At 33.4% G+C, this 72,089-nt stretch overlaps 5 protein-coding genes across 8 annotated transcripts; 2 read left to right on the plus strand and 3 right to left on the minus strand.

The window, feature by feature from the left end:
- Nucleotides 1–617: 617 nt before the first annotated feature.
- LOC144571377 (aldehyde dehydrogenase family 2 member C4-like) lies at nucleotides 618–8,980 on the plus strand. 3 transcript variants are annotated; one of them, XM_078320650.1, is made up of 9 exons: nucleotides 618–902; nucleotides 5,494–5,636; nucleotides 6,090–6,473; nucleotides 6,586–6,675; nucleotides 7,017–7,190; nucleotides 7,465–7,602; nucleotides 7,971–8,108; nucleotides 8,199–8,260; nucleotides 8,555–8,782. In XM_078320650.1, exons 1-9 carry the CDS (start codon nucleotides 800–802, stop codon nucleotides 8,640–8,642), a joined length of 1,320 nt encoding a protein of 439 aa, XP_078176776.1. In that variant the 5' UTR covers nucleotides 618–799; the 3' UTR covers nucleotides 8,643–8,782. The 3 variants fall into 3 exon arrangements, with proteins under 3 accessions (XP_078176776.1, XP_078176775.1, XP_078176777.1); XM_078320649.1 differs by having other exon boundaries at nucleotides 624–902; nucleotides 8,502–8,980; XM_078320651.1 differs by lacking the exon at nucleotides 618–902 and adding an exon at nucleotides 5,094–5,314 and having other exon boundaries at nucleotides 8,502–8,980.
- Nucleotides 8,981–18,953: 9,973 nt separating this feature from the next.
- On the plus strand, nucleotides 18,954–26,908 carry LOC144572045 (heat shock 70 kDa protein 14-like). Of its 2 annotated transcripts, XM_078321441.1 has the most exons (14): nucleotides 19,060–19,135; nucleotides 19,313–19,345; nucleotides 19,682–20,119; nucleotides 20,401–20,586; nucleotides 20,836–20,933; nucleotides 21,257–21,707; nucleotides 22,453–22,665; nucleotides 23,230–23,325; nucleotides 23,613–23,786; nucleotides 24,421–24,615; nucleotides 24,932–25,078; nucleotides 25,294–25,443; nucleotides 25,892–26,022; nucleotides 26,493–26,908. In XM_078321441.1, the coding sequence occupies exons 3-14, from the start codon at nucleotides 19,697–19,699 to the stop codon at nucleotides 26,635–26,637; spliced, it is 2,409 nt and encodes an 802-aa protein (XP_078177567.1). In that variant the 5' UTR covers nucleotides 19,060–19,135; nucleotides 19,313–19,345; nucleotides 19,682–19,696; the 3' UTR covers nucleotides 26,638–26,908. The 2 variants fall into 2 exon arrangements, with proteins under 2 accessions (XP_078177566.1, XP_078177567.1); XM_078321440.1 differs by lacking the exon at nucleotides 19,313–19,345 and having other exon boundaries at nucleotides 18,954–19,135.
- A 1,779-nt stretch (nucleotides 26,909–28,687) lies between these two features.
- On the minus strand, nucleotides 28,688–29,405 carry MBF1C (multiprotein bridging factor 1C). Its single transcript, XM_078321253.1, has one exon. The coding sequence runs from the start codon at nucleotides 29,341–29,343 to the stop codon at nucleotides 28,894–28,896; it is 450 nt and encodes a 149-aa protein (XP_078177379.1). The 5' UTR covers nucleotides 29,344–29,405; the 3' UTR covers nucleotides 28,688–28,893.
- Nucleotides 29,406–33,193: 3,788 nt separating this feature from the next.
- LOC144571919 (cytochrome P450 81Q32-like) lies at nucleotides 33,194–40,370 on the minus strand. Its single transcript, XM_078321313.1, has 4 exons — nucleotides 39,441–40,370; nucleotides 39,241–39,346; nucleotides 35,226–35,272; nucleotides 33,194–33,951 (listed from the first exon to the last, which is right to left on the minus strand). Exons 1-4 carry the CDS (start codon nucleotides 40,320–40,322, stop codon nucleotides 33,337–33,339), a joined length of 1,650 nt encoding a protein of 549 aa, XP_078177439.1. The 5' UTR covers nucleotides 40,323–40,370; the 3' UTR covers nucleotides 33,194–33,336.
- A 4,716-nt stretch (nucleotides 40,371–45,086) lies between these two features.
- On the minus strand, nucleotides 45,087–48,076 carry LOC144571769 (cytochrome P450 81Q32-like). Its single transcript, XM_078321143.1, has 2 exons — nucleotides 47,150–48,076; nucleotides 45,087–45,884 (listed from the first exon to the last, which is right to left on the minus strand). The coding sequence occupies exons 1-2, from the start codon at nucleotides 48,047–48,049 to the stop codon at nucleotides 45,270–45,272; spliced, it is 1,515 nt and encodes a 504-aa protein (XP_078177269.1). The 5' UTR covers nucleotides 48,050–48,076; the 3' UTR covers nucleotides 45,087–45,269.
- Between the last annotated feature and the right edge of the window lie 24,013 nt (nucleotides 48,077–72,089).

Consider the following 72,089-nt stretch of genomic DNA (forward strand, 5'->3'; position numbering starts at 1 on the left):
ACTCCAGTAGTCTAACCAAGACTGTGTTAGGACCAGTGTTTTAAAAGTCGGTTTAGTAGGCCGAATATTCGTATTCGTATGGAATCTGAATAGAAAATGAGTATTTGGTCCAATATTTGGTTTCGCATATTCGACCGCATATTATCTATTCGGCCGAATTTTTCCGAATAGAGAATAAGAATCCAAATAAGAACCGAATAAGTTATAATTTAATTTATTTAAGTTTGAACTTATGTTTTATTTATGCTTATTTGTAGTTTTGTAATTTATACTTTGAGTTGTTAACTTGTTTTAATTTATGTTATGTTTTATTTATGTTTATTTGTAATGTTTATCTATATTTATTAGAGTTAATGCCTATGATTTTTCATTTGAAAATCCGAATATAAAAATCCAAATATGCGGCCGTATACCGTATATGCGGTATGCGGTGGCTTTCCAAATGTCGAATAAGAGCCGATTATTAAAACACTGGTTAGGACCATAGTTAGATTAGTAACTGATGTAATTTCAGATTAGTTAGCCTGTACATAGACATTGTAAACGCTTTGTACAATCAATAAGGATTCAATAAAGGTCAATGGTTTCTTTCTAGCTTCTTAGTTCTTCCTGTTTTCACAGTTTTACTTTCACCCTTTCCATCGTTTCAGAAGCACACTCTTAGGCTATTTATATGACTCACTTTGGACTATGCAACTCAATTAGATCAATTGGCAGAAAGGCGAGAGAGAAATAAAATAATTCAATCGGAAACCTCTACCCTTTTATTGAAAGGAAAAAGAGAGGAATTAAACAAGCAATGGAGAAAGAAAGCAATGGAGCAGCAGAGAATGGGATCAAGATGCCAGAGATCAAGTTTACACAGCTCTTCATCAATGGTTCCTTTGTTGATTCTGTCTCTGGTAACCACCCTCTTTTCTCTTTTTTCTAATTTTTGGTACGATAGGAACTGAGCCGTTTTCTTCTATACAGCATCTGAGATTTGAAAATTTCCTTTACAAACGGCGCTAAATTTAAATGGCTTGAATGCTCTAATCAGGCCATTAACACATCATCATTTTGTAAAGAGTACCATGATATACAACACCTTATACTTGTTAAACATCTAGCTTACTTTTTTGTCTACTAGAGATTCTACTCGAGTTGTTGTCATTCAAAATTAAAAATCAAATCATGTTCTTATTTTTTTATTAATAAAAAAACAGGGGAAGATGCTTAATCAATTCGCGTTGAGACGTACTAAACGCTAAAAGTACAGCTATGACATGATTATAATAATAACACGTGAAGATTTCGCATAAAAGAAATAAATATTTTTTATTCTCGGATATCCTAATATTTTAGCTAGGTGTGATACTGATTCCTCCGGTCTGTGCTGTTTTGGTCTAGTGAGCAAGTGTTGTTTGAATGCTTCACCTCCAATGGAACCAACATTGTTGGAAGACCTCAAAAAAAAAAAAAAAACATTGTCGGAAGAAATTAAAAAATGAATTGGCAATTTCCCAGGATTTACAAAACATAATTTCACCGCCTTGTATATTTACTTCTAGGGGAACCACAAGGGGGGTCCAGGTGACCAGGTCTTTCTTGAATTAGGAATTTAAAATCAAGGAATTATCTGATTCCTCTACAATCATTCTAAGTTAAAACCCAATTGTTTTCTCAACGTCTGGGAATTTGATCTACTTAAAGTCTTAAATAATAAATACAGTACATCACCTATAAAATTCCAGTAATGAAATAGTTTCTCCACTTTATTGCCTAAAAGTTTAATCTCCAACCATCATTTTTTCATGTAATATTTTTAGAATAAATTAAGGGCATTGTCATTAGACCCTTTTCTCTCTTATTACTTTCAAATTTGGTAAACATCTACTTTTTAATTTAGTAGTAAATATACTCTCTATTGTTAATTTAAATTAATTAATATAATTGCATTTAGATAGTAAATAACTTTAATAGCCTTGTAAAATTTGTTCTAAACTAAATCTCTCTGAATTTTAAGTTTGTATATTTTAACATCAATAAATTTATCATAATATATACTTTTTTATTGTTTTCTATTTTTGTGTATGGGAAATGTGATTAAGTATGCTAATTCTGATTGCTCTTAACTTATTATTTTTTTTTCAGTAAAAACAAAATAACATATTCAAAATGATAAAAACGAAAGATCAAGCATATGATGTCTGTGAATAATGTTACTCGACAACCTACTTTTTGAAAAGAAAAAAGTTTTTGTATCCAAAATAAATAAAAAAAATGCATTAGTAAAAGCACTACGAACATAAAAGTATGTTATATTTATTTTTTAATCAAATATTAATATTTTTAGTGGTACTAATGACTAAAAGGACATCATAATACAAATAATTTCAACAGATAAATGTCAAAGCCTAACTTTAAAAGCTTATCTGTCATAAATCAAATGTTCAACAGTTCTAATTGGCATATTAACCCAATAGATCAATCGTGTTGGTTTAGATTCGCTAATATGCAAAAGAATTCTAGAATACTTCAATATAATATGAAATAACTCTCAAGCCTCGCTGTCTCCCAAAATGGCCACAACAAGATTCCATAAGAAAAGGCCAGAATCAGAAGTTTACATATATACAAAACAAGTAACGAAACTAAGAAGAAGCCACATTGATAAGTTTATTTCATCAAAAAAAAAAAACATTGATAAGTTTAGAACACTGACATATTTGGACAGACAGACTATGGAGGATTCTGATTCTCTGAAATATGATGTCACCGATAAAAAAAAATGGTAAATCCTTGATTTTTCATCTAAAAAAAAAGTCATATATATATACATCAGTCGTAAGTTTCTAAGATATTTAAAATATAAAGACAAAACTGATTTTGTGGTTTTGCTTTACTTGCATAGTATTCAAAGTATTTTGTGTTCGGGAGTCGCTATATTCACAAATCACATTAAATATTTGACAATGATGACAAGTTGACAACTGACTCAATGTTTATTAAAAATAAATTATAAATAATATTTTTATTATTATATATATTGAGTATCATATTGACTACAGATTTATACGTCATATAATGAATTTAATATCGGTTATCAGTGTCGTTAAAATAAATTAATTATTGATATATTCATTTTCTTTGGTGTATAATTGTATATATATTAAGGGTAAGGCTAAGGTGCTATGGGTTGCATAGAGACCTACGGTGTTACGGCTTAATATTTGAGTTTTCAAAATTCAAACGGTCGATCCGAACTGTTCATCTTGTTCTCGATATTAATATGTGTTTGGAGACCAAATTTTACATTTTTTGAAAAAAATTTACTGTTTTTTAGATAGGTAGAAAATCACTTGATCTAAAAAATTCTGCACCATTTAGATATTTGATTTTCTACCTATCTAAAAAAATAGTAAAAAAAATTTTCAAAAAATGTAAAATTTGGTCTCCAAACACATATTAATATGGAGAACAAGATGAGCGGTTCGAATCGACCGTTTGAATTTTAAAAACTCAAATATTGAACCGTAGCACCATAAATCTCTATGCAACCCATAACACCTTAGCCTTACTATGTGACATAGTTGTTTAGACTAAATGTGGTGCTGTGTTATGTTAATTTTGACCTGCATTGATTTGGTGAGCCTCTACTTGTCCTTTTTCATGGTAATTCTTAAAACTACTTTGTTTTTCATGTGCGATGTCGCATCTTTAAAATTCAATTCTTACAATGGAATTGCAATGATTTTATGAAATTTCATCCTCGTTTCGTGTTCAATAAAAAGAAAGGGCACAGTGTGGCAGAGACGTCAGGACTGATAAAGATTGCACAGTGTGGCCCAAGAAGTCAGGTCTTTAGTTTGACAAATTGTCGGATCCAAGAAAGAAAGGGCCCATTGCCATTTAATATTAGAATGAATAGAGAAAATCAGAAAAGTACTCGTCTTTTCTTTTCTTTTTTTGAGAAAAGGACTCGTCTGATTTCTTGCCTAGTTATATTGCATTTATTTCTGATAAGATTAAATGGATTTGGATTCCCTTTTTGGGTTAAGGTGCGTCGGTGCAATTATGGATCGAGATATTATATTTGCAGAGTAAAGCTAGGGTGTGATGAGCTCACTAAGAGAGTTTGGTGAGCACAACTCTAAAAGTTTATCGGATCGACTTTAAACGTCAAATTTAAACCGTTGAAATTCATGTGTTTCATGAGTGATGCATGTGCATGCAAAATTTTGAAAGTTTTGAGTTTATTTACTACACGGTCAAGCGGTCAAAGAAATAACAAAAATTGACTATATAAAACAACTTATAAATTAACTTAATAAAATGTTCATTTCTTTGACCGCTTGACCGTGTAGCAAATAAACTCGAAACTTTCAAAATTTTGCATGCACATGCATCACTCATGAAGCACATGGATTTCAACGGTTTTGATTCGGCGTTTGAAGTCGATCCGATGAACTTTTGGAGTTATGCTCACCAAACTCTCTTGATGAGCACATCACACCCTAGTTTTACTCTATATTTGCAATAGGGGTGTCAATGAGTACGATATGAGGAGGGCGGAACCATTTTCATACCCATATCCACTAAGAATTGATCTTACCCATACCCTATCCATACCCGTTAAGAATTTGTCTTACCTTACCCTACCCATATCCGTTATGATTAACGGGTAATGAAACTATTTAAATCGAAGTTTGAAGTTCATACAATAAGTTTTTAAAGCGGTAGCACGGATAACCTTATGCTATCCATGACATCCAAGCCTTACTCATGAAAAATTAACCCTTTTTTTCCAAAAAAAAAAAAAAAAAAAATTCATTCGGCAAAGTAAAATAGCAGAACATTGGTTTTTTCAGTAGTCACCACGCTCAGTTTGGCTCAGCCGAAAATGAGGCTTTACACGCGACTATGCCAGTATGTGAACGTGACTATGTGAGCGAGAGAGATCTCTAAGCAACTCTCTTGCACCCTCACAAGAGATTTGAGCGACGCGCTATATAGCCAACTGAAGAGATAAGTATAGGTGAAGAGTTTACAGGATAATTGCATCTCGGGCTGTTTGGTGTTGGACAGCCCAACACAGGTGGTGGTATGTTTCTCTTCTTTCAATGCATCGCATAGCTTATCTTGGAATCTGCTGGTGTGGCGGCCGTTCTGTATTTGGGACTTTTACGGGATTTAGAGAGCGTGTGCTTAACGTCACTTAGAGGGTGCGAAACTGTGATGGTGTGAGGCTGTGAGCAGCATTTTGAACCTCCACGGTAACCGGAGATGATTTGGAGAACCCTCTACACATGTAGTGCAGTGTACTAATAAATTGGTAATCTTGTCAACATTTGGTTTTCATGTGGGTCTTCTCTGTGTTTTTGATCACGCAGCCAAGATATTCGATCAAATGTCCGAGTAACACTTCTTGTTGATTTATAAGGTTTTGAAATGCATAATATGGTGAAATCCTGTTTGCATCTGGTTTCTTATGTGGACTCTTTGTTAATTCAGGGAAATGTTTTGAGACTAGGGACCCCCGCACAGGAGAGGTGTTAGCATTAGTGGCCGAGGGTGATAAGGCTGATGTGGATTTGGCTGTTGCTGCAGCGCGCCAAGCCTTTGACCATGGAAAGTGGCCTCGCATGTCTGGTTATGTATGTCTATCTCAGCTTTACTTAGATGTTACCTTAAGTTGTTTGGAAAGTGTTCTTAATCATTTGTAAGCCAATGACTTAGAAGTTGCTTTATAGTAGGTGTACATACTTTAGTTTTCATTAATTAAAAGCTCCAGTTCACCTATAATACAATTATAGAGAAACTAGTGAAATATAATGGAATAATTTTATTTCTGGTAAGAGATATGAACTGGCAATGCAGAACTATGCTGAGATCTGCTTGCTACTCAATTTACTGTTGCAAATTTGCAATCCTGGATCTATCTAAGCTCAGAATATGAAGTCCACCAATTAATACCACAAAAGGCTGCAACTTCTTATACAAGGATATTTTATTACACAACAGATACATGTCTGCTGCCATCATCTACACGCTGCTTTGCACACACTGGTACAATATAACAAAGTCATAATTAATTAAATAATTCACAGGAACGAGCAAAAATTATGAGAATATTTGCTGACTTGATTGAGCAACACCGGGATGAACTGGCAGTGCTTGATTGCCTTGATGCAGGGAAGCTCTTTTTCTTGACAAATATTATCGATCTCGAGACTTCAATCAGAACTCTCCAATACTACGCTGGTGCAGCAGACAAGATTCATGGAGAAACTCTTAAGATGTCACGTGAGCTGCAAGGCTACACGCTAAAAGAACCAATTGGGGTTGTTGGTCACATTATTCCTTGGAATTTTCCATCTATTATGTTTTTTACCAAAGTGGCACCAGCACTGGCAGCTGGTTGTACTATGGTTGTCAAGCCAGCTGAACTGACACCTTTGACTGCTCTTTACTATGCGTATTTGGCTCATAAGGTAAGACTTTCTAAAGGAGACTTCTGTCTCATACCTGGATTTAAATTTTGTTGTAGAAAAATGTGATTTCTTATTATCTTTTTTTGTTTGACAAATTCATCGCATACTTCAGGCAGGCATCCCTGAGGGAGTTATAAATGTAGTAACTGGATTTGGTCCCACAGCTGGAGCTGCCATTGCTTCACATATGGACATAGACATGGTAAATTTTTTTTTTTCTTTTTTTTTGTTCGCTTTCTTTTCTCTTAAAAGACAATTGGTAAAAGAATAGTGCCATATAAGGGTGTTAATGGGTCAGGTTGGGGCAACATTATTTTATTTAAACAGGTTTGACCTGACCCAACCTGACACTAGTCAAGAATACTCTGACCCGTCCAAAGCAGCACAACTTACCATGACCTCCCTAGAATCATCATTTCTATCTCAACTCAGTACAACCTTAAATGTCTACAAAGTTCTGTACCTTTTTTACCACTGGAAGCCTCACATTGTTTGTCTAGATTTATTCTTTTATTTATTTTTTTTTTTTTACTTGTATTTCAGGTCAGTTTTACGGGGTCAACTGAAGTTGGTCGATTAGTAATGGAGGCAGCGGCAAAAAGCAATCTAAAACCTGTGTCTCTTGAACTTGGTGGAAAGTCACCTCTCATTATATTTGATGATGCTGACATAGACAAGGCAGTTGATATCGCCCGTGATGCTACCTTCTTTAACAAGGCACGTGCTTCTGTAATATTATTTAGTGAAACTGAGATTGTATAGATGAAACGAAGAAACAATTAAATGGTTAGGTGTTATGCCAGTAACAATTGCCCAGCATGGCAGTTCTTGGTGGATTGGTTCAAACATTTGATATCATGACTATTTGTACATGTCGTTACAAAAAATATGAAAATAATAGTAGCAGCAACATTAAATTGGATAACTAAAGCAGAATTTGGCAGGTATCAATGACCATCTATATTAAGGCTCTTGCTAACTATTGTTTCAGGGTGAAGCATGTGTAGCGGCATCCCGTATCTTTGTGCAAGAAGGAATTTATGACCAATTTGTACAGAGATTAGCAGAACGTATGAAGAGTTGGGTCGTAGGAGACCCATTTGATCCACGCGTGCAACAAGGCCCTCAGGTGGTCCAACTTCTTGCAGTAATTTGTGCTTTAATATAATAATTTAATATCAGATCAGTTACTGTTTTCTCAATTTTTATTTACGATTGCGAGTAGTTGAGTATAACTGATTCTGTTCTGAGTGTAAAATTAGGCAAGGAAATTGTGTTAAAATTTGCAATTGAGTGAGGTAAAATGGGATATATTGGTTCTTCAGTTATAGAACAAAAGATCATTTCAAAACTCAAGAGTTTTAATTGTTGAATATTTGAAAAATTGCAAGATTGAGGGGACTACTTGTTAAGAGTATTAATCTTGGGTTAAAAATATATTTTTATTCGACTATAAATGCTTACTTATTTGGTTACTTTTATGGGGGTTGTTTACAGGTTGATAAGGCACAATATGAGAAGATACTGCAGTACATTGAGCATGGCAAGAGAGAAGGGGCTACCCTACTGACAGGAGGAAAACCATGTGGCAAGAGAGGATACTATATCGAGCCTGCAGTTTTTACTGATGTTAAGGTAAGTAACTCGAAATTGCTCTTGCCACCGTATGACATTTTACAATTATTATTTTTATTTATTGAACTAATTGCTTGTTTTTGTATACAGGATGACATGCTGATAGCTAAGGATGAGATCTTTGGGCCTGTGATGTCCGTTATGAAATTCAAGTAATTACTTCCCTATTAATTTTCAATTGTTTTTTATACAAATATCCTAACACAAAAACATTGCGGATTTGAGGAAAAAAAATTAGTTGATCACTAATAAAAAGGGTCTAAGCAGCAGTGACTGTCACCCAGTCATGGACATTTAAGCACTTAAACTCACTGACAAATTAATATAAGTTTCTCTCAAACCGTACCCAATTAGTGCAATATTACTAAAAAAATTCTTGTCTTTGTTTTTTAGAGCAATAGAGGAGGCAATAGAAAGAGCTAACAATACAAAATATGGTCTAGCAGCTGGGGTTATCACCAAAGACATAGACACTGTGAACAGGTTGACTCGGTCGATTCGTGCCGGCCTGATATGGGTCAACTGCTACTTTGAAATGGATGTTGACTGCTCCTTTGGCGGGTTCAAGATGAGCGGGTTTGGCAAGGACTCGGGCCTCGATGCGCTTAACAAGTACATGCATATGAAGTCTGTTGTCATGCCGATTTACAATGCCCCTTGGTTGTGATAAGAAAAAAGTATATTGTTCTAGTGAAGGCGTTGAAAAAGTAGATGAAATGGGTGCCAGTGACACCGTAAAAAACAGTTACTTAAATAATACAACCAGAAAAAAATTAAAGTGTTGTGTGGCAATTTATTATACTTGAGCTGTGTTGTCAATTTGCAAGGCAATAACCTTAACTTTCTCATTTTCTTCCATTTCTATTTCCTCTTTTCTTTGCCTGTTTTGTCTGAAATTTTATCTATTCATTTCTTGTTTGCTCGATTTATACACGTGAAAAGTACCTCTACCGAGATGAACAAAAATGGGTTTATAAAGAATATAAATAAATTTTTACTTGTGTTCGATTTTTGCGAAATTATACATGATTTTATAACATGGATTTACAAATCAATTCGAAATAATTCATGCCCACGGAATTAAAATGGAAATGTGCAAAAGTTATTGTTCGATTGTATGGGAAAATATTGTGAGAAATTCGATTTTTCCTTTTGAAATTCTTGATACTAATTCTATTTTTTTTGTTAATAGTTATTAATATTTTTAAATGAAACAATTACTTTTTGTGAAATCATAATAAACATTAAAGAAATAGTGAAAAATAGTTAAAAAAATTCTTAAAGTAAAAGAAAAATATATTAGTGTACTTTGAATAAAATCACTCATAAAGTGAGTTTTAACAAAATTGATTGTTACGGTGAACTTCTACATGAGACATAAAGTTTTTATAATTAATTATCTATAAAATCAGTTAAGTGTAATAAATTAAAATTTTCTCTTTTTATGTTTTTATTTTTTTTGAAGGTTAGTGGCTGATAGCCTACTAACGATTGTATAAATAAGAAAAGTATTTACATTTTACCGGGGTACCCGGCTTAGCCATGATACACTATGTTACTCTAGATACAAAAGAGCACTGACAGCCAAACAGTAAATAACCTTTTCTATTTCTCTAGGTCTTTTCTCTTTTTATGTTTTTAACCGTGGAAAAGTTATTCAGTAAATCTAAATCCCTCACAGTATATATGGATACCATCCGACAACTGGAGAGGTTTGGAAGTTAAGCTGTAAATACTAAATAGTGTTAGGTGTGGTCTGGATCATATAATCGACTGATTCGACTCTACCATTGTGTACTTGCAGAGTTCCAGTTCAACTGTGAATGATACCTCCCGTTAGAAAAAAAAAAATGACGCTTCCGTGCGGTAAAAATTAACTGTTTTACCTCTTTTTTTAACTGGTTGTATCTAACAGAAGAAATTGTATATTTTAGAAAAAGTATCGTAGACTCGCCAAGTCCAGTTCTACCGTATTTCTGAGACGATTTCACTGGTCAAATATATGTAGCGCAGAAATTTTGACGTGTCAACTCTGTCAAGAACTACAAGAATTAATGTTTTCAAATGACAATAAAATCAACCAATTATTTCATTTTATTCATTTTTATGATACTTCTTTTTACTGTTTTATTTTTAGTGCTCCAAAAACTAAAAAATAAATCTCAGGAGAAAGATAAATTAAACTGCAAAATAATGTGGTCGGACCTTTTCTTTAGGATTTTCCTTCCTTTCTTACGTGACACACACACATATATATATATATATATATATATATAGAGTTAGATTGGGTGCTATGGATAGCATAGTGGCTTCCTGTGCTACGGCTCAATATTCGAGTTTTCAAAATTCAAACGGTCGATCCGAACCGTTCATCTTATTCTCCATATTAATATATGCTTGGAGACCAAATTTTATAATTTTCTGAATTTTTTTACTATTTATTAAGCCACTTTGAAAATCGCTAATCCAACGGTTTTACTGTTTTGTGCAGCCGCCGTTGGATCAACAATTTTGTAAAATACTTAATAAATAGTAAAAAAATTCAGAAAAATGTAAAATTTGGTCTCCAAGCAGATATTAATATGGAGAATAAGATGAACGGTTCGGATCGACCGTTTGGATTTTGAAAACTCGAATATTGAGCCGTAGCATAGAGGCCTCTATGCTATCCATAGCACCCAGCCTAACTCTATATATATATATATATATATATATATTTAAAAGTACACATTTTTTTTTAGTTTTAGTATAATTAGACTTTAAAAAAAATTAACGTGCAATTTATGGTACTACAAATATCTGTACTTCCTTCCCTTTGACTATAAACCAGTGTCATAAACTATTTTATTTGTAGTCAATTTGCAGCAACTGTGTAAAAATCAACCGAGTTGCCAGAACAAGAAATACATAAAACAAAAGCCGTAGAGAAAGACCAATTTGAAAAGGGAAAAGAAAAAAATCCTATAAATAGTCCCATTGAAGCCTTTCTTTTTGCATAAATCAGCAGGTTAACAACCAAGTACCACTGAACAGACAACCAAACCAATTCTGTTAAACATCTATAATTTTATTAGCAAGTTCACAATGAGAGCATACGGTGCAGCGTTGTTCGCCATTTTCTTCTTTTCGTGGTTCATGCAGATAGCATATGGCGAGAAAACAGCAGCACCAGCACACAAGATTGACGCAAAGGCGATCGACCAAGGGGTCGCCTACGTGTTAATGCTCCTTGGTCTCCTCGTCACTTATGTGCTTCACTGATGCCAAAAGTGTGTGAAGAGAATTTATATTCTAGCTTAATGCTTAACAAGTGCTCTTATTTCTTGATTGGTTCGTGATCATTTTTATGGGATTGTTTCTTTGTGTTAATTATGATCGAGCCTGCAATTGTATTATAGGTCATGTATTAAATGAAATACATGTTAATTATGTACTATTTAATCGCATTGAAATTATGTAATGTATAGAAAAAAATAAAATAATCTTATTATGGAGAACATTTGTGTTAAATATTGTTTCCACGGAAGGAGCCAATCGTTATGAACCCACTCAAGCGTATATTTTGTCAGCTTCCGTGTTATATAATTTGTAGCATATATGAAAAATTGAATTTTTTTTGTTTGTCAATATGGTTGTTTTAATCACACCTTTAAGTGTTGTACATGGCCTGATATCCATCCAGACAACAAATAAATTCCAAATAATCAAATTACGGGTTGAATCTTCCTTCATAAACCTGCAGGTTAAATTTGCGCCTTTGCGGGGCCTGCAAAAAATTATATGTTTATGTGAAGCCAACCAAACTTGTGCACAAGTTTGAATATGTGAAGACAACCAAATTCCATAAAGGTATGGAGGATAATTTTTTATTTTAAATTATACAAAACAATGAAATCGGAATAAATAGCGGCCATTTTTATTAATATCCCAAAAAAATAGATAATTTTAAAAATAACCTCGTTTTTTTTTTTTTTTTTATTAATGCCCTAACCGCTTGGAAGCGGGGCGGGCCAAAATAAAAACCAAACCGCCCCGGTGCGGAGCGGGCCAAAACAAGAGGAAACCGCCCATGTAGTGGGCGAGCCAAAATCCAGAGGAAACCACCCCCAAGCCGGGCGGTCCATGCCCATACCAAACCGCCGGCTTCCGGGGCGGTTCATTAAATATAAAATATTCCCCACGGGGGCCGGTCAATTAAAATATTAATTATTTTAATAATATTAAATTCTTATTTTAAACACCCATGACACTCTTATTTTAATTTTTTTAATAATATTAAATTCGAAATAGCCGTGACACTCTAACCTAATATTTTTTTAATAATATTAAATTTTTATTTTTATTTTTTTAATAATATTAAATTGTAACTATTACCACCCTATTCACCGTGAGCACTCCATCTCTTCCTCCTCACTCTCCACTCTCTCTGTCTCTTCTTCCTCCACACGCCGCACCCAAAAAAAAATGGAGAACCCTAAACCCTCGCCGCATCAGTAGAAGAAAAGGAAAAAAGAAGAAGAAATCGCCGCAGCAGTAGAAGAAAGGGAAAAAAAAAAAACTCAAGTTTGGTAACTTTTGCCCGGTGCTTCACCGTTGAATTCGTCACTCCTATTTCTCGGGTAAATTTTTAATTTGAATAGATTGAATGTTAAGTTGTATAATTGTTGAATTCGATTGAAATAGAATCGATTCGAATTGATTCGATACGATTCGAAATGATTCGAATCAATTCGAATGTCGAATCGTTTGAATGTTATTGAATGCGATTAAATATGATTGTGATTGTGATTTTGGTTGTGATTGCAGTTATGATTGTGATTAAATTAATAATTGTTATTAAAAAAATGTTAGGGTTTTTGAAAAAAATAAAAGTTAGGATTGTGATTGTTTAGTGCAAAATTCATGGGATTAATAGAATTGTGTATTATAGATTGTGATTGTTAGAACTGTGTATTGTAATGTTATTTGGTAAATAGTTATTATTTTAATTCGATTAAAATTTATGTGTTAGAGTTATTTAGTTAGGATATAATTTTATATTGTCAAATTAGTAATTGTAATGTTAAGTGTTAATTTAATTGTATCATGTATTTTTGGTGGTACCCCTGGTTGTCATAAGGGGAGTGCTGGTGGTACCCCTGGTTGTCATAACCCAAATTGTCATAACCTGAAGGTCCAGCCCCAGCCGAACTTGAAGGTCCAGCCCTTGTCCGGGAGACCTTCTTCGAATATATGTCAATTACTGGGACCCCACAAGCCACAAATTGAGTATACACAACTCTCCACAAATTGGCATCTGTTATTGGAAACCTAACAAAGTAAGGTTTACCCCCCCCCCCCCCCACGTGAGTTGTCAATCCGTGTAACCAATTCTATTTCATACCTGTTGGGGTTTACAGCTGTCTTTTCGTATATTAGCTGCTTCAGTTCCTGAAATGTGGTATTTTCATTAATCTCGAAGCCAAATGCGGCCTCTTTCGTGTACTGCACGTCATCTTCACCTCTTTGTAGCTTGCCGCCCACATACAGTGCAACTAACATCTTTTTTTTAACAAACTACATTTAAAAAATAATTTTAAGAAGATTAAAGTAATTGTTCACAAATTAAAACGGGTACAATAATCTAATTAGAAAATAATTAAAAAAAACTTTTGCTACAGTAATGTACAATACAGTATTAATTACAACAGTTACAGTAATAACTAATTTACTAATACAACAGTTACAGTTACAGTTAGTAAATGGAACATAAAATAATTAAAATAAATACCTGTTACAATAATAACTAATTTAGTAATACAACAGTTATAGTTAGTAAATGAAACATAAAATAATTAAAATAAATACCTGTTGTTACAGTAAAATTCTTCTTCAATCGTCAAATAAATCGCCTTCAATCGCAAAATAAATCACCTGCTCTCAAATAGTGAAATTGCATGCCAGTGTATAGAAAGATGAGAGAGAAGAACAAAGAATGGAGCCGCTCCAATTTTTTTTTAATATATATACTGGTGGATCCAATTTTTTAATATATATTCGGGCCTTTCTGATTGGGTGTAATATTATATAATATTCGGGTACAATCATTAATATAATATTCAATATAATATTCGGAAGGAATATTATATATTAAATGGCCCGCCGTGGACCGGGGCGGCTTGGTCGAGCTCGGACCGCTCGTGTAACGGGCGGCCGGTTTGGTGTGTGGAGCGCCCATATCTGGGGCGGTTGGTATCAAATTTTGAAGCACCTCCGTACCAAGCGGTCGGGGCATCAATAAAAAAAAAAAAGACCAGGTTATTATTAAAATTTTCTTTTTTTTTAGGGGTATTAAAAAAATGGCCGAATAAATAGCTATAGCAACATGGACAGAAAAGAAATAACTAAAAAAATTAACTTTTGGTCCACTAACAAAAAAAACAACACCTTCCCTCTGCGAAGATTTAAAAAAAATAAAAATAAAGAACAACACATTCTATGTGAGTCGTTGAAAAATAAATAAGAGATAATAAAAAAGATTATAAAATTTGGACGGCTAGACCACTAGACGTCTTTGAGGCGGAACTTGCGGCTAGAGTGGTAAATTGGTACGGCCGATTTAGTTCCATTACCGAAACGGTACGATTATAGTTATGGTACAGAATTGCACAGCATGCGTGTCGATTATGTGTTGTGACTCGCGTATTTTGTGTCATGACCATTTACGTGCTGTGATTATCTTTTGAAAATTTGACACAGTATGTCACATCACGCAAAATATATACTCATGAAATGGTACATGATCATGCGAATCACGTATAATTATGACCGTTAAATCTTGAATAAACTAACTTAAATTATGATAAAATGGTAACGAAAGTCACATTTAGTTACAGCACGTTTAAACATGATGTAACCGAATTTTGTGTGGCTTTTTATAAAGCGAGGTCGAAAAAAAGAGTGGGAGACTGAATATATATCTAAATTGAGCAAAGCTAGAGTGTGATGTGCTCACCAAACTTTCTTGGTGAGCACAACTCCAAAAGTATATCAAATCGACTTCAAAAGTCAAATCCAAACTGTTAAAATCCATATACTTCATAAGTGATGCATGTACATGCAAAATTTTAAAAGTTTCGAGTTTATTTGCTACAAGATCAAGTGATCAAAGAAATAATAAAAATTGAATATATAAAACAACTTATAAATTAACTTATAAATTTTTTTTTTTTTTACCGCTTGGCCTTATAGCAAATAAATTCGAAACTTTCAAAATTTTGTATGTACATGCATCACTTATGAAGTACATAGATTTCAACGGTTTGAATTTGTCAATTGAAGTCAATCCGATATACTTTTGGAATTGTGCTCACCAAACTCTTTTGATGAGCACATCACACCCAAGCTTTGCTCATCTAAATACTTCGAAGGAAGACATAGTTCTTGTTAAATTTTGAAAAAAAAAAAAAATCAACACCTTCCCCCAAAAATCCATTTTTTATTTATAAAAATAAAAAAAATCTACTATAGTGTCATATGCGAACAATATTCCCTCTAATCTTTGATTTTCTCTTGTAATGAGGTTATGATAATATGCATATTACAAATTGACTCATATTATGAACTCATATTTATATTTTTAAAATTTAAATAGTCGATCTGAACCGTTAAACATGATCTCCATGTAAAAATATATCTGAAGATTAAATTATATATTCTTTAGAATTTGTTTATATTTTTTAGATAGGTAGAAAACCGCAATTTTTAAATGATCCATAATTTACAAATCAAGTGATTTTTTTATCTATTAAAAAATAGTAAAAATATAAAATATAGTCTGCAAGTACATGTTCGAATGAAAATCATGTTGAACAGTTCTTATTAACTGTTTGAACTTTAAAAATATAGAATATTCACGTTACATAGTATGCATATAGTACGACATAATTTGTGTAAAGAGAGCATACTGACATAATTTGTGAATGAAACGTTTTTTGTTTTGGTGTTTTTGTACTGAAAACAATGAATTATTCAGCTGATCAAATTATTTACGAATAAAACGTTAAAAAAAATGTAAATTTTCTTTTCTTCGTTGTTAGACCAAATCATTCTCGAATTATACTCAAATTATTTTTTCATCACAAATTTTTGCCTCCGCCGAACCTGACTAATTTATTTGAAAAAGAGAACATCTGAGTTGAATTTTGAATTACTCCCGTCTGCTGTTTTTATGCGAGTTTGCCACAGAGAACTTGAGCCCGCGCGGGCCCCAAATTCCCGTTTAATGGCCTGTGCGCCTTCCATATCCATCGAATCTTTCTCCCATTTTTCTCCAAAAAGGAATCTTCTCCCAATAAAATCTTCGCCCATTCGTGATTCGCGATTCGTGACTCGCGGCTCGCCTCGCGACACGAGCATCATCTGCAAAAGCAGCTTGCGGGACTTTCTATGGCGTCGCTGCTCTTATTTAGGTACTGAAGCTTGAAAAAAATTAATATTTTGTTGTAGCATTGGCTGCATTGCACAATCAATTCAGATGACAATATAATTGAATAAGAGACCCCGACACCCCGTTAAGTTGGATAATTACGAAAACAATTTCCTAAACTAAAGTATAGTATAATCTTTAACGGGTGCATATTAATTAGTCCAGTTAGTATGATATCAGTGTCATTTCATCATATTTAACGTTAATTATAAAATCTATTGAATTGACTTCAAACAATAAATTTAGACCGTTTAAACCGATGTATTTATTAGTTGTGCGTTTACATGCATAATTTATATTTTTTTTCAAATTTATTTAGTATCAAGTCAAACGGTCAAATGTGGAACATTTTAAGTTAATTTTAATGCATTTCTTTTTTAACATTTTTGACTGCTTAACTTGGTACTAAAATAACTCGAAAAAAAATATAATTCTTTATGTAAATGCATCACTCGTACAATAAATCGGCTTGAACGGTTTAGAGTCATCATTTGAAATCTATTCTGTAAATTTTGAAGTTAGTGTCGAATGACACCGATATCATACTGATAAAACTCTATATTAATATATCATCATTTGCATACGAATACCAGAATATCGAATTGAGATATTTATTTATTGAGAATGCTCGTAGGATTATTATAAACAAAGTAAGTTTAATATTATATGTATTTAATCAGGTGCGGAGGCAAGATTTTATTATATGGAACTCATTTTTTTTAATCAGGTGCGGAGCTCAATATACTCAATATACACAGATTCGTAGAGCTCATTTTTTTTATTCTTTAAAAGACGTATGTGGGTCTGAGCTTAAAATTAAAAAAAAAGGGTAAAATTTAGCATATAACAATTTTATCTTTAATAATGTGTTCTATATTACAAGTTTAAAGAAATTTTATAATAAATGGGGTCAATTCACCTCTACTTAGCTAAGGTAAATCCGTTCTATATTTAATGACAACTCCCGTATTTTTATAGGACTTTTTTATTTGCACTTTAAAATATGAAAATTATAATAAATGTGAATAACTCTTTGCTTAATGTAATTACATCTTTGTATATTTTGTAAATTTAAGAAGTAAACTGTACTTCGATTTGATGTGTAATATCCGTGTCATTTACTGTTAGTTTCTGTATTTTTGGTTGGTTTATGTTTTTGTACTTGCAGAGAATAGTTTGAAAATTTTGGATGGTCATTTATCAATTTTTTATGAACTACCTTTGTTTTAGATATTATAATGAAATACTTAAAACAGCCTCAAGTGAAACAAAGTTTCAGCTTACCCACTGGTTCAAGCTGATCCGTATCCTCTCAGATACCTGATTCAACACAATTGAAACGGAAGGCTCAGATTTACTCTCAGCCGGTCGGGATTCGGGATGACAGAGGACAAGATTATTTGTGCTTTGAGATTACGTGCCAATCCATTTTCTGACCGTCCGATTCAATTCTACTCAGTCAGGTAACCTGAGGGGATACGAATTCGGTTCAAAGCTGGGTTGGTTTCTCAATAGTCAATTCCTCTGGCCCACTTTGACTATTCCACTTTGACAACATTCTCTTAAACCAATCCACCTATTTAATGCGGCGGCCGTCGATTATATTTTCAATTTAAATTAATAAATTCAGGATTTAGAAATCTAAACTTTTTTCAGTTACCACCTTAATATTTCAAATTTTTAATTTTATTATTGATTTCTGAAAAATTAAGAATTTACCATACACGTAACTTAAAAACACGATTAGAGATTCTCAGAGCGGTACACGAGGGTTCTCAGCATCATATTATGAAACCAAATATTTTAGACGGGTTTTGATCTTAGAAATTTGTCTCATTATAAAAACAAGTTTTGATTGATGATTGGATGGAGAAATCATTATAAAAACATGTATGTCCTTTTGATATAGAGCAATTTTGTTTCTAGAAATTAGAGATATATATCAATATATGGGTCATGCGCAGCTTTGAGAAACCAAGCTCACCCGCTGACCCGCATTTTGAACCACCAGAATAATGCTTGACAACGAACCCATACCTTTTTAACTAATAGAAACTAAACCGACCGGATTGATATTTCTTCAATTATTCGCACCTTTTTGATTAATGGAAGGAAAGCTTCATTATATATACAATTATATGACAACCGTTCATTCGACTTAAATCACCTACCGATCTGTGGTCAATAGAACAAAATCAGGGTAAAGAGTTAACAGAGTATTTTTAACTTCATGCAGCGCACGTTCTATAGAATAAAAAAGCACTGCATATGGCGCGTGCGCTGCATTAATCCAAAACTACTCTGTTAAAATATTTACCCCAAAATCACCCGTCCAACGATTGTCAACATTGGACCAGCTCGCATCATATCCGACATCCGAACCGTTAGTTACTCCAGCTGGCGCCTCCGAGTAAATCTTTAAAGTTTAAACGAAAGACGAGAGAGAGATATTTAGAGAGAGGGAAAATCCACGAAGGTTTTAGCCGGCCCTGGTAGAACAATCGCCGCTGACCTCTTTTTCTAAGATCTGCATCGCTTCTTGCATCGATCTGAGAAAACGGTACGGAGGTTTTCTCTTTACTGTTTGTATTACCTTCTGTTATTTTGATCTGTCCATTCTGTGAAAATAATTTGCTTCCCTTTCAGTGGATCCTGCTGAATCATTTACTTCTTCGTCATACCTTTTATATGCTTAAGACCTAATGTTTCGAAATATATTGTAACTCTGTCAATGCAGGCATTGTGTAATTACGAGACAAATCCTGATTTGGTAAATATTTACATTAGACTGTGTAAATTTGATGCAATTATTTTGATCTCTTTGGCAAATATCTAAGCTTAAGCAATACTGATTTGGTAAGGGTAGAACCAATATTATGTTAATTTAAGGATTAATTGGTACAAACTAAATCAATTGAAAAACTTTTAGGAACTAGAACTATTTCAAGCAATACTGATTTGGTAAAGGGCACCTAGGGCAGAACGAAAATTTTCTTTACATGACTTGAAAGCTGTTATTCTTTTTTCCTTTTCCTTAAAATTTATCATTCTTAGAGCAATAATCAATCTTTCCACAAGTTAATAACCTGTTCTAGAAACTTCTCAGGCATAAGTTTCAACAATGAGTGTGGTGGGATTTGACGTGGGCAATGACACATGCACAGTTGCAGTTGCACGGCAGCGTGGCATTGACGTGATCTTGAACGATGAATCAAAGCGTGAGACACCTGCTGTAATCTCCTTCATGGAGAAGCAGCGGTATGTTGGTGCTGCCTCATCGACTAATCCCAGAAACTCAGTTTCCCAACTAAAGCGTCTTTTGGGCCGTAAGTTTGCAGATCCCCAGCTCCAGGCAGACCTCCAGACCCTCCCTTTTAAGGTCACTGAGGGGGCTGACGGTTTCCCCTTGGTGCATGTTAATTACCTAGGGGAAGAGAGGAGGTTCACACCCACACAACTGTTTGCCATGGTTTTGTCAAATGTGAAGGGCCTTGCAGAGAAGAATATGAAGACAGCTGTGGTCGATTGCTGCATTGGGATACCGGTACAGTGCGAAATTAATTTGTTTAGTGGTTTTATGCAACCTATCATGATGACTTCATGTCCTGGAAATCAACGTTGCCTGTGCCCATATATAATCAACACTCCCCTCTGCAAGGGCCATTTTTTGTGGCACCTCCAACTGCAACCGAGCTTCATGTGCAAAATACAGCTTTGGATCAGTATATGTTGGCCTGAATTGTAACTATAATGCACCTACTGTTGTCAGGTTTAATGATGCCAAAGCACCATTATCTAATATAAGATTCTCTTTGGGCATCACAGGTATATTTCACGGATCTACAAAGAAGAGCAGTCTTGGATGCAGCTGCAATAGTAGGTGTGCGCCCGCTTCGCCTCTTCCATGAGACAACTGCTACAGCCTTGGCATATGGCATCTATAAAACTGATTTATCTGAGACTGACCCTACCAGTGTTGCCTTTGTTGATATTGGTCACACCAGCATGCAGGTTATTTAATAGTCGGTTGATTATTGTGTTTGAGCTGATAAAAAAAGAATTCTTGTATTTTCTTTTTTCACTTTTGACACTGTTATCTTCTTGAGATTTGACTGTTCATGTATGAACACTGAATGTAGTACAAGTTTAATAGGAGGAAGATAACCAGCCTGCTGAAATAGCATGCTTTTGTCCCAATTATTGCATGAACATTGGCTGATTGGTATAGCTGATTTATTATATTCTTAACTCTTAATACAGGTCTGCATTGCGGCCTTCAAAAAGGGTCAGTTAAAAATCTTGTCTCACTCCTATGATGCATCACTTGGCGGGAGAGACTTCGATGAGGTTCTTTTCAGGTAAGTTTCAATATATATGGCTGGATTCATGTTAGCTTCGTAACGTTTCGCTATAAAGCTTTCACCAGACCCACTAGATAGTGAAGAAACTCTCCATGAGTCTACCCTCTACCTACCAGGTCCATAAAACCTGGTTAATTCATGTTGTAAACCAATAAAGATGTGAAATAAATTGATTGTGACTTTTATTATGAGTTGTAAGTTCTGGCCTTTATTCACCATAATTAAATAAGAGCAACAACTATTCATTTCAGGCCTTGAGCCCCTGAACTGAACTTGCTAATCAAACACATCTGTAAAATATTTGCTACACCAATTTTCAGACATTTTGCATCCAAGTTCAAGTCGGAATACAAAATTGATGTGCTGGAAAATGCACGTGCGTCTGTCAGGCTGCGCACAGCCTGTGAGAAATTGAAGAAGATGCTGAGTGCAAATTCTGAGGCACCGATTGCCATCGAGTGCCTCATGGATGACAAGGATGTAAAAGGGTTCATGAAGAGAGATGAGTTCGAGAGCCTTAGTGCACCGATCTTGGATAGGATCTTAGAACCATTGAAAAAAGCAGTTGCTGAGGCTGGTTTGACACAGGAAGAGATTCACTTTCTGGAGGTGGTGGGGTCTGGGTCACGGATCCCTGCAATCATAAAAATTTTGACAGATTTTTTTGGGAAGGAAGCCAGACGTACCATGAATGCTAGCGAGTGTGTCGCTAGGGGTTGTGCTCTGCAGTGTGCCATGCTTAGCCCCACATTTAAAGTTCGCGACTTTCAGGTTGTAATTGGATCACATAACTGTGCCTTGCTATTTTTTTCTTTTTTTAAATTATATTTTTTTATCAAATACTTTTCTGTAGTCTCAAAGTCAGAAACTTTTAATGGTTTACACCCCACTAAAACCAGAGTCATGTCAAGCAGATCTTGACAGCACTAAATTGGCTTTTCTCTGTTATTTTAGTCTAAAAGTGATATCAGGACAAAAACAATAGGTAGAGGTAGGGGCATTATTGTCAAGGTTAATGAAGTACACCATTTTTAATGGTAAAAATCTCTGTTGGGTGCTGCTATATGCTACACCTCAAAGCATGTTTGGTGTTAGTTGCAAATAGTAGAAATGTGAGGGTGTAATTTACAAAATGATAATAACTGAGTGTCTTCTGCAAGATGCTTGTTAATTATTTATTTATAAATGTAGGTTTTATTTCAAAATCTTTCTTTTTTATTTTGTATGTGTTCATGCAACTGTTACTTGCATGACAGTAGAAAATATATATTAGATTTGCATCATTAGGATGTTTCAAATGTCATTTGAAGTCTATTTTTTTTTTTTCTGGGAAAAAAGACATGTTACTGCCCTTTTCATCAGCAATCTTGCAAATTCTTCAATGGTTATTGGCACACATATTTGTTTGGTAGACTATCACAAGAGAAGTAACAAGAAACCACCAAACACATCCTCGGAACATTTCTGCTTGCTCCTCTTTGTTTATCTTTAATTTTTGTGTCTTCTACCTTTTTAGGTTAATGAAAGCTTTCCTTTCTCAATTAATCTGACGTGGAAGGGGCTAGTCCCTGATTCTGAAAATGGTGGAACCGAAAGCCAACAATCTGCTATCCTATTTCCAAAAGGAAATGTGATTCCATGCACCAAGGTTCTGACACTGTTCAGATCTGGCACTTTTGCCGTTGATGCTGTGTATGCTGAAGAGTCTACTAAGATCTGCACTTACACGGTAAATATTACCAGTTTTGTGTAGTCAGTAAATTTATTAGATTCTGTTAGTTCCTATAAAGTTCACCTTTGTGAAATTCGTTATTTTAATTCTTTTACCTTGGTATATTATTAGGTTGTCCTTGAACTCTTTAAAATGTTGAAAAGACAATCCCTATCATTTGAAGAGTTAGATTTTCTTATTAAGCAGTCAAATAATCAAAAGAAGAGCTAAATTTACTTCTCTTTTGTTGAAGAGTAGAGGAAATAAAGGTGAATTTGGGTTTTAAATCTGCTAAATATTCAGCAGTGGGCATAATAATGTCAAACTTGGAAAATTGTATTTTTGTTTTGTAATTCTTAGGAGGTAGTGAGAGTTGGCAGCGCCCTTTTTCAATTTCATAAAATTGTTGTTTTCCTTTTTTGATGGAACTTTTTGGAATTTGTGTATGTTGTTGACAGTTTTTTTTTTTCTTTAATGTCACATCCAACTTCTGCACTTAAAATTAACACATGTACAACAAGAACATAGTGCGCATTACTTTATTACTTAACAATTTGTTTTCATATTTTAATACTTTGATAGATTGGCCCATTCCAAACCAGCAACGGTGAAAAGGCTAAACTGCAAATCAGGGCCCACTTGAATCTCCATGGAATTGTTTCTATCGATTCAGCAACTGTAAGCAACTATACCTACATCAGCTGATACCAAAACATGAGGTTACTGAACTCAGACTAGTTTGGCATCTTTATGGTTTAGTGCTGTCTATTAATTAGAAATTTTGTTTACTTTCACATGAAACCCCAATTTAATTATTAATCCAACAGGTCATTAAGGCCTCAACACGAACAATTTGATTCCTTTATTTACACTAGTTGACCTAACTTATACGGTATAAATATTGCTGCTCTCAATAAAACGGTAATACCTATTGTTCAATTTGCCTTTGATTTGTCTCTTTGCAGCTCATAGAAGAAATTGTAGCTGAACTCTCAGCTGAGCAGGAGGTAACAGCAAATATGGATGCTGATGAGGTACCAAACAATTCAAGTGCAATGGATACTGATGAGGTACCAAACAATTTGAGCTCTTCTGGCTCTCAAAGTGGGACACCTACAGAGCCGATGGAAACTGATAAGGTAAATTTGCTCTTTGGTAATTCCTAGATACGTGTCTTTTATTCTGTGTGTTGTACCAGCTGGTTCCTTATTTCAATATGACATCTCTACAAAAGTATAATGACTCGATAAAATGACATACATATAAAGAGAAGGGTTCAAATGCCTCGATCCGAACCGCTCAACATGATCTCCATATTAAAATTTGCTTGGAGACCAAATTTTATATTTTTTGGATTTTTTTACTATTTTTAAGATGGGTACAAAATCACTGTTTCTGGACCATTCAAAAACAGTGATTTTGTACCTACCTAAAAAAATAGGAAAAAGTTTCCAAAAAAATATAAAATTTGGTCTCCAAACATATTTTAATATGGGATAGAATGTTGAGCGGTTCGGATAAACAGTTTGGAACTTTGAAAACAGAGATATTGAATATGAGGGAATGACTAAGTTATAGTTGGAAACTACATAAATATAAAAAAATGGTCACAGGTTTATCAACTGGTATACTATAATATGTTGGTATATACTATGTACTGTTTCAATAGCTATTGTGGTTTAGGGTTGGTAATTCTTTACGGGGACCCAAATTTTTAATATAATCTTTAAATTTGATGTCATCCATGTTTTGAATTTGCAAATTTCAATGCAGGTTGTGACTTCCAAGACAAAAGTGAAGAAGACCACGGTACCAGTCTCTGAACTGGTTCATGGGGGAATGACTGTCGGGGATCTACAAAAGGCAACAGAACAGGAGCTTGAAATGGCGCTGCAAGACAGAATAGTAGAAGAAACAAAAGAGAAAAAGAATACTGTTGAAGCGTACATTTATGACATTCGCAACAAGGCATGTGTTATAATTTTGATTTCTTTTTGTTTAATAAAATTGTGCTTAAGACAAAATTTTTTGACAAATGTTTTTTGGTAGCATGCATTTCCAAAATTGCAAAAAGTGTGTTGTGGCATTAGTAGAATTTGATCTATAAATCATTTGATAAAGCCACAAAAGGAAATAAGAAAGACCAAGATGATAGTTCCATAAACTCAATAAAATTGGGCCTTGTTCAAACAAATATTGCAACGATTGACCTCAAGAGTATATGCTTCAATTCGGCCTTATTCAAACAAATTTGAAATCTCATTAAAATTTGACCTTGTTATAGCTCTCTGACAAGTACCGAGAATTTGTGGTGGACAAAGAAAGAGAGGAAATTGTGGCAAAGCTCCAAGAAACAGAGGATTGGTTGTATGAAGATGGGGAGGACGAAACCAAAGGGGTTTACATCTCCAAGCTAGATGAACTCAAGAAGGTAGTTTGCTTATTTCTTTCTATGTATTGCTTGCTATTAATTTTTGTCCTATTAACTAATGTTCGATATTAGGCAATTGTCTTAGCCAGTACAGATGTTTACGCAATAGGTTTTGACAGTTTGGAGATAAAAAACTGGTGTTTTATACATGTAAAAGAAAATATTCTATTTTTTTCAGTTAAGCCAGTTTATCTTTACTTTGGTTTCAAATGTAGAGAGGTGACCCAATAGAGGAGCGGCACAGAGAGTGGTTAGGGAGAGGGCCCGCAGTCCAGCAGCTGGTTTACTGCATCAGTAGTTTCAGAAATGCTGCAATGTCTACCGATCCTCGGTTTGACCACATTGACCAGGCAGAGAAACAAAAGGTATTACTCTGTTTGGGTTATGCTACCACAATAAAGTTGTGAGCATATTGTTGGGTCAAGAAGTTGTGATCCTCGTCTAAATTGGATAAAGCTTGGGAACTTGAGCGTATTTCTAGCAAAATCATTTTGGGTTGATCTGAATGGGTTGGTTCAATCATGCCATCCATGCCAGGCCTAAATTTGCACTATTACTTGGTAAATGGCCCCAATTTTTGTTTGCGCTCATGAATTGTGACCTATATTCAGTGCAAAAGTGTCAAAAAATAGCAAACAAGAAAAATAGATGATACACTAAAGAAAATGTTCAGCTCTGTGCTGGACTAATATTCTGTCTGACTTAACCTGACTACACTTTGACTGTTTCACCCTCACAATCATGAACCAATCTTATGCAGTTCGTTTTTTTTACCACTGATCTTAAATATGAAGTATTTGTGAACATCAAAAGGTTATGAAAGAATGCACTGAGGCAGAGCATTGGCTAAGAGAGATGATGCATCACCAGGATTCACTTCCAAAGCATGCCACTCCAATTCTCTTCTCCGCTGATGTCAGAAAGAAGGCTGAGGCTCTTGACAGGTCACATAAATAATAATACATGAATGAATAAACAAAATTTGAAATAAGACCAGTAACTGATAGTTGTAAATTTGGTATAGGTGAAGTTTACCAATCTATGATTCTGCAATAGTGTAATCTATCACACGTTAGCATTAAAAAAAATCAGAACAATTCAAAAGAAATGAACATAAAATTTTATCAAATAAAATTCACAAGAAGAAATTTATCAAGTCTATTATGTTTTTTGGTAGGTCCTTTTTCTAAAGCAAAAAACCAGTGCCTTAATCTTTCAAACTGCAATGAAGCATACACTGAAACAGGAAGTTCTCATTAAAACACAAAAGTTGTTTACCCTAAATTCTTAAAAATAAATGTATATTATTTAAATATTTAGGTAAACCCTGTCATTTTCTTTATTTATTAGCACAGGCTAAGTCCTAATGATAACAGCTGTTTGTGTGATGTTGGTTACTAATTTAATTCAACAGGTTTTGTAAACCAATAATGACAAAGCCAAAACCTACACCAAAGCCACAAACACCACCACCTACAGAGAAACAACCTGAGCAGGCTGAGCACAAAGAGCCGATGGCCACAGAAAATCCTGAGGAATCAGCAACCCCGACATCTTAATTTCTGTTAGAAGATGGGTTTCTCATTTAACAATCTTTCAAAAACTTGTTATAGTATGATTGGATGAAATTTTGTGGTACATTTGGTGAATGCTATCCTTTTGTTTTTTCATTCTGGAAAACTGCACATCAAAAATTTTGTTTCAGCAGTTTATAAAGTACCCTTTATCTTTCTTTTTGGGAGAGAATGAGAGCCTCACGATTTATTTGTAATGGTGTGGATGCATGTAAATTTCTGATTTTGATTATTGATAATTCAGGTACATGCCCAATTCAGTGAGGAAAGTAAGGTTAGTAGTGAGTGAAACTTGATTTTTCTGGCATAGTTTTCAAATGTGTCAGTTGGATGCAACCTCCAGGCTTGTGGATGGAGTTCGGATCTTCAGAGTCAAATTGAGTTCGAATCCGGACGGTCTGATCATCTGATCAATCTAGCCTGAAGTGGAATGCAAATAACCGTGTTAAAACAGATCAGACAGTAATATTCATGGCAAAAAAGATCGGAGAGTCCGAATCTAAACTCAAAATTTGAATTACCGTAGTGTTATGAATTCATCATGGATGCATAGTTTGCAAGTGTGTCAGTTCCGCGAAACGCCTGCTATTGTAGACTTTGCTATGTCCAGTCGCAGATCAATTGCTGTGTAGACTTCCGTCAGGGAAGAAATTTTTGTCTGAACTGCAACCGTTGGCTTGTCGCTTCGCTTCTTAATTTTTTTTTTTTTAAACATTTCTCTTCTTAATTGTCGCAAGGCAAAGCAAAGCTATTTGCCATTTTATTACAAAAAAAAAATTCACAATTAAAAAGCAGGAAACACAACTTTATAATTTGTGCAAGTCACATCCCATTAAGCCCTGATATATACCACGCGGCTGATTATTAGACATGAACAGTATCCTCTCATAACAAATCCCATTTTAATTACAAATAGAATGCCGAAACAAAACTTCGATAATCCAGCTACTGATATTTACTCACACGCTTTGTTCCATGGCTCCATGCCTCCATGCAATGCCATTCTTAGTTTCCTACCATTGAAACTAAATGCAAAGTATCCTTTCCCAGGAATCCCAGCTCAAATGCTCAATTTATATCTCAAAAATCACACCACGAATAACGAAAAAGACAACCACGCGGACAAGGAAATTCTTTCTCTTTAAAATGTTGGATTAAATATTTTATACTACTTTTAAAAAGTCAAATAAAAGATAAAATACAATAAAATTTGAATTAATTCGGAAATAAGTTACTCCACTTCTTTAGGTGGAATAATAGAATTAGTGTTCTTAAGCTTATCAAGTCCTTTGTGAACTAAATTTTAAAATTTTTAAAATTGATTTCAATTAATAAATCTAAACCATTAAAATCCTTCTATTTCTATTTCATAAGTGATAAATCTACATACAAAATTAAATAGTCAAAAAACATAAGATATCAAAAATTCTAAATTAATTTTGTGCAAAATTAAATGATAAAAAAACATTCAAAAAATAAATATATTAATATTAATTTATAGACCTTTTTAGATTTTGATCACTTGATACTAAATTAAATTGAAAATTTAAAACTTTCACATATAAATATATATAGAAGATTTCAATAATTTAAATTCGTTATTTAAAGTCAATAAATTTTAGAATTAGATTCACAAAAGAACTTTTATTACACTCTAATTCTACTAACTTTATAAACTTATCAACTTAAAAACACTCTTTCTACTCTAACTTTATCTATAAATTATATCATGTTACAATTTTCTCTCTTCAATAATTTATTCTACAAAACTCTAATTAAATATAATTATTTTAATCTACCTTCACCTAAAATAAACAATTTAATTCAAAATAACTTTACAACCAAACATCACCTTTAGGCTTTACATGACATCCATAACAAGAGACTTCCACAATTTCTATGTTTAATGATTCCATATCAAGAGTTAAAGAAATTGAATGCAAAAAAAGAAAAAAAAAAGAAAAAAAAAAGGGAGTTCAAGAAATAGTCTAACAGGGAGTAGAGCCCATACAGAAGATTCAAAGGAACAACACACTTCAGATCAGAATCTATTCATTAAAATTTAAACAAAAGCAAGCAATTTACAGAACATATTAACAAACACCATCTTCTAAAAAAAAACCCAAACCACCCAAACGCCTAAAATCCATAAGCAAACACAACCCGCATTTCATCACACATGCATCTCTAATCCCCTGCTTAGTATGTGCCCACCAAGAAAGCATACACCTCTGCAATCCCTCACTTGTTCTTGCCTCTGAGCTTGACCGCAAGCACTCTTTCCATTTTGGCAAGCACGGCCTGGTTCGGCACTGCCTTGCCGTTTTCATACTCCTGCACCACCTGAACCCTCTCATTTATCTGTTTCGCCAGCTCAGCCTGGCTCATCTTCTTAGCAAGCCTCGCCTTCTGGATCGCAGTTCGCACCTCTGCTCCAACCCGCTCAAACCCGGCTGGTTCAGTTGTACCATCCAGCTTGCGTGCATCCACCACTGGACCTGCAGTTGAATTGGTTTTCTTATTTGTACCAGCTTCGGCCTTCTTCACGGTCTCGACCGGTGCTCCGGTACGCAAGGCATTGTTCACCACTTTGGAGCTTTTGAGATCACTGGATTTAGGCTTATTTTGCTTGCGCAGCACCACCGGCTCCCAGTCTTGGGTTATAGACCCACCCATACCCCCGCTTGACATTTTCAGAGAGAGAGAAAGAGAGCTAGATATTTAATGAATTAAAATGGTAGTCAATAAGTGGTGGGGGAAATTGGAGTTGATCCTGAAATATAAATAGTAGATGGAGATGTCTGGAAGGTCTGGAACGTTCTTGGGGATTCGTTTAGTGTTTGGATTCGATTTTTCTTCTTTTTTTTCTTTTCCTCTTCTCAGCAGCCGAAATTGGTTCTGGAAAGTTCAGAGACAGCCGCTGGTTTTTAGATTGGTAATCGGAGGGTCTGGATTTATTGAGTCCGCATCGTCCGCATTAATTCAAAAGAGTATCTCTTCAGTTAATCCTATCTCGTCCGTTTGATTTAAAACATAACTAATTTAGTCATAATTTATAATTCAGAAATTCTTTAATATTAGTGTGAATTTTGTCCACAAGGATTTTAAAACATATTAAATGCTCCAGATATATTAATTTAAAATATATTTTTTTAGTTAATGCAGAGGATACGAATTCGGATTTATTGTGGGAGAAGCGTGGAAGCCACGGTTTTTTAGAATTTGAATCTGGGCTTTTTCTTAGTGCTTACGTTTTGCTTTAGCAAATCTGCAAATGTAAGTTGTAAATGATTCCAGATAGCGATATTTAAAAGTTAAAACAACAAAAAATGACATAATGCGCATGTCTGGCTTGGCGGTCACGTTTATCAGAGCTCAGGTCGACCGACTGTTTTTTGTTATTGGTTTGACAATTCATTCATGTTCTTTTTATTGAATACAACTTATTAATGTTAATGCGTATATTATACACAACTTGGGCCCAATATTATTGATTCATTAGACATCAGCCCATAATCCACGAGTCTGCTGCGAGGCCCAATGTAAAGCTTGAACTGTGAGCAGGGATCTGACGGATTTCCCTTTGATTATACAAACAGTTGGATTGTTATTAAACATTTTCAGAAAAGAGAAGTCCTAGTGTACAGTACAGGGGCACTGGATTCACCAATTAGATCAATTAATTAGTCTGCAATTTCAGTTTAAAATACTTTGGTAATCAGAGGTTGCTGAATTGATTTGGCCGCAATTTCAATTAAGGACTGTTTGGCAATTAGTTAAGGAAAGTTCGGTAGTCTAATTCTGAGATAGAGTATTAATAATACCCGGGTCGGGTATACCCGACCATACCCGCCCGTGCCCGCCGCCCGGGGTACCCATGCCTGAGCCCGGGTATGGGTCGGGTACGCGGGTACGGGCAAAAACCGGACCGGATCCGTTTTTTTGGACCAATACCCGACCATACCCTACCCGACCATACCCGTACCCGACTATACCCGTACCCTAATACCCGAGTACCCGTACTCGATACCCGACCACTGTTCATCTGAATTCAAAATTCAAAATTTCGGTTTTTCCCTCCCACAAAAAAACCAGAAAAAAAACAGCAAAAAAAAAAAAAAAAAAAAACCAACAAAAAAACCAGAAAAAACCAGAAAAAAAAAAAACCCGTACCCGCCCTACCCGTCAAGGGTACACGAGTACGGGTATAGGACGGATAGGGTATGGTTTTTGAAAAATATACCCGACCATACCCGTACCCGTATACCCTTGTACCTGTCCTACCCGTACCCGAGACGTACCCGTACCCGTCCCGAGTATACCCGGGGTACCCGTACCCGCCCGCCCATTAAACCCCTATTCTGAGAATGTTGTTAGCAGCTACCAAATAGGAAAGATTGGTAGTCACTGGAATAATAAAACACTATTTCAAAGTTTAAAAATAGGAAGCTGATATGAGTACCTGCGCTACAGTACCCGCACCTAAACTGCCATAACTATTTGTGGGGACCAAACTGCCATAACTGTTTGTGGGGACCAAACTGCCATAACTGCACTTCAGATCTGTAACTTTTTTTTTAATATTAATAGTCAAATTTTGAAGTATGTAGTCCAAAGAACACAAATATTTATATCTATATAGTAAATAATGTAAATGATAAATTAATTATTTTTAAATAATCATACCCGCACTTTTTTTTGAAATTTATGATGTCGTACCCGCACCTAAACTGCCATAATTACTTGTGGGGACCGCAACTGTTCCAGATCTGTAACTTTATTTTAAAATATTAATAGTTAAATCTTGAAGTATATAGTTCAAAGAACACAAGTATTTATATCTATATAGTAAACAATGTAAATGATAAATTAATTATTTTTAAATAATCGTACCTGCACCTTTTTTTGAAATTTCTGATGTCGTACCCGTACCTAAACTGCCATAATTGCTTGTGGGGACTGCGATCGTTCCAGATCTATAACTCTTTTTTTTAATATTAATAGTCAAATCTTGAAGTATATAGTTCAAAGAACACAAGTATTTATATCTATATAGTAAACAATGTTGTAATTTTTACATAACTGCTTGTGGGGACCTAAACTGCCATAATGTTGTAATTAGATCCCTCCTCTTTTTACATATGATACTGAAAGTATTAATATCTAAGTATTGAAAGTATTTATATCTATGCACTGAAGTATTTATTTTTATGAGGTAAACTATTTTTGTTAGAGAAATATTAACGCGGAATTAGTGCCGAGACTTTGAAAGAGTGCTGCTGGAATTTTAGAATAATAATTAGTTGAGACTATATAATATCTTTTAAGAATAATAATTAGTGGACACAATATAATTAGTGGGACCATAATACATTATTCCTCTAAATGCGGGTACTGTAGCGCGGGTACAGAAATAATTATTCTAAAAAATAATGGCCACATACAAAAACAAACAAAATTGGATGAGAGATGTGAGTGGTCTTCCAATCTTCTCTAGTTAAAAGGTTGAAATAGTAGACGACTAAGACGAGAAGAGCTTGATTGAATAAGCATAATATTATACCACCACCTAATTATTGATTTGTCAAACATAATATTATACCACTTTTCTATAGCAGTATATAGTAATACCATTTTGGATTGATTATTTTTTGTCCACACTTCCATTGTTTTTTTCCAATAAAATAGTACTGTTATTTCATATTGAGTTTCCAGGTGATACCTGGAGGTGATAATTTATACTCCCAATAATTTTTATCAGCTATATCTATATGGTTGAGGGTTCAAATGCACTCAAATCTTTGTGCACTCAAATGCAATCTATCTTTCAAATTATTTTTCTCCGTTTTCAAAGTCCGAATAGTCAATCCGAACCGTTAGATGTGATCTATATATTAAGATGTGCTTGGAGACCAAATTTTACATTTTTTGAAATTTTTTGATTATTTATTAAGCCACTTTGAAAATCGCTGATTTTACATTTTCTGGACCATTGGATCAGCGATTTTCAAAGTGGTTTAATAAATAGTAAAAAAATTCCAAAAAATGTAAAATTTGGTTTCCAAGCACATCTTAATATATAGATCGCATCTAACGGTTCGGTTGATTATTTGGACTTTGAAAACCGAGAAAAAGAATTTGAAAGATAGAGTGCATTTGGATGCACAAAAATTTGGATGTATTTGAACCCTCCTCATCTATATGCTCAATTTAATCCATCTTAGCATTTTGTAAACCCTCAGATCATGCAATTATGCTTGACCAATTTTACCTTATTTCACAAATTACCGCTATTTACCCTTGCCAAATGCGAATACTTTCCTAAACACGAACAGAATGCCACTCTATGTACTGAAAGGCAGCAAACTCTTGCATTTCAAGGGCATTAATTTTAAATTGCTCAATAGAAAACGTAAGTATATAGGCTTCACTGGAAAGAAGCTAACCTACATGACAACAACATAAATACACATTAATAATACCATCCTGTAGTTGTAATATATATGCAACACATATATGATAAAATTATTCATAATAATCATTTATCTTACCCAATGATACAGATACCTGCTTATATATAAGAGCAAAGAGCCATTTCTGATTGTTATACATAAGAGGAATCAATCTGATTTTCATTTACAGACAGGAAATGAAATTAGAATTGAAAATTGAAATATCCTTAATTCATAATTCAGATAGAACTTTGATCATGGCTTTGCGCGGGCGATACAGAGCTTCCAGTGGAACGGCCATAGGAAGCGTCAAGCCGGCACCTTCCGTCATATCAACAAGCTTATCTCCGACTCTTTCCCAGTCAAAGCACTGGATCAGGGTCCCTAATACCAGAAACATTTTGCGCATTGCAAGTGCTTCTCCTGGGCACCTTCTCCTGCCCATGCCAAATGGTATCATCCATTTCTCATCAGCATTTCCTTTCTCAAACCTCTCAGGCTTGAACTTTGTGGGTTCGTCCCAGATTTCAGGGCTCCGTTGAATCTGGTAGACATTTACCAGAATCATTGTTCCTGGTGGTATTTCGTAATCGCCGATAGTAACTTCTTTGCTTGATTCATGGGGCAAGAGAAGCGGTCCTATTGGGTAGATCCGCAAGGTCTCATTGAGAATGTGCTGGAGGTAAGGAAGGTTGGTCATGTCAGATTCTTCTATGAGTCTCTCATTCCCGACATGTGCATCAATTTCTGATACTGCCTTCTTGAGTATGTATGGACTGTTAAGTAGATTTGCCATTGCCCATGCTAAGGTAGTGGTTGAGGTTTCAGATCCTCCGAGCAACAAGCTCTGTTGAAGATGGATAATGAACAAATTGAGTACCAAGCACATAAATGAGAAATTTCCAACAGGAGACAATCTATTGCATCATTGTATACTAATTACTAGGTGAGTGGGTGCTTTCGGCACTTTAATTGAATGCATTTCGATTTTGGTCAACTTTACTATTTGCATTTTCTTGATAGGTAAATTTTAATGGTCAGCAAACTGAAGTTTCTCGTCTAGTGTAATGATTTTGTGGTTTGTGTTGGGGTTTTGGTTATTATCTTTTACACTGTTGAATTGACAAGCTCTATATTGATACTCAAGTTATCTTGGTCTTTGATGCAATGATGCCTGTTCTGGAATTTCGGTTTTTGGATTTTGGCCTGCTTTTTTTGCTTACTGGTAGGGTCTTGCAATTTTTGGGTCGTACATGTGGCCTGTAGTATGATGCAGAACCTTTTTTTGTCTATTTATTCTTTTCTGTACTCTGTATTTTTATATTAATGCAATCATAAAAAAATCCTTCATGAGTCATGACTACTATAATTTGAAAAGAAAAAAAAAAACTAGTTGCTCAGTTCTGTCTAGATTAGTATAATTCGAATGACTTGGCCGGATCCTGTCAAGCAATTGGTCAAGTTTGTCAGCTTATTGACATATCTATGTCACTGTCGCTTAGGGTTGGCTTTTCATTGTGGGTGCAATCATAGTCACAAGATTTGCGAATTATATCTGAATGATTCGTTTTTTTGGTGATACCGAACCGAATGCCGAATTATTCGGTTGACCGAACTTTGACCGAATTAAACCGGAAAAATTCGCAAATTTTACAATTTTTTTCCCAAATTTTATGAGTTATTCATGAATTTTTCCTAAATTTTTCTCAGAACATTTTTTTTGTTTTGTTTTTGCTCTTTTAAAATTGAGATCTCTGATCCGGATAATTTCGAATCATTCTCGAATTATACCAAAATTATTTCCGAATTACAAAATTGTAACCTCGCCGAACCGAACCAAACCTAAATAATTCATTTGTCACTATGGGTCCAATCATAGCAATTTCTCTATGCTTCTCTAATATATTTTATTTATTTTTCCTTATTTTATAGGTATCCTTTCCTAATGAATGTGAATCAACTAAGTATTTCTATGTAATTACTTAATTTAATTAAAGTAATTTGGTAAAATAGCACGTGTTTTCATGCTTATGGAGGACCTGCTCCGAGTGTTCATATGTAAAGGAAAGTGTCGATTATATGGACAATTTCAGAAATTACAGAAAAAGACTTGGGACTTACTATGCAAACATTTCGGATAACTGAATTACTGTATTTCTCAGGATCATCTTGTTGGAATTAATTTTAATGAATTACAACATATGTGGGCTTATATGTAATATAAATATATATTGAATAATAGACTGTCAAAATTAGACATGTTATGAAGTGATCAAATTAAGTATTATTTATCGGGTTCAATATGTGTCATAAGAAGTGGGGCCTTTAATGTGTAGAATGCGTATGAATAACTTTATGATTTAGTGATGGTCTAAATTATATAAAGTTTGGTAATAATACAATTATGCTATTGGTCCCTGGGGAACACAATCAAATATGGCAATGTTCCGTAAATAAAGAAATACCCAATAAGATAAGTTCTGAATTAAGACCCACTAAGGATCCAATAAGAAAACAAGATTAATTAATTAATTAATTGATTAAGAAAAAGGAGAAGACACCTATTGATAAATGAATGGGTCTGTATCATCCTTTATATACGGCTAATAAAAAAAAAAATGAGTCTGTATCCTTTTGTTGGATAATACAGAATCTGACTCTCTCTCTACAAAACAGAGATTAATATAGAGTGGTTAAGGAGAGGATTTTCAGTTCAGAACTTGAATCGGGTATTTTTCTTTGTACGGAAGAGAATGTTGCCGCTGTCGCCTCTCTCGCTCTCTCCATCGGACTTGAGAGGGATTACTAGGAATTCTAAGGGCTTCCGGTGATCAACGGTGATTGTGCATCTCTGGAAGACCATGACTGCGGATTAAGGTAATCTAGAATTTCAGATTAGGGTTCACTAGAGGATTATGACAATTTAGGGTTTATATATGCAATACGGTTCTGCATAGAAATAAATCCATCAAGTGGTATCAGAGCATACTCTAGTTGAACCGATTAATTTCTGCATAAATAGATTTTGTTAAAGATTTGAGAAATTAATTATTTGAAATTTCTGGTTTGAAGTCAGAGGCGTAACTCTGTTTTTTAATTTGGCTTGTACGTTACTCTGTTTTGGTTTTATGATCCATATTTAGTCATTTTTGGTTTTATGGTCTGTGGCGCCTCTGTTTTGTATTGGCCGAATATATTTTTTTTATTCGCTATCCAATTAAGTCACTGTTTTAATAAGTTCAATTAAATCTTGTTTTGATAAGGAAAAAAGTGTTGTAAATTTTCGGCAAGAAGAAAATTTACGGAAATTTATACAAATCATTTGTATAAATTTTTCGCCCAGACCATAAAAGTTATTTTCGGCCAGACTAAAGGTGTAATAAATTGGTATTTCCGTTGCATAAGATTAATTTATAATGACTATATCCGGACCATAACAGAGTAATAATTCGGTTAAGTCAAATTTTTGATAAATTTTGTTTGGATAATATTAAATCATTATGAAGGCTTCAGATTAAGATATATTTTGGAAAATGATTAATAAATGTATCATCTTGCCAAAGTAAGCTCTCATACTGGCGTTAATCATTTGTCAATTTATACACAGTAAATATACATATGATGCTTGGTTATTGGACTGGCCCAAAGGAAAGACAATAATTAAGAGTTGTATGGATATTCTTGTGGTAATGAATAGGTAATAGTCATTAAGTTTTAGATGTAATTAGTTAATCGGCCCAAAGGAAGGTTAACTAATTGATATCAAATGGACTGTTATATTCGATTACTACACCTATTTATCTTAGAATAATAACTGACTCCAAAGAGCACTTATTGTTCGAAGATACTTAGTTGATGGAATATGCCTTATTTTGATTTTTTATTTTTATACGGTTATTCGGTTATTTGATTTGTTCTTTGCGAATATTTTTCAGCAAATAAAAATTGCTGATCTTATAGCCGACATCAATAGCATTCCGATGCTGACAGGTTCTAATTACAAGGATTGGAAAGATAATCTTGAGATTATCCTTGGGTGCCTTAACCTGGACACAACATTGCAGGAGGCCAAACCTACTATGCCTGTTGCGACTAGTTCTGAAAAAGGAACAAACTGCACATGCACGGTGGATGAAGGTCAAATCACTTGTGTCTCCGGGTCATGCAAAAAACCATTCCTGAAAGTTTTAGAGGACCAGTTTCTGATTCCACTAATAGAACAATTTTCGAGACAAATACAGTTAAGTTCTTTGAGGATGTTATGGTTCAAGGGAGAAATACAAATCAAATTGTCTTTGAAGAGAAACAGGATTCTCCTATACAAGAGGCGCCAACAATGGTACCGATTGTAATAAAAATATCTGGAGACTCATTGGTTCAGGATCGTACTGTGAATGAACCTGCAGTGTATGAACCTCTAGAAATAGAAGAGAATCCGGTTCAAGACAATGTTGATGTTGAAGAGGAACCTATACCACCTCAAGAACTTCAAGAAATAGTGCTTTTAAGGCGGTCCACCAGAGAGAGAAGAAGTGCAATATCTAAGGATTACATTGCATTTCTTCAAGAACATGAATTCGACATTGGCATGATGGAGGATGATCCTCTTAGTCTCCGTCAGGCTTTGGAAAGTGTCAATTCTCAGAAATGGATCGAGGCCATAAATGAGAAAATGAAGTCAATGTATGACAACAAAGTCTGGGATATCGTCTCGTTACCTAAAGGTCTAAAGCCTGTTGGTTGCAAATGGATATTTAAGACCAACAGAGATTCAGAAGGTAATGTGGAAAGATATAAAGCTCGACTTGTTACTCAAGGAAACAGAAACGTAAGGTCAATTCAGATACTCCAACTACAAGTTCGCATAAGAAGCCCAATAAGGATAAGAAATCGGTTACCGGATCGGAGCCGAATAAGGAAAGAGTTCAGAGTGGACTTATAAGTATTGAGCATATTGGTACAACTTCCATGCTGGCAGATCCACTAACTAAGGGACTGGTACCCAAACAGTTTCACGAGCATGTCGCTCACATGGGTATCTATGTTAAAGAGGATTGTCAGATTTAGTGGGAGTTTGTATTTTATGTATCATGTGTTATATGATATACTTTTTCAGATATCATGCAGTTAACTTTTATATGATATTCTGTAATTTGTATGTATCATGCAGTTATTCAGACTTCAGTTATTCAGCTTTCAGTTATTCAGTTTATTATGCACTCTGAATTTATGATTGACCTCAAAGTCAAATTAAGATAAAGTGACCAAATTGGAGATAGACATGTGGATCACATTGCATGTAATTTCCAAACTACACATCCCCTTCATGATTTATGTCATTCGGTTATGTTTACACTGTGATTTATGTTGGTTTAGTTTCGATTTATGAGACGAATACTGCTTAAGTCCTTGTGAATATGATTGATGGACGAAATTGGTTGATGACACAAAAGGCTATGACAGCACAGTTTGAGTACTCAATTCGGTTTTATCAATATATATTATTCGGATATACATATAGCCCAAGTGGGAGATTGTTGGAATTAATTTTAATGAATTACAACATATGTGGGCTTATATGTAATATAAATATATATTGAATAATAGACTGTCAAAATTAGACCTGTTATGAAGTGATCAAATTAAGTATTATTTATCGGGTTCAATATGTGTCATAAGAAGTGGGGCCTTTAATGTGTAGAATGCGTATGAATAACTTTATGATTTAGTGATGGTCTAAATTATATAAAGTTTGGTAATAATACAATTATGCTATTGGTCCCTGGGGAACACAATCAAATATGGCAATGTTCCGTAAATAAAGAAATACCCAATAAGACAAGTTCTGAATTAAGACCCACTAAGGATCCAATAAGAAAACAAGATTAATTAATTAATTAATTAAGTAATTAATTAATTAATTAATTAATTGATTAAGAAAAAGGAGAAGACACCTATTGATAAATGAATGGGTCTGTATCATCCTTTATATACGGCTAATAATAAAAAAAATGAGTATGTATCCTTTTGTTGGATAATACAGAATCTGACTCTCTCTACAAAACATAGATTAATATAGAGTGGTTAAGGAGAGGATTTTCAGTTTAGAACTTGAATTGGGTATTTTTCTTTGTACGGAAGAGAATGTTGCCACTGCCGCCTCTCTCGCTCTCTTCATCGGACTTGAGAGGGATTACTAGGAATTCTAAGGGCTTCCGGTGATCAACGGTGATTGTGCATCTCTGGAAGACCATGGCTACGGATTAAGGTAATATAGAATTTCAGATTAGAGTTCACTAGAGGATTATGGCAATTTAGGGTTTATATATGCAATACGGTTCTGCATAGAAATAAATCCATCACATCTTTCTGCAGGTCTAGCATTCTGGCAATCATGGTCTCCCTATTCTCAGCCCCTTCATGCTTATGCTCGTCGATCAACTTCTGTGCCATCATCTCATTCACATCTGTCACCACCCTCATCCTCTTCAAGACCCCTTTCAAATCAAGCATTCTAAAGATGGGCACAAAATCCTCTATATTGGCACCTCCGCTCAGCTCAAACCAACCTTCCACGGCTTCTTTGTACCGCTTCATTTCCTCTAAGTTTTCTACGTTGTCACCACACAGCCGCCTTCCAGCTATCATCATCATGGTCACATTCAGCATTAACTCGAAAAGGAAATTCTTCAATTGGAGCTTTCCAAAGCCGCCAGATCTTTCAGTTTGGTTGTAAGATTGAAAGAGCTGACGGGCCATGTCTCGGACCTCCCGGGCCCGGAAATCTGAGGAGGCTTGGAGTCTTTGGTTTGCGAGAAGCTCCACTGCTGCAATCTGGCGTACGTTGCGCCAGTATGAACCATAGTTGGCCATGCCAATTAGGTTGGGCAGCATGACAGATGGCAACTGGGGTTGATTTGCAAACGCCACATCGTGTGTTGTGAAGCACTGCTCTGCCAAGGTGTGAGAGGAGATGATCAGAGCTGGACGGGAGCCAAAGCGAAGCAAGGTGGCCGGGCCATAACGATTTGATATGCCGACGAGTGCTTGGTGTAGAGGTGGCTTTAGGAGATGTAGGTGGCCGAGGACCGGCAGTGCGGGCGGGCTTGGTGGGAGTTTCCTATTGCTGTTTTTATTGATAATAGAGAAGAGGGTTTTGATGACAAAAAGAATGGCAACAGTGAGAAGGATAGTCTGGAAGGAAAAAATATTATCCATGGAAAAAGATGTAGATACTTTCTATGACTCTCTGTAATTAGGGGAGTACTAGACGTTTTATAGGCAGCCAAAAGAAGGTTGAATTTGTATTCTATTCAAATAGATTAGAACAAACAAATATTTCCGATGGTAGTGTTGACTTTTTTTTCACTAAAATGATTGCATCCACTTCACCCATCTTATTTCTGATGTATTCTGCATTATAATGGTTTTTAAGCAAACACCTCTATTGTATTTTGGGTGCGTTTGGATAGATCAAGGAATAGTTTGGAATAGCAGCTATTTTTGAGTTCGGAAGAGCCGCTAATCCAATATTTTATAGGAATAACGGAATAGCAGCTAATCCGAGCTATTCCTTTGTTGAGAATAACGTTTTTTTTCACCAAAAACGTGTTGTGTTGAGAATAGCTCGCAAAGAATAACAACTATTCCTGTGTCACCCAAACGTACCAAGTCTTTCTTCTTTGTTTCTTAGGCTGTGCTCTAGTGGAAATGAAATATCGCTTATTAATGGAAAGCACCACGAGAGGAGAGGAAAGGCCAACATATCGAATCTGACCGAGATCGTTCTCCTGCTCCAGTAGAGAAAAATCAGAGAAGTGGAGGAGAATGGGGAGGAGAAAAGAAGAATCCGCTACATAAACTCTTTCAAGTTCGTCACCTCCAAATCAGAATGTAGACGGAGTAACCAGATCTCCGATCCCTTCCTTTCCCGTTCATTCCCTCTACCTCTAAGTTTTCTGGAGTACAGCTTTAGCGTCTCGTTTCCAAGTAATACCAATTTTTTTTGTTTTTGTTTTGCTATACCTTATCAAATAAGGTAGGTATAAAATAGATTTTTTTTCTCATTAATTTATCGAGTATAGACATGGATAAGAACTTTTTAAGTTAATTTATTGAGTAAGAATATAGATAGATAGTATATATAAAAATTTATAAGTATATAGATACATGGATAAGAACTACATAGTATATATAATAATTTTTTATTTATACATATAACTATTTAAAATTATTATTATTAGATTGATTTATATTATATTTATATAAAAATTTATAATAATATTAATTTATCCAATTTTTTTATATATTTTTTAATTAATAATTTATGAAAAAAATTAATTTATATAGTATTTTATTGTTTTATTTAATTAATAATATATATTTTTTAATAACGAAATATTTTTTCTTTGTGATATATATTGTCTTTAATACATATATATATATAGAGAGAGAAAGAAGAACTAGGGTGTTCTTAAGTTCACTAGGTTCCATGGTGTATTCGATTTAAATCTGAAATCCATCGAATCGACTTCAAATAAAAAATTCGAATTGTTGAAATCCGTCTACCTTATGAGTGATGCATCTACATATGAAATTTTCTTCTTCTTTATTCTTTTTCACTTCTCAGCAGCGAAATTGGTTCTGGAAAGTTTGGATACAGCCTCTGGTTTTTAGATTGGTAAAAATCGGAGGGTCTGGATTTATTGTGGGAAAAGCGGGGCAGCCACGGTTTTTTTTGTATTTGAATCTGGGATTTTTCTTAGTGCTTACGTTTTGCTTAAGGAAATGTATGTTGTAAATGATTCTGCGATATTTAAAACAATAAATGCTCTGATGCGCATGTCTGGCTTGGCGGTCACGTTAATCAGAGCTCAGGTCGACCGACTGTTTTTTTTGTTTTGTTTTGACAATTCATTCATGTTCTTTTTATTGAATACGATTTACTAATGTTAATGCGTATATTATACAACTTGGGCCCAAAATTATTGGTTCATTAGCCATAAGCCCATAATCCACGAGTCTTCTTAGGGCGCAATGTAAACCTGTACTGTGTGCAGGGATCCGACGGATTTCCCTTTGATTATTCAAACAGTTGGATTGTTACTAAACATTTTCAGAAAAGAGAAGTCCTAGTGTACAGTACAGGGGCACTGGATTCACCAATTTGATCATTAATTAGTCTGCAATTTCAGTTTAAAATACTTTGGTAATCAGAGGTTGTTGAATTGATTCGGCCGCAATTTCAATTAAGAACTGTTTGGTAATCAGTTGAGGGAAGTTCGGTAGTCTTTTTCTGAGAATGTTGTTAGCAGCTACCAAACAGGAAAGATTGGTAATCAATGGAATAATAAAAAAACTATTTCAAAGTTTATATATAACGGACACATACAGAAACAAACAAAATTGGATGAGAGATGTTAGTGGTCTTCCAATCTTCTATAGTTTTTTTTTTTTTTTTATTTTAGGAAGAATAAGAGTCATGTTCTCATTTCATTGATCCAATCTTCTATAGTAAAAAGGTTGAAATAGTAGACGACCAAGACAAGACAAGAGATTGATTGAATAAGCATAATATTATACCACCTTCTAATTATTAATTTGTCAAACACAAGGTTCTAAATAACATTTATCGTGTTATAGCGTAAAGCCTACAAAAAAAGCTATAGCGAAAGCTATGCTACATAGCGTTTTCTTATTTTTATAAAAATTATATCATATATTTGTACTAAATATCAACATTATCTAAGTCTCATATAACAATAAATAATATCAAATTTATTAAAAAATTATAATATTCATATTGAACCAATACAAAGTCCAAATTGCGACTCAAAATATTCATAGTAATACTAATATCATAAACTATCAATCTTTTTCTATTCAAAATATATTCAGCATCATGACATATCTATTTTTTTTCTATTTAAATTTCAAAATAACCTAGACATCATGACATAATTAACTATTTTAATATATTCAAAATATTCAAACTACTGTATAGTAAGTATCATTTTGCTACTTCAAGAAATATCTTAATATATTCAATCTAAGCCTTTATTTAAAACACATATAAAATGAAAAAAGAAAAAAAAAAATAACAACTCATTTTGCATAGTGCGTTGTAGCTTCCTTATTTTGATTTCGTTTGATGGATCTCTCATTAAATATTTAATAGTTTAATATAAAGCTTAGTACGTCAATTGCAAAAAAAAAAATTACGGTTAAAATCCAATCTGAGCCTTTATTTAAAGCTCATATAAATTGAAAAAAAGAAGAAGCAAATGTTGCATAGCGGGCGCTATTTGTGCTACATGCTATGCGCTATAGCAGACCGCTATTACCGCTATAGCGTTCATAGCTCAAATAACACGTTATTATGCTATAGTTTAGCGTTTAAGGTCCAAAAACATTATAGCGCCATTATAGCGCACTATTTAGAACACTGGTCAAATATAATAATAAATAATACCACTTTTCTATAGCAGTATATAGTAATACCATTTTGGATTGATTATTTTTTGTCGTCACTTCCATTGTTTTTTCCCAATAAAATAGTATTGTTATTTCATTGAGTTTCCTGGTGACACCTGGAGGTGATAATTTCTACTCCCAATAATTTTTACCAGCTATATTTACATGCTTAATTTAATCCATCTTTGCATTTTTTAAACCCTTAGATCATGCAATTATGCCTGACCAATTTTACCTTATTTCACAAATTACCATTTTTACGCTTGTCAAATGCGAATACTTTCGTATAAGACTGCTAATGATTAAGATTTGGCTCAAACTCGACTCGGCTCAATGAGAGAAGCAAAATGATTCGACTCAAACTTGGCTCGCTTTTGAAATAAAAAAACTCGGCATGACTCGGCTCGCGAGGTCTCAAATTTTTACTTATTTGCACTTTCCATTAAGCAAGCATTTGTTATGAACAATCAAACAATTGTTTTGACTTTTGAGAGAGGTTATTATTATTACCAGTCTATGGCTCATTTTTTTTTATACGGAAAGATTTCTTTCAAATTTCAATTTCAAAATCCAAAGTTCAATTTCAAATTTTTTTTATGCGAATAAATTTCAATTTTTTTTTTTAAATTTCAAAGTTTTTTAAAATTTCAAATTGTTTTAAAATTTCAATTTTTTTTCAAATTTCAAATTTTTAAAATTTGAAACAAGGAATCGAGAAGGGATGTTAAAATTCAAGTCAGAGCCAAATTCGAAGGAGCTATCTTGGGATCCACTAGGAACGATTGATGCCGGTCGTTCCTCATTTTCCATGTGCTGGAGGGAGGACAACTTGTGGGCTAAGGAAGCTACCTTCAGTATACTGGCATCTGAGATGCGATATCCAAATTTTTGAAATTTGAAATTTGAAAAAAAAATTGAAATTTGAAAAAACTTTGAAATTTGAAAAAAAAAAAAATTAAAATTAAAATTTGAAAAAAAAAATAAAATTGAACTTTGAATTTTGAAATTGAAATTTAAAATTTATCCGCATAAAAAAAATTCAGCAATAGACTGGTATTAACCACTCAAAAGTCAAAACAATTACTCAATCACTCATAAATCATAACAGATACTTGTTTAATGGAAAGTGCAAATAAGTAAAAATATGAGTCGGCTCGCGAACCGACTCGTGAGCTCGTGAGTTGAGCCGAGTCGAGCCAAGCGTTTACATGAGCTGAGCCGAGTCGAGTTCGGACTTTTTTAAGTTTTGAGTCCAATTTGTTATGAAATATTGAGCCGCTCAACTCATCGATTCACGAGTCGGCTCGACTCATTAGCAGCCCTACTTTCCTAAACACGAACAGAATGTCACTCTATGTACTGAAAGGCAGCAAACTCTTGCATTTCAAGGGCATTAATTTTAAATTGCTCAATAGAAAACGTAAGTATATAGGCTTCACTGGAAAGAAGCTAACCTACATGACAACAACATAAATACACATTAATAATACCATCCTGTAGTTGTAATATATATGCAACACATATATGATAAAATTATTCATAATAATCATTTATCTTACCCAATGATACAGATACCTGCTTATATATAAGAGCAAAGAGCCATTTCTGATTGTTATACATAAGAGGAATCAATCTGATTTTCATTTACAGACAGGGAATGAAATTAGAATTGAAAATTGAAATATCCTTAATTCATAATTCAGATAGAACTTTGATCATGGCTTTGCGCGGGCGATACAGAGCTTCCAGTGGAACGGCCATAGGAAGCGTCAAGCCGGCACCTTCCGTCATATCAACAAGCTTATCTCCGACTCTTTCCCAGTCAAAGCACTGGATCAGGGTCCCTAATACCAGAAACATTTTGCGCATTGCAAGTGCTTCTCCTGGGCACCTTCTCCTGCCCATGCCAAATGGTATCATCCATTTCTCATCAGCATTTCCTTTCTCAAACCTCTCAGGCTTGAACTTTGTGGGTTCGTCCCAGATTTCAGGGCTCCGTTGAATCTGGTAGACATTTACCAGAATCATTGTTCCTGGTGGTATTTCGTAATCGCCGATAGTAACTTCTTTGCTTGATTCATGGGGCAAGAGAAGCGGTCCTATTGGGTAGATCCGCAAGGTCTCATTGAGAATGTGCTGGAGGTAAGGAAGGTTGGTCATGTCAGATTCTTCTATGAGTCTCTCATTCCCGACATGTGCATCAATTTCTGATACTGCCTTCTTGAGTATGTATGGACTGTTAAGTAGATTTGCCATTGCCCATGCTAAGGTAGTGGTTGAGGTTTCAGATCCTCCGAGCAACAAGCTCTGTTGAAGATGGATAATGAACAAATTGAGTACCAAGCACATAAATGAGTAATTTCCAACAGGAGACAATCTATTGCATCATTGTATACTAATTACTAGGTGAGTGGGTACTTTCGGCACTTTAATTGAATGCATTTCGATTTTGGTCAACTTTACTATTTGCATTTTCTTGATAGGTAAATTTTAATGGTCAGCAAACTGACGTTTCTCGTCTAGTGTAATGATTTTGTGGTTTGTGTTGGGGTTTTGGTTATTATCTTTTACACTGTTGAATTGACAAGCTCTATATTGATACTCAAGTTATCTTGGTCTTTGATGCAATGATGCCTGTTCTGGAATTTCGGTTTTTGGATTTTGGCCTGCTTTTTTTGCTTACTGGTAGGGTCTTGCAATTTTTGGGTTGTACATGTGGCCTGTAGTATGATGCAGAACCTTTTTTTTGTCTATTTATTCTTTTCTGTACTCTGTATTTTTATGTTAATGCAATCATAAAAAAATCCTTCATGAGTCATGACTACTATAATTTGAAAAGAAAAAAAAAAAAAAAACTAGTTGCTCAGTTCTGTATAGATTAGTATAATTCGAATGACTTGCCGGATCCTGTCAAGCAATTGGTCAAGTTTGTCAGCTTATTGACATATCTATGTCAGTGTCGCTTAGGGTTGGCTTTTCATTGTGGGTGCAATCATAGTCTCAAGATTTGTGAATTATATCTGAATGATTCGTTTTTTTGGTGATGCCGAACCGAATTATTCGGTTGACCGAACTTTGACCAAATTAAACCGGAAAAATTCATAAATTTTACAATTTTTTTTTCCAAATTTTATGGTTATTCGTGAATTTTTTCTAAATTTTTCTTAGAACATTTTTTTTTTGCTTTTGTAAGACTGAAATCTTTGATCCAGATAATTTTGAATCATTCTCGAATTATACCAAAATTATTTCCGAATTACAAAATTGTAACCTCGCCGAACCTCGTGGAACCTAAATAATTCATTTGTGACTATGGATCCAATCATAGCAATTTCTCTATGCTTCTCTTATATATTTTATTTATTTTTCCTTATTTTATAGGTATCCTTTCCTAATGATTGTGAATCAACTTAAGTATTTTTATGTAAATACTTAATTTAATTAAAGTAATTTGGTAAAATAGCACGTGTTTTCATGTTTATGGAGGACCTGCTCCGAGTGTTCATATGTAAAGGAAAGTGTCGATTATATGGACAATTTCAGAAATTACAGAAAAAAGACTTGGGACTTACTATGCAAACATTTCGGATAACTGAATTACTGTATTTCTCAGGATCATCTTTCTGCAGCTCTAGCATTCTGGCAATCATGGTCTCCCTATTCTCAGCCCCTTCATGCTTATGCTCGTCGATCAACTTCTGTGCCATCATCTCATTCACATCTGTCACCACCCTCATCCTCTTCAAGACCCCTTTCAAATCAAGCATTCTAAAGATGGGCACAAAATCCTCTATATTGGCACCTCCGCTCAGGTCAAACCAACCTTCCACGGCTTCTTTGTACCGCTTCATTTCCTCTAAGTTTTCTACGTTGTCACCACAGAACCGCCTTCCGGCTATCATCATCATGGTCACATTCATCATTAACTCGAAAAGGAAATTCTTCAATTGGAGCTTTCCAAAGCCGCCAGATCTTTCAGTTTGGTTGTAAGACTGAAAGAGCTGACGGGCCATGTCTCGGACCTCCCGGGCCCGGATACCTGAGGTGGCTTGGAGTCTTTGGTTTGAGAGAAGCTCCACTGCTGCAATCTGGCGCACGTTGCGCCAGTATGAACCATAGTTGGCCATGCCAATTAGGTTGGGCAGCATGACAGATGGCAACTGGGGTCGATTTGCAAACGCCACATCGTGTGTTGTGAAGCACTGCTCTGCCAAGGTGTGAGAGGAGATGATCAGAGCTGGACGGGAGCCAAAGCGAAGCAAGGTGGCCGGGCCATAACGATTTGATATGCCGACGAGTGCTTGGTGTAGAGGCGGCTTTAGGAGATGTAGGTGGCCGAGGACCGGCAGTGCGGGCGGGCTTGGTGGGAGTTTCCTCTTGCTGTTTTTATTGATAATAGAGAGGAGGGTTTTGATGACAAAAAGAAAGGCAACAGTGAGAAAAATGGTCTGGAAGGAAAAAATATTCTCCATGGAAAAAGATGTAGACACTTTCTATGACTCTCTGTAATTAGGGGAGTACTAGACGTTTTATAGGCAGCCAAAAGAAGGTTGAATTTGTAATCTATTCAAATATATTAAAAAAAACAAATACTTCCCATGGCAGCGTTGATTTTTTTTTCCATTAAAATGGTTGCATTCACTTCACCTCTTTTTTTTTTAATTAAAATGATTGCATCCACTTCACCTATTTTATTTCTGATGTATTTTACATTATCATGGTTTTTAAGTAGACGTAGACACCTCTATTGTTTAAGTCTTTCTTTGTTTCTTAGCGTTTCGTTTCCAAGTAATACCAGAACCATTTTTTTTTTTTTTTTTTTTTGTTGCTAAACAGTTATGTCAGGGCCTCAGGGGTGGTATCCTTTTTGACTGACTATTCGATCCGTACCTTATTTGATAGGGAGGTGATATTGTAAGGACAATAATTTCAATAATGAGAGCTGAGAGAATATTTTTTATAATAACACCAACTTTGCTCTTCGCTCTTAATATTATATATGGATACTTAATTAATAGATAACTAATAAGGAAATTATCTCAAATATCTTTCATCTTTTTTTGTGTATATATTGAATGGAAACCAATTCTTCCTTGATGGTATATTTGCTATGTCATTTACAACATTTGCATATGCTATTCTATTGTTTGATTCATGATACAATGATATATGAATTGAAACCTAAGGGCATTTATGTTGAAAAAAAAAAGAAAAAAGAAGTTTGAAACCAATCAAATTAAAATTTCATTTAAATTAACAACCTCATTATAAATATTTATAAACTTTGTAATAAATTATAAAATTTATAAATATTAATAATGAGGTCGTTAATTAAAATGAAATTTTAATTTGATTGGTTTCCAACTCTCTCTTTTTTTTGCAACTCAAATGTCCTTAGGTTTCATTTCATATCATCTGTGATTATAATTGATTTGTTCTAATACATCCACTTTTTTACTCTACCAGTAAATAAAAAACCATAGTATCATGATTAATCCTGTAATTTCTTGTTTATGAGTCAAACAATAGAATTGGCTAAGTGAATGCTATAATTTTTTTTAAAAGAGCCATGTACGCGTTATATTATATAACACCAAAGAGCCATTATAGCATTACATATCCAGTATAAAGTTGAGGAATAAAATAGCCTTGAAACAAGTACAACCATCATTTAGAAACTAATATTTAAAACACTAGCCGAAAATGAAACAGATTAAATATATTTGAGATAATTTCCTTATTAGTTGTTAATTTGTTATCCATTAATTATGTATCCATATATAGTATTAAGAGAGAAGGGTAAAGTGGATATTAGTATAAAAATATTCTCTCAGCTCTCATTATTGAAATTATTGCTCTTAAAATAGCACCTCCCTATTTGATAAGGCACGTATAAATAAGGTATTTTTTCATTAGCTAATAAAAAGAATCAGTTAATTTATTGAGTAAGAGTATGAATAAGAGCTATTTTTAACCCGTTACATATAAGATACATATATAAAATTATATATAATATTTTTTATTTATACAAATAACTATTAAAAATTATTATTATTATTATTATTAGATTAATTTATATCACATTTATATAAATTATTTATTTAAAAATTTATAATAATATTAATTTATCAAACTTTTTATATAATTTTTTCATTAATAATTTATGACAAAATTAATTTATAAAGTATTTTATCATTTCATTAATTAATAATTTATATTTTTAATAATGAATTCTTTTTTTTTGTATTTAGTGATTTATTATGTCTTTAATGTATATATTTATTTGTTAAATGTTTCAATTCAATCATATATGCTATTAATTTATTCGTTAATTATCGTTATTAGTTTTGTTATATGATATCTTAAGGGGTAAGAGTAGATTATGAATAAGTTAATATTTATTAGGTAAGAATAGAATACATTGTGATTAATTTTAAGTGGATATGAATAGAAGAATATCTCTATATAATTCGTACGGTATTAATTGACAATCCTAGTTACATGTGGACAGTTTTTATCGAATAGGAAGTGTAGAGGAATTAAAAGGAGATCTATTGTTTGACTTTGCGGAGGGATCGTAAATAACTATAATTTATATTAGGAAGTGGCTAGCTAACAGGTAGATTTTAAGAGTGAAATTTTGGCTCAAAGCAGCGAAAAAGTGAGAGAAACTTTTGAAAATGACCGTTTACTTCTTTAATACTTTATTAATTGTGTATAATCAATTGATATATATTTTTTTCTTTAATTAGCAGCCCATTCTTGTTGCTTTTTTTGGCGGAACAAAAAAAGTTGCTGTGAGAAAACAAATTTCTGCTTTGAGTTGTGCAATATTTTTCTTTTCTTCGACCATGCATTTGTTGTTCAATTCTCAAATCAAAGGTAATTTAATATACTTATCAATTTTATTTTAAAGGGGACATATAACAAATTAAGATCAGTTTATCATCTCAATGTGGATGTAATTTTTATTTTAAGATGCCATATGATATTTTACTTTATTTATTTACATATTATTTTGTTTAATAGATTAATATTGATGAGTCGGCAATTCTATTTGAACAAGAGAGCGTAAAACTTGAATTACTCGGTTTCAAGTATGAAACTCGCGAGGATCTACTCAATGGTGTTAGAGCATTTTATTCGGTTGAAAGTTACACATTATCTATTTGTGGTTCAAAACTGAAAAAATATGTAGTTTTACAATGTAATAGAAGTGGTAAATATTGTGATGCATAGGGTGTGCCTTTCGATGAAAGAGAAAAGACAACAGGACTTGTCGGATCAATTGTCCTTTTAAAATTTAAAATTGTGAAAGCATAAAAAAAACATAAGTAATGCACTAACAATGAAGCGGTGAATAAAAATGAAGATCTTAATATGATATGAGAATAATGTTACTAATATGCTTAACTTAAATTAATTTTCTATTATTTTAAGTTTTTAGTTTTATTATTAGTATAATAATAATGTCTTGATCGGAAACTCTATTTGAATTTTGTGCTACTACGGTATATTTTTTTAAGCTTTTAGTTTTTTTTTATGTTTTTTAAAGTTTTTAGAAACAATTAGTTGTTATTTTTATGCTACTACATTATATGTATAGATTATAACGGTTTAAAAACTGTACGTGGTATGTTGGTGGATCTATTATTAAACTGATATTTAAAATAAAAAATAAAAAAATGAAATGCTAACTCGTTTGGTAGAGAAAGTATAAGGCATGCAGTAGTAAAGATTATTTTTAAAATCAACTTATTTGCTTTATGATCTACATGTATATCTTTCATAACTAATTATATAGTTCACAAAATCATTAGGAAAAAAAAATATTGTACTGTTCAAAATTTTAAATTGTACAGAAACAAAAATAAAAATAGTACTTGTTATATGATGCTGACAAACAACAACTACAGAAAAAACAGAATAAACAAAATTAAACTAATAAATATTTAATAGAAATGAACGGATCGTCATTTTTAGCAAAAATAATGTTTGAATTTTTAACATTAAAATTTAATACAACATTCCAAATTTCATCGTGTATATCTTTAAATTTATTTGAAGAAAATTTCTATTATAGATGTGATACTCCATTAATGCAGTGCTGCTTTATTAATTTTCTTTTTAAATCATGGGCATAATTAGGGGTGTCAATGGTACCTTTTTAGCCGTTTACCCGACCCGTATCGTATTCGATAAGGCGGGTATGGGTAAGATTTTTTTTTTCGTTAGCTTATTGGGTATGGGTATGGGTAAGAAATTTTTTTCATTAAATAAATGGGTAAGGGTATGGGTAATGACTATTTCGTACCCGTTACCCTATAGAGTAATTATAAAATCCAAATATATATTCAATTCAATTTCCAACACATTTAAATGTATATTTAATTCAATTTCTAACCCACTTAAATGTATATTCGTGTTTTTGAATTTTTATTCTTTATAAAAAATAATTTAGTTGGAATTGATTGCACATTTATTTTATTTTTTATTAGAAATGCAATTATATATGTGTTAAAATGAATGAGTTTTTGATGTTTAATTTGTAAAATATAATAAAATTAATTATTATACTAATATTATCCGTTATTCACCCGCTACCGTTTCGTTACCCGATAATATTAATGGGTAAGGGTAGGGTAGGATCAATTTTTAATGGGTATGGGTATGAAAATGTCTCCACCCGTACCGTACCGTACCCATTGACACCCCTAGGCATAATGGTCCAAATAAATAGTTTCTCTCACCTCTTCGCTGCCTCTTAGTCAAAATTTCGCTGTTAAAATCACCCCCCCCCCCCCCCCCCCCCCCCCCACACACACACTAATCCCCCAAATATCAGTCGAATTTATATTATTATGGGCTTTTCAAGGAGAGGTATAATAACGAATTTATTTGAGTAACAATTGAAGGACAAATCCATTGTTTTGGTACTTTAACCCTCATTATTTCATATAAAAAATGAAATAATATCACGTTCAATCTCACTCTTTTATTTTTTTGATGGTTGGCAGCAAAATGCTGCTAACACGATATATTGATAGAAAAAAGTTAATTACAAAAATATGTACAATATATACGTTATGTTATTTACAAATTATGTAACTATATTATGTAACTATATAATATGGAGTTAGGCTAATATGACATTGGTGTTATTTGAAACTAAATAACATCAAATCTTAAACCCTTAGATCTGCTTTAAGATTCGTACAAAATAAAGTGCTTGAACAGTAAAAGCAGATATTATGAATCTTAAAGCAGATCTAAGGGTTTAAGATTTGATGTTATTTAGTTTCAAATAACACCAATATCATATTAGCCTAACTCTATAATATGTACCCCAAGCAGTAATTGTATCGTTATTGCCCTCAAACCCTCCTTCCCACTTTCAATAGCCTACAACCATTTTGCGAGTAGTCTCATTTTGGCAAGTTAGGTCAATGATACCTAAGCCCCCATTTTGTTTTATTGTGCAGACCCTTTCTCAGTTTACCAAACAGTTAATTTCCTTACATGTATATTACCTTTTCTCATATAAAGCTTCTCCTCGTTCTGTTAATATGCTTGATTATCCCTACCGGTATTACCTTTCCTCATATAAAGCTTCTCCTCGTTCTGTTAATATGCTTGATTATCCCTACCGGTATTACCTTTTCTCATATAAAGCTTCTCCTCGTTCTGTTAATATGTTTGATTATCCCTACCGGTATTCGGAATGCCTGCATGTAATGCAATGACATTGCTGAGAGTACTGCCTAACCCTTCAATTCTACCCAAGACCGCTGCCAACATTGGTTGAAAATCTGCCTTTGTCGGCTTCTTTACCGTCAATGGTAAGCCCAGGTATGTATCTCTTTGGCAACCTTGTTGGTGGTGATGCCAAAATTGCCCCAATAATACCGACCAGATAGTTCGGGATCGCAATGGGAACAAACGAACTACCTCTGTTTATTTTCAACACCGTCAATTCCGTGTACACCCCCAGCACATGACTAACGATTAATCTCACTCTTTTAATAACTCATACTTTTCGAACATAATTAAAAGAGTTTGGCTAGTATAACATCAGTGTCATTTTAATCTATATAACACTAACTCTAAAACCTATCAAATCAACTTCGAACGACTAATTCAAACCGTTCAAACCGATCTACTTCATTAGTTGTGCATTTCATGCAAAATTTATAACTTTTTGAATTTATTTAGTATTAAGTCAAGCAGTCAAATGTGTGAGTTTTTAAGTTAATTTTAATACATTAATTTTTCAATATTTTTACTGCTGGATTCGATACTAAAATAACTCAAAAATATAAAAAATTTGTATGTAAACGCATCACTCATAATGTAAATCAGTTTGAACGGTTTGGATTAGTCGTTTGAAGTCGATTTGATAGATTTTATAGTTGGTGTTATATAGACTAAAATGACACTGATGTTATACTAGCCAAATTCTAATTAAAATAACACCAACAAATGTTAATTTTGTCCAATTGTCCACGATGCAAGCTTATTCCTAATATTTAATGACCAAGGAGGCAATCAGGCAAGTCAGCTAGAAAAATTGAAGAAAAAAAAACACTGACAACTCTTATCTGTTTAAGCATCACTCGTAACTTTTTAATTATTAACTAGTATCATTCCCGTGCGTTGCAACGGAATATATTATAAGAGAAAAAAAATTCTCATACAAAATGATATATTTTCATGAAAAATAGACTAATAAAAAATAATTATTCAACAATAAAAGAATATGTCAACGTATTCTCATACAAATAAAAGATGCAAGAGATGCATGTAGCTAGATATCTGAAGAGGAGAAACAAGGAAACAAAGAAAAAAATCGCTAAAAGCCAAGTAACTTGTTATCAAATATCCTGATATATATAGAAACAAAATTGATAATATTTCTAGATTTTTCACGGCAATAGCTAAAGAAACATAGAAAAGAAATAAGGAAACATAATTATATCGCTAAATTGGAGAGGAAGAAATAAGGAAACATATTATATTGCTAAATTTCAGAGTTTATTTAATTTTAATTGTAATGCATCATGTGGCGGTACGTGTGGCAAATATATTTTTAGTTAAATTTAGACTTTTACACATTATTCAGATGCATTTAATAAAAAAAGACAAATTATGTAATTGAATGGCTGAGATTAAATCTGAAATTTTAACTTTCAATCGTAGCCGTTGACGAATCGGACACCCAACGTGCTTAATAATAGAATGGAGATTTATTGTTTTAGTAATACTTGTGTCTCAGGTGCTTAGAAATAATAGTATACATTTAGAATTTGCAAGACGCTTAGAAATAATAGTATACATTTAGAATTTGCAAGACAATTGGTAGATATTTTTCATATAGAATGGTGTATTTTAATAAAAATGTTTCAACATTTTCAGTTGGTTGATACAAATAATCAAATTGTGTGGAGATAGTCTACCCATGAGAAATTCTCTGTTCATTCTATGTATACTTGGTTGGATTATGGAGGTGTACTAAGTTTTGAATTTAGGATAATTTGGAAGGCTAACATACCATTAAAAAATAAAATTTTCTTTTGGTTAGACAAACAAAACAAATAGCGGTTTTGGTACCACTGCACTATAACTCTGTAACGGTTTTCATTTGTATGGAAATCGGTAGGTATTTTTCACTTCTCAAAAAAAAAAAAATATTGTTTTAAGTATAATATTTATTAACAAGTTTGTATTAACTATTAACATGTGTTAAATATGTATACAGTATAAATCATTTACATATCAACTTAATTTTTTTTCATATAAAAGATCAAATAATAGCACGTTCAATCTTACTCTTTTAATAATTCATAATTTTCAAATATAATTAAAATAATACCAACAAAATGTTATTTCTGTCCAATTGTCCACGATGCTAGCTTGTTCCTAATCTTTAATGAGACTAGAGCAAGGAGGCAAGTCAATTAGAAAAAAAAAAGGGAGATGATATGGGTACCCGTACTCTCATTCCCCCATTGTACCCCCAATTTTATTTGTTCAATCTTGTCCACATTTCTCATGATCTATAAGAAATTTTGCGAATCTAAAACCACGAACGTCTTCTACACAATTTTATCTTTCAAATGAGATCCATGATGACATACTTTCGGATTCGTCATCATACAAGTATTTATACCTCGTCATTTAAGTATTTATACCTAGTATTTTTCACATATGACACTGCTGACATTTAAAAGTATTAATATCAAGTATTACAAGTATTTATATCTATGCACTGAAGTATTTATACCTATATGGTCAACTATTTTTGTTAGAGAAAGGTTGACGCAGGGACAATTAGGGAAATGTGATGCGGAGATGCGGGGTCCACGATTGGGGATAAATACTTACAAGTATAGGTATAAATACTTGTATGATGTTGTATAAATACTTGCACAATGAGGTATAAATACTTGTGTGACGATGAATCCGAAAGTACGTCATCATGGATCTCATTTGAAAGATAAAATTGCGTAGAATACATTCGTGGTTTTATATTCGCAAAATTCCTCATAGAACGTGAGAAATGTGGAAGATATTGAAAATAAGAAGAAAAAAAAACTCACCTCTAAAAATGTGTATGATTCTTCTCCCCATGTAGTTTGAGTGATCCCTCCATATAGTTATATCAAGTTAGACATGCAAGTATTAATATCTTAATTTGCAAGTATTAATATCTTAATTTGCAAGTATTAATTTATTATCTTCCAAGTATTTATACTAGTATTTTGAATAAATTAGTTAGTTAAGTTAGTTTATGGGAAGTTAAAATCTGTTTAAGAGATAGGGGTACAATGGGAGTACTCGAGTGTGGGGATTGAAATAATTATTAAAAAAAAAAACGCTGACAACTCTTATCTGTTTATTAAGCATAATTTTAACCTATTTAAGTATTAATTTATTGTTGTAAGTATAAGATCCATTAATAAGTTTGTATTAACATGTGTTGGATAATTTTATGTACAGTATGAGTCATAATTTACATATCAACTAATTTTTTTTTATTCGCTTGTCTAGAAAGATTCATAAAAAGTAATGTTCCAAATATAATGAGATCTTTTACGGCATTTATAATAAAATTGAAGTATGTAAATTCAGACATATCTATCTCACTAAGTTTCCACAGGTCTAAACGACTCAACGGTATGGAGCACAATTACAAACTTCTTTTTTATTTTGTATTGAGCCCATTCTTTTTGTTTGAGCGTGTTACATGTGATTGTTTTGTTCATTTCATTTGACTTTTCTGTTTTTCATATGGGGTTGTTCTCTGAACGCCTCATAAAGTTTTCTTGGGTTGTTTAATGTATTCAGAAACATGCATATACACACGAAATTTATAGAAAATTAGAGAAATTATTTATGTATCACCTCTTTTTGTGCTCCTAACGTGCACCATCTCCTCATATCTTCATTTATGGTTCAAATAGTTGATCCGAACCTTCTAATGTGTTCTTCATATTAAAATGTGCTTGGAGACGAAATTTTACATCTTTTGGAAATTTTTTGTTATTTTTTCAGAATTTTTTATTAAACTAAACAATAATAAAAAATTCAGCAAAGTGGTGATTTTCAAAAATTCTGAAAAAATAGTAACAAATTTCCAAAAAAAATATAAAATTTGGTCTCCAATCACATTTTAATATGAAGAACATGTTGGAAGGTTCGAATCGACTATTTAAACTTTAAAAATGAAGATATGAGGAAAGGGTGCACGTTAGGAGTACAAAAGGAGAGTGCATTTTAACCCTCTATTTATAATTAGAATATAAAGTTTGTATGATTTTTTTTTTCTAATGATAGATAAGAGAGTTTAAATTAAATACTTTGTTGAATGAGTAAAAGTATAAATTCAAATTTGAAATTCAAAGAAATTATTCCAATTAAAATTTTCATGATTTGTCTCCTCTGCAAAAGTTCGCTCATGTGAACTAAGAACATTAAAAGTTTACTATAAAACTAATTATTCCAAAACAACGTGAATTATTGGAAAAAAAAATCATTTAGTTCACAAAATACAGAGTGCGAATTTTACAATTAAGAATTTCATTGACAAATTTTATCAACCTGCAATTAATATAGGGCACATAAGAACAATTTTGGTGCACTGGCACAAGCTTTCGTCTCTCTTTTAAAAGGACACATGTTTAATTCTCAAAAAAAACATCTAAAAAATATTGAAATGTACTGAAGCTCTTTAATAATATATTTATAGGTACAGATAAATTTGCAAAAACATTTGTTTGCTAATAAAAAGTTGGAGAATACAAGCATAAATGTTTGCAAATAAAAAAATGGGGTATACAACCATTAATTTGAAGCAATTTTGTCATTTATTAAATAGTTAATTTCGTGTCCATTTCGCTAATTTTAGTTATTACTAGAACAAAATATCAATACTTTATTACTTTTAGATGGAGACGAAGATAAGTAGGATGGGTCAAAAATTTTGAGTGAGTCATAATTTTGTAATTATTATGAATATTAAGTATATTTTTATAACTCTTTTTGGAGAAAAACATAGAAATAGAAGAATATTATGAGAAAATTTTAAGAGGTAGGCAAAATTTTATAATGTTTAAAAGTTTTTAAGTATATTTTTACAATTTATTTTGAAAAATGCATAAAATAGAAATATATCTCTGAATTTTTTTTTAGTCAGGGTCGATAGTTGTCCATCCCTGAGTTTGCTTGGCTCCGCCCTTAATTTTAGATAGCATGCATATAAAAAAAATATATAAATTCATGAATAATTTTGGTAGAAAATGAAAATGACACTAGTATTGTTTACAAATTTGGTAAAATCTATTTGTTTGAACAGTTGAACTTATTCACAAGTATACATGTAGGCAAAATTTACAGGTATTAGACGAACTTATTCACAAACACTTTCGTATGTTTGTTTGAAGATGAACAATTATAAAAATAATACAGATATAATATAGATATTATTCCAGAGGCTTATTAATGTATCAACTTGGTTAAGATTTATGACTGATAAATGATGGTTGAGAGCTGCCAGCCTGTCATTTATGTTGTTAAATAGATATATCACAGCCATTTTTATTAATACGTCAAAGAAAGAAAGTTTTAAAAATGTCTCTGTTATCTTTTTTTTTTTTTAAACTGTCATGACTGCCAGGCCCACGGGCGGCCCAGATCCTCTAGCAGACCACCTGGGCCAGGGGCGGTCCGCTAGGGACCAGACCGCCTGGGGGCCGGATGGTCCTCTTTTTTATTTTTTCTTATTTTTTTTAGAGAGATCTATATTTTGATTTAAATAATTTTGTGAAGAAAAAGTTTTCTTGTATGCCAAAACACAAGACATTTGATATATTTATGAGTGAGATGTCGTAACTCTTTATAACTTTGATTTGATTTGTCAGTTGGATATCATAAGTCTAAAGATAATACTAATTAAGGACTTGGTCTTGATTCTTAATAATTTATTTTATTCAAATATATACAAGGAAATATGGTTAGATTACATCAATGATGTCAACTTCTTTTTTTTTAGAGAATAATTGAAGAGCGAGAGAGAATAATTTGATTATTTGATTATTGTCAACATATACCATTTGCTCGGAGATAGGCAAACGAACACAATAAATAGTAAATGCATTTTAAAATAATTATATGAATAATTCTTGAATAATCTTAGGCTTTTGACTAAACAAAATACCGATCGTTGTACGTCTACCGTTGAACGAAAACTTAAATAGAGTTTTTGAGGCACTAAATAACGTTTTTTTTAAAATTATGATGCTTCAAATACCAAGGGGTAATTCCTCGGATGATATTCGGATCCGTCTTATTCCCCCCTTTCCGAAAAGTGGTCATACGCGCAAATCCGACTTTCCTAGCCAAAGTTATGGCTGTTTAAAGTTTTTTCGAAAGCTAAACTTTGGAAATTCATAACTAATTTTAGAAAAATCCAAATAAATTGAAATTTAAGTCAATTCTGTGTATTTTTGAATGCTCTACATGCTGGTGTAATCCCTTTTGTAGTTTGGTCCCTGTATCAATCCATACTTGCTGATTTACCAGCAAATGTCAAATTTAATATTTTTAGTGCATTGCACTATACCAGTGACATTTGCCTAGTGCTTGGCTGCTAAGTTTGGACTTAGTACCATACCAGAGGTCAGTCTAGAGTTCTTGTGCATGGACAGAGGTCTAAAAACGCTATTGTGCAGCTATAGCGCGCTATTGAGTGTAGAATTCAGATCCTAGATACCTGAGGTTCAATTATAAAATCTGAACTATTTTTTTTAACTTGGCACGCACCTTGAAACAGACTCTTATATTTTCTTAAGACATTGAATTTATTTCAGCTGAGAATTAATCTGGACCGTCTATATAAATTGCACCTCGGGTCCCATAAGATACAGATTCTTTGAGTGTGGTGTTCCGGTTTGCTCTTTTATTTTTTTTGAGTGGTGATTTGACGAAAGTAAAACGTTGATTTGACAAAAGTTAAAACAATGCATGTGAATTACAGATTTGATTCCCATGCGCATATCATGTATAAATCGTAGTAAAGAGTTATGACATAACTTCATAAATATATCAAATGTCTTATTTTTTTGGCGTACACTCTAAACAAGAAAATTTTTTCTTCACAAAATTATTTAAATCAAAATATTAATATTTCTAAAAAAAAAAAAAAATATATATATATATATATATATATATATAGGACCGCCTCTGCAGGGGGCGGTCCGCTAGTGGACTGGCTCTCCTCTGCATGGGGCGATCTGGTGGATTTATTGGACCGCCCGTGAGCCTGACGGTCGGGGTAGTTTTGAAAAAAAAGAATAGATGACAGGAGTATTTTAAATTTTTTTTTTTTGGGTATTAATAAAAATGGCCGGATATATCACAACTTGAGCTCAAAATAAATCTTTTATGTGGGTTTCTATCTTGCCAGAACTGCATTCTGCACACACACACACACAAAAAAAAATCCTCTATGCTTGATCTTTAAAACAATTTAATTATAAGCAGCAAACAAGGCAAATCAAGCAATTCTCCCTGGTTTATCCAAATCGACGAAATTAAGCTTGGATAATGACCTGAGGTCCTGAGGATGAAGCCCAATAATAGTCTAATAAGTGCCCATTTTCAAGGGGATACAGAGAAGAGCTAAAGGCTGCCCTTCTATTGACTGGTACTCTTATTACTGTACAAGAATTTCTCATCTTTCTTCTAAAAACTGAACACAAAATCTCGTCCCTTGTATTCATTTACACCAAACATGTGGACTAAAGGTGGAATAAAGACTTTAGGTCACTGCTATTCCACCAAACATAATTTAAATTGATTGGCCTAACATAGAATAACTTAAATTTTAGTCTAACCTAAACGGGAGAGGGGGGTGTCCGATGGGCATCGGACCAAATCCGGTTCGATGGGGGGTTTAAACCGTCAGATCTGCTTTAGGATTCGTGTGTACGGATTTTAAAGCAGACGGGAAATTGCGAGTGCGAATCCTAAAGCAGATCGGACGGTTTAAACCCCCATCGAACCGGATTTGGTCCGATGCCCATCGGACACCCCCCTCTCCCAACCTAAACATGTCTAAATTAATCCATCTCCTAAGATGCCTTAAATTTTTTTTTTTAATTTTACGCCACTGGGACCCACTGTGGCGAAGAAAGAAGCACACAACAATTAAAGAAGTATGAAAAGTTGAAAACCTAGCCGCTTCCCTCACTTCCGCCTCTACACACGCACAACCCTCTCCTCTGTCTCTAACTTCTCCGATTTTCTTCTCCTCCGTCTTGTATAGGTACGTTGCAATCTGTTTCACCGTACTTTTTTCTCTTTTTAAAATTAATTTAATAAATAGATTTACTTTTTCTTCGTCAAAAATCTAATTTTGGAATCTAGCCGCTTTGCTTGGTATTATCTGGTGTCTATACATTTTTTTATATAATTTCATGACACGCATGAAATATTTAGGAGTTCAAGATGTAGCTTTCAATTAAATTTAATATAAGTTTGAAAGGGACTGCTCTGGTCAAAAATCAACCAAATTTAATATAAGTTTCAAGATGCAGCTTTCAATTATATTTAATGTCAGTTTGAAAGAGACGTTGTGACTATATGATACATATGTTGCTTTCGTCAAAATTCAGAAACTCAATTTAATAAATATAGATTTACTTTTATTCAGAGACAATACGTAGAGCCCAATCTCATCCATGACTCAATGATAGAGATTTACTAAAATTTTCTCCTTTTTAAGGGTCAAGGACTCAATGTCCCAGCAGCTCTATGTACTGGTATACTAGATATTATTTCCATGACTCAATGATAGAGATTTACTAAAATTTTCTCCTTTTTAAGGGTCAAGGACTCAATGTCCCAGCAGCTCTATGTACTGGTATACGAGATATTATTTCATTCTAAGGTTAGGGTATATAAAATGTAAAAGTCTTTTGTCCTTTTCAAAGTTTGTGATGAGAAAAATCAAGTGCATGGACTTCTTCTAGTACACGTACCATTGTATTGAATTACTTTCTTCTTGTGTGATATCAGGGATATAGATTAGTAAAGTCCAATCCCATTCATTACTGCATCATTTTTTTTAATTTCTTAGACTTGTGTGTTTGTATCTGATGCATAAATGCTAGAGTATCATTTTTTTTTTTCTATTTGTTAGACTAGTGTGGTTTACTTATTTCTTGTGTGATATCGAACTATATGATTTTTAAAGGGCATGTTATATGTTTGAAAATTATTATGTTTAATTTTAGATATGAAAATTATTATGTTGAATCTTAGATATGAAAATTATTATGTTGAATTTTAGATTGTATCAATTAAATTCTTCAAAGTATATGTGAATCTGCATTAAATTAGGCAAGGATCCCTCAGAGAGTCATTTAGCAAGCCAAACTGAAAAAGGAACACAAAGGAAGCGTGGCCACAACTAGAGCGCTAACCAAACAACAATTATGTTGAATCTACTTAGGGAATAACAAGTTACACAAAAGTTTACTAGTCAAGGGTCCTTTACGAAGCAGGTCTGGAATAAGTTGGCACCAATATTGAGTTCTCAATCAGAGCCAAATCGTACTGGTAATGAATTACAATGTCGTTGGAAAACTCTCAAAGGAGAATTCTATGATTACAAGTCTTGTGCTGAAAAGAGTGGCTGGGGTTGGGATGCAGTAATGCGTATACCCATTGCTCCTGATGAAAGTTGTTGGGAGGATTTAAAAAAGTTATTAAGAACTTCTCAATTCAATGAATTTTTTTTGTTTTGCTTCAAATTCAATCATCTAAATATTAAACTAAACCAACTTATATTACTTATCAGAGCCTCGCAGTGCCTTAATTTCCCTTTAGAATCCATGCCTAGTTTTTGTCAGACAATTCATCTAATTTGACATTTTGTACTATGAGCCTATTAGATGTTTGCATTATGTTTTAACTTCTAATTTAATTATGCATGTCCTTATTATATATGAATCATGCTTGCCGAAGAGCTCTTTTGTACTATGTTATTGTAAGATGCTTTTATAATACAATGTTATCTTGAGACTTTGTTTAAAATTATGTGATTATATTATGCTTGTTTAAAATACTTATGTTTTTATTATGTATTATGTGATTCTGTAATATTTTGAAGATTCCCTTTTGTATTAGTATGCTTGTTTTAAATATATCATGCCTTTGCACCTTACTTTCATTTAGAAATCTGCTGGTACCTTATTCTTTTACTTGTAAAATCTGATCCTTGTTTTATTTTAAGATAATATTTGCTCAATCTGTCATTATATGCTGGTACCTTATTTATTATTCGACTTGTAAAATCTAATGCTTGGTTTATTTAAAATGATACCTGCTTTATGCAAAATATGTACATTTTTTATTTGGATTCCCTTTCTAAAAATCTGACACAAGTGTTTTGGTATGCTGCAGATATTAATGGAGCTATAGCTGGAATATATGATGGAGGATGAGATGTTTTTTTTCAAGTGCAGTTGACATTATTACAAAAAAATATTTTTCTCATCGCCCCTTTATCATGGCGCTCGTCACGAGTGACAGCGCTGTAATTATGTTGAACTTTGTATCATCGGTTGGCGTTCAAAAAACCGATAACGCTGATGCCCCCCCTCTTTGCCATGAAGCGTATTCTATGTAGAGCTTTTAATCTGGTTCGTTCATTTCGGATTGAACGGACCATATCAGATCTTGTAAATTTTGAGAATATTTTCTTTCTTTTTTTCAATTCGGGCAAGATCTGATTTGATCCGTCCGATCCAAAACGAACAGACCAGATTAAAAGCTCCGCAGAGGATACGCTTCCCTCTTTGCCATCAGTTAATGTTTAACTAACCATTGGTTTTGATTGACTTTTTTACATCGGTTGGGCTATTAAACTGATGGTGTAGATGTGGTGATTTTTACCATTCGTGATGTAGATGAGCTGTCACCATAGTTTGATCAATACCAACTCTATTCTTTTTTTGAACCGATTGAGATGTTCAAAAGGGTAATTAATACTTTTTTTAGAAGTAATATTCATGCATGTACAAAATACACAACATGCGTCTATCCATACAAAATATATTCCTGAAATATATATCTAGCTAGCTAGTATAACAACAAACTCTTCTCGACATGCATAGTGTCGAGTTCCGCAGCTGCAAATTCTATAACTCTCAAATCCCATCCACTATAACTAATGGTTCCATCCTTATCCGTTGTATATTTAAGATTGCAATAACCATCCATGATTATACGATAGTTTCTAAAATTTTGTAATTCTCATGTACCAAGCGTCATATATTTAATCACTCGCCACACCATAAAATCAAACCTCCAGTACTTGATCTCAACTATCTCGAAATATCTTCTTGGAGATGGTTGAAGCCTCGGCAGGACTTGTGGATTTGATGGCACTCTATCCTCAATTGGCTATGGCAGAGCATAACAGTGCTGCAACAAATTAAATTAACAATTATCAATTGATAAGTAGACCCTTAATTAATTTAACTTACAACAATTAATTAAATGATGCATGGAAGCTATATATAGCTTAATTAAGTTGGAAAACTATATATATACTTACACAATCCTCATGTTGTACTATTGTGAGCCTTGTCAAGTTGGGGCAGCTCTTTATGATCCAACTTTCCATTTATAAAAAAATAAATGTACAGATGAAAACAGTTAAAACCTTCAAGTTATCAAATTTTGAGAGTCTTGCCGGCAAAATTGGCAAATATATACACATGTAATTAGGATAATAATATGCAAACACAAGTCGGAACAATTAATTAAACTATATATAAACTCATTAACTATAAATGTGGGTCAATTAATTCAGGACCATGAAATTAATTAACTAGCTATGTGGGTCAATTAATCATGTAAAATTAGCACCGCAATTAATTTGTGACCTTAAAACTATAAATGTGGGTCAATCACATAAAATTGAATCTGATAATGTGATTGGAGGTCAATTTAGTTAATTACAGTGCCCAACATTTTATTGTAAACACTTAATTAGACACCCGCGCGCGTCAATTAGAGAGATTAATTAATTATACCAGGAGAGCACACTTGAGATGTAACTCCAGAAGATGAACATCTGTAGTAATCTTCTCAAGTAAATTAGCAATGATCCCCCTCCATGGAATATTGGGTTTGAGAATCCCTCGCATTGATGTTAAGGACGGGTAAAGAGGTTCACAGGTTGTTCCACCTCTTAGACAGTACATGTCACACCCCAAACCAGGAATTCTGGATTAAGGTGTGATCAACCTAGCCTCGTGCTTAATTAATCATTAAGCACGCAAGGCTAAGATAAACAAAATAATAAATTAAACAGCAGCGAAAGCATAATAATATAAAGTATCAAGCATCAGTCACATAGCAAATAAATAAACATACATATCATACAATATGATCCGTCTCGGATCCAAAATAACATCATCTAATGAAAGGGATACATGATCTATCGAGCTCGTATATATAGCATAAGAAATACGGGACTCGTAAACCTAATCAAAAGCCTAACTTTAGCTAATCACGCGGTGTGGCCATTGGGGACAACTCCTAACAACTCCTGCTGCGGATCGCCAGATGCTGTACCTAAAATCCACGAAACAACTTGTGGGTGAGCGACTAATCACCTAGTATGTGACCCAGAATTATCCCCTCAGTGATCCTCTATGGTCAAAGCACTTTTATTTATAAATCGCGTTCAGTTATGAATATAATTCAAAATATGTACAAGTGTGAACCTATATCAATATCTAATAGAATTTACAATACTTTTTAATGATGTCATGATGCGGTTAATCTATTATGCCAACATGCAAAATAAATCCAAAGTCAAAATATAATATTGGATAGAAATCAAGTCAGAATCCAGTACTCCTAGAACTGTGTGCCCCAAATATAATAATAGTAATAATAATACGGATTAAGTAAATATCACCTCGTGCCATGCCAATAGGACCAAAAGATCCAAATGATATAATCCAAGGACTGCAATCAGGGGAACAATGATACACGTTGCCTAAGTGACATCGAGCATTGCCTTTAGGATAGTAGCACACTAACCGATGGTTATATCAAAATCCGATGTGTCATCTCGCCTAACGATACATCACCCAAACATATAAAATAGGAGAAATCATACAATGCAAGTCGTAAAATTGTTAATCTCTTCCCTCATGAGCATGAGAGAACTCTACCGTCCAGCCAGACCAATAGGATCAGGGGCTCGCATCCGGTCCCGTGCATCAAGGCTCATCGGCCTTATGCACCACACATCATTCCACAAGGCCCGCATTGGGCCTTTGGAACTTTCGTTCTAGGCAAAGTAGCTCCTAATGTAGGGAAGGAATAAATCCCTAATCGTCTGTGCCTCAGGGCTTGCATCCAGCCCGTACGTAATGGTAAAATGAATCGAGAAAGGATATATAATAAAAGTTTATACATATAATATAATCCTAAGGCCATTCAAGAATCAAGTGACGCTCGGCTCAGCGGCTGTCAGGCCATCCTATGCCAAGTGACACCAAGACGGAACGAAGTCACTCGGCCCTGCTCAGCTCTAACCACTGCATGCGTATGTACGTACAATAATAGTATATTGTCTTCGAGGAGAAGGCAAACTAGCTAATAACCTAATATTCTAATAATATATATATAATATTATTTAATTACTCTACTCCTAAAATACAGTAAATTTGGATGCTCCAAATTTTATAATGTTTAAAAGGTAGGCAAAATTTTATAATGTTTAAAAAATTTTAAGTATATTTTTACAATTTATTTTGAAAAATGCATAAAAACAAAAATATATCTCTGAATATTTTTTGAGTCAGGGTCGATAGTTGTCTATCCCTGAGTTTGCTTGGCTCCGCCCTTAATTTTAGATAGCATGCATATAAAAAATTATAAATTCATGAATAATTTTGGTAGAAAATGAAAATGACACTAGTATTGTTTACAAATTTGGTAAAATCTATTTGTTTGAATAGTTGAACAAATTCACAAGTATACATGTAGGCAAAATTTACAGGTATTAGACGAACTTATTCACAAACACTTTCGTCTGTTTGTTTGAAGATGAACAATTATAAAAATAATACAGATATTATATAGATATTATTCCAGAGGCTTATTAATATATCAACTTGGTTAAGATTTATGACTGATAAATGATGGTTGAGAGCTGCCAGCCTGTCATTTATGTTGTCAAATAGATATATCACAACTTGAGCTCAAAATAAATCTTTTATGTGGGTTTCTATCTTGCCAGAACTGCATTCTACAAAAAAATAATCTATATGCTTGATCTTTAAAACAATTTAATTATAAGCAACAAACAAGGCAAATCCAGCAAAAAACCTAGCTAGCATCAAGCAATTCTCCCTAGTTTATCCAAATCGACGAAATTAAGTTTGGATAATTAATGACCTGAGGATGAAGCCGAATAATAGTTTAATAAGTGCCAAGTTTCAACTACATGCAAGAAAAATTAGCACAATACCTTCAGCATTTGAAATAAAAGATCCGGATAACAGATAGAGAAGCGATATCAACAATTGGGTTTTTCAAGGGGACATAGAAGAGAGCTTTCCTCCCCTTCTATTGACTGGTTACTCTTATTACTGTACATTGTACAAGTATTTCTCATCTTTCATCTGAACACAAAACCTCCGCCCTTCTACGGGTGCAAACGGGTCGGATATTATCCGTCCGAATCCTGATCCGTATCCGATTTTTTACGGATTTGGATATGTGGATTCGAATACGAATACGGATATTTTTTATGCGGATTCGGATTCGGATACGGGTTGTGTTTTGGAATCTGATACAGATAGGGATATGGATAATTATCCGTATCCGCATAAATTACTTTTTCGGATATCCGCACAATATACTCCTGTGTTACCGTGTTGGATAATAGTTTTATATAATTTGATTTTGACAACTGAGTTGAAAATAATTTTTTTGATACATTGAATCTGAGTCATTTGACATATAATATAAACCAATTTCACTTAAAGACAAAATGTTTGACATATTATATATGAATAATTCTGACAACTGAATTTATTATTAGGATAAATTATTTAAAAGTTTGGATCGTTCAAAATCTAGACTAACCTTAGTTTCTTTGAACAACTCAAGCCTAGATTTGACATTTTAAATTTTTTATTTCAAAAAATTGATTAATCTTGTTTTGAAGATGCTGACAGTGATTAATGTGTTAAGACTTGAGAAAATATCTTTTGTGTCTATTTATCTTTTGTATTAGAATATCTTTAAAGAGTATCTTTTGTGTTGGTATTTATAATTAAAGATATAATTATGTTGGTGAATTTTAGTTAATCAGATATATATTTTGTAATGACGTAACAAGTTAATTAGATATATATTTTGAATTAGAAATCCGAATTATATCTGTATCTGTATTCGTATCCGAAAATATCTGATATGTATCTGTATCCGTTTAATATCTGATCCGTATCCGTAGCCGATTACTATCCGATCCGAATCCGTATCTGAAAGAAAAATATACGGATACGAATATGGGTTGAGCACTATCTAATCCGTATTCGATCCGTTTGCACCTCTATTCAAGGCTGTAAACCAGGCCCATACATTGTACATAGCCTATCTCTTAGAACCAAGCTTTGTTTTGGATCATATAACTCTGGTCCACGTGAAGATTACATGGGCCTAACATACCGGCGACAGAGAGAAGAGGTCTGACGCAGATTTTTTTTTTTTTGGAAAGTAAAAAAATAATTATAGAATCAACTCTTTTATCCCCGATTTTTTTTAAAATACCCTCCAAAAAAAACATTTTATTAAAAATAACCAGGTTTCAATCAAATTTTTAAAACTACCCAAACCGCGGATTTTTTCCGCGACCCAGAATTTTTATTCCAGGCCGTGGAAAAAATTCGCGCCCCGAAAAAGAAAAAAAAAAAAAATTTCTGAGCTCGGATATTATCTGCGGCCCGGATTTTTTTTTTTTTTTTAGAGTTTGGAAAATAATGTTTTTTTCGAATTTTTTTGTCCAACTTTGCACCTCTTATTAACATATCAAAACACCTCCAAAAAGCATGAAAATTTACCGACATGCATTCTTAACTTCATAGAATAAGACTGTAAAGTTTCATATAAAATCTCAAAACAGATCGTGAGATATCGGCACTCAAAAATTGCCCGAACTGCTGAAGGAGTGCTTTTGAGTCCAAATTTGCACCTCTGGTTAACATATCAAAGCACCTGCAAAAATCATGAAAATTTACCGACATGCATTCTTGACTTCATAGAACAATACTGTGAAGTTTCATACAAAATCTCAAAACAGATCGTGAGATATCGGCTCTCGAAAATTGCCCGAACTGCTGAAGGAGTGCTTCTGAGCCCAACTTTGCACCTCTGGTTAACATATCAAACCACCTTCAAAAATCATGAAAATTTACCGAAATGCATTCTTGACTTCATAGAACAAGTCTGTGAAGTTTCATACACAATCTCAAAACAGATCGTGAGATATCGGCTCTCAAAAATTGCCTGAACTGCTGAAGAACTGCTGAAGGAGTGCTTCATGATTTTTGAAGGTGTTTTGATATGTTAATCAGATGTGCAAATTTGGGCTCAGAAGCACTCCTTCAGAGAGAGTTCAGTTTTTTTTATGTTTGAGTTTTGATTTGTTATGTTCAGTTTTATTATCTTCTTAGTATATGTTTTATTATGTTTGAGTTTTCAGTTTTGTTATGTTTCATTATCTCACGATTTGTTTTGAGATTTTGTATGAAACTTCACAGTCTTATTCTATGAAGTCAAGAATGCATGTCAGTAAATTTTCATGATTTTTGAAGGTGTTTTTGTTAATCCTCATGTATATGCATAGAGCACGAATTTTTATGTAAATTAAGCTACCATTTGCAATATACCAAGATCTTGTGCTATAAATTGAACCTATTAACAATAGAGTTATAAATATTGATTTACCTCTTCTTGAATCGTATCAAGAAGGTAATCCTTGGCAGCGGTGGTTGCGAAAGACTCTCTCCTTGCTTCTTCACCTACACCCAAAGTCGAGTGCCTCTCCAATGGATTATGCCACAAGATTAACCAAGAGATTTATCAAATATGCTAGTATTTGTAGATCTCAAGTCTAATCAAACAAATCCACTCTTCAAATCTCTTTTTGAATTAATTTTTTTATGGAATTCTCAACACATGAGCCTATCTAAATAAGCAAGAGAAATTGGAAAAAAAAACGTCCAAAAATTAGATGAGAGAAAAGAGGCAATAGCGGCTAGGGTTTTGAATCTATTCTCTCATCCAATTTGACCCCCTTTTATATAGATAAAGTCTAGGACAAATAATCCACATTTAACCATCAAAATGGGCCTCTTTTCTCATCAATTTTGGGCTGACCATTTATGGGCATTTAAACTTATTTTGCTCCATAATAATTCTTTCTCCCAATGCATAATTAGTTGGCCCAATTGTTGCACCAATTAATTGTACATCAAATTAATATAATTCTATAATTATATTAAGTATGTTGAGTTGAAATAAATTTTATTTATCATATAATAAAATTATTTCTTGATTAGACATTTATTTTAGTTTCATAAGATTGTTTGAAATAATTAATTATAATGACATTTATAATTAATTCATTCAACAAACTAAAATAATGTAACTATGGTTACGAGCTTGTTTAGCAATACCCTGGAGGATTTATGTCATGTTGGCCATAGAATTAAATTAGTATACTTAATTCTAATAATCACAAGCGGTATCTAGCAACACATTGTGACTAATTAAATACTATAAAAATATAGTATTTCATCCTACATAGAAAATATAATTTCTATTGTTTAAATTCTTATGTCTCATGATATCAATATATAATCCAAGATTGGAATGTGTCATTCTTGCATATTATATATTTCTTGATATAGAGTTGATTGTATAAATAAATTTGCATGCAAACAATCCAACTCCATCAAGGGGCCCAGTTGATATCATCGCTCAACAAATAAATTGTGAGGGACATACTGATTTCTTGATGAACATCTTTTCCCCGCATAATTTATGAATGTTAAAATAGAATCTTTATAGTAGCCAGTTACGGACAACGTTATAAACTATTCATAACAAACACTCCTCGTGTGAAAAAGGTGAAACATCTCAAACTTTAGAATTAAACACTTATGAAATAATTAATGACACATAACACAATCCATATAATTATTTCATTGGGTCAAGTCCTGTACTATGTTCAAATAACATATACTTATGCAATTAAGTTGGTAACATATACCCATGACTTGTAGAACTTAATCATCGCTTAACTTGCATACTAATCTTATATGAATAATTAATGTTCCTTGCTAATTATCAAGATTATGAACTTTTAGAGTTATTATTGTCATTTAAATAAATGAAGCACAGAGATCCACAATTCAAGTCCTCAACTCAAATGATCTGTCAATAATAATCTCATGGAACAAATGATATAAAATCATCAATAACATAAACCAAAATGAGCCATCAAAAACTGATTGGCTTCTAGGACATAACTCTAACAGTTTTGATATGTTAATCAGAGGTGCAAAGTTGGGCTCAGAAGCACTCCTTCAGCAGTTCGGGCAATTGTTGAGAGCCGATATCTCACGATCTGTTTTGATATTTTGTATGAAACTACACAGTATTATTCTATGAAGTCAAGAATGCATGTCGGTAAATTTTCATGATTTTTGAAGGTGCTTTGATATGTTAACCAGAGGTGCAAAGTTGGACTCAGAAGCACTCCTTCAGCAGTTCGGGCAATTTTTGAGAGCCGATATCTCACGATTTGTTTTGAGATTTTGTATGAAACTTTACAGTCTTATTCTATGAAGTCAAGAATGCATGTCGATAAATTTTCATGTTTTTCGGAGGTGTTTTGATATGTTAATCAGAGGTACA

Source organism: Carex rostrata, chromosome 19 (assembly GCF_964058835.1).
Source record: "Carex rostrata chromosome 19, lpCarRost1.2, whole genome shotgun sequence".
NCBI lineage: Eukaryota > Viridiplantae > Streptophyta > Magnoliopsida > Poales > Cyperaceae > Carex > Carex rostrata.

Excerpts from the sequence above, each read along its gene's own strand:
- LOC144571377 (XM_078320649.1), top strand. The coding sequence starts at position 800 with ATGGAGAAAGAAAGCAATGGAGCAGCAGAGAATGGGATCAAGATGCCA. Across the intron at positions 5,637-6,089 it reads GGCCTCGCATGTCTGGTTAT|GAACGAGCAAAAATTATGAG; the intron begins GTATGTCTATCT and ends AATAATTCACAG. Across the intron at positions 8,261-8,501 it reads ATGTCCGTTATGAAATTCAA|AGCAATAGAGGAGGCAATAG; the intron begins GTAATTACTTCC and ends TTTGTTTTTTAG.
- LOC144572045 (XM_078321440.1), top strand. The coding sequence starts at position 19,697 with ATGAGTGTGGTGGGATTTGACGTGGGCAATGACACATGCACAGTTGCA. Across the intron at positions 20,587-20,835 it reads TTGGTCACACCAGCATGCAG|GTCTGCATTGCGGCCTTCAA; the intron begins GTTATTTAATAG and ends CTCTTAATACAG. Across the intron at positions 22,666-23,229 it reads CTAAGATCTGCACTTACACG|ATTGGCCCATTCCAAACCAG; the intron begins GTAAATATTACC and ends ATACTTTGATAG.
- MBF1C (XM_078321253.1), bottom strand. The coding sequence starts at position 29,343 with ATGTCAAGCGGGGGTATGGGTGGGTCTATAACCCAAGACTGGGAGCCG.
- LOC144571919 (XM_078321313.1), bottom strand. The coding sequence starts at position 40,322 with ATGGATAATATTTTTTCCTTCCAGACTATCCTTCTCACTGTTGCCATT. Across the intron at positions 39,347-39,440 it reads ATTTATTTCTATGCAGAACC|AGATGCACAATCACCGTTGA; the intron begins GTATTGCATATA and ends ATGGTCTTCCAG. Across the intron at positions 35,273-39,240 it reads CAGTGGCAACATTCTCTTCC|ATGATCCTGAGAAATACAGT; the intron begins GTACAAAGAAAA and ends AATTCCAACAAG.
- LOC144571769 (XM_078321143.1), bottom strand. The coding sequence starts at position 48,049 with ATGGAGAATATTTTTTCCTTCCAGACCATTTTTCTCACTGTTGCCTTT. Across the intron at positions 45,885-47,149 it reads TTATCCGAAATGTTTGCATA|AGCTTGTTGCTCGGAGGATC; the intron begins GTAAGTCCCAAG and ends CATCTTCAACAG.